Below are 72,089 nucleotides of genomic sequence, written 5' to 3'. Positions count from 1 at the left end.
GAATGAACCCTTCACTTTATTCTGAGCCAGCATATGTTCCTGATACAGCCTTCACTCCATCTGACAGCAATGCCAACAACTTCAGGCATTCTTTAGAACAACAACCTAATGGCAGTGTTGAGGTAGTCATCCTTCTGCCAGCATCCTCAAGTTCCACACCCACTGATGCCAATTTACCAAAAAGTTCTGCAGATGTCAATGCGAATTTGGGTTCCCCCACTCCACCAATTGACATACGATTTGGGCGTACTATATGTCGCAAACAAAATCTTGTGAGAGGTTCCACTGAGCTCAAATAGAACATTGTGAAATATTAGAGGGTTATTTAATGGCTATTGAAGTGGAAATTAAGGGCATGAAGGCACGTATGCAGGAATTCTTTACAAGTACAACAAAGTATCGCCAATTTTTTTTTTTTTTACTTACTCAGTCAATGGTTTAACAAGTATTAATCCAACTCCTGATTTTGCCTCTCTCTCTGCTGTTGTCTTTTCATTATGTTAAACTATCGCCACCAGTTTTATGTCTAATGTCTATTTTTTATATATGATTCTTGTATTGCACTGCAAGAAAGTGTAACTGAAGGGGTTAGAACAGTTTTTCTTGCTGTCTGTGCTTCTATTTCAACTGTTTCTCCCTATTATTGAAAGTGAAAGGACTAGAAAATCCCACATTTTGGCTTTTCATCCTACCAATAATATAAGGTACACTTACCCAATGGGTCACAGATGGTGGAAACAAACTGACAGGGGTTCTAACACTCCCTTATTGTATGCAAAAAACAAAAAAAAAAAGAAGAGTTTTGCCCTTAGTTACACTTTGAAGTCCGTTCGGATGTCCTATTTGGCAAAGCCATTGCTAAATGTTGGCATATGTGTGCTTGTTCTTGATGGAGAATAGACAATGGGGGATATTTACTAAAACCAGAGCTCGGAGAATCAAGTGGAGCTGTTCATACTAACCAATCAGCTTCTAAATTCAGCATGTTTTTTAAGTTTTGACAATTGGTTACTAGGCACAGCTGTGCCAGATTGTATGTGCTCTAGTCTTAATACATCTTTCCCAAAGTCATTCTAGACGATGTTTCAGGGGCGTACCTAGAGCATTTGTCACCCGAGGGCAGATTCTATATCTGCCCCCCCCCCCCCAGGCTGGCAGGCAGTGACTGATGCTGGCTAGCGATCAGCTTACCAACGTTGCTGTTCAGGATACTTTGTTTAATCGACTTTCCCTTATCGTTTACCACTTGTGGATTATAAATCTAATGTGCACCAACCGGCCTCAACGTGAACATTAACTGTTTGCAGGATAGCCCACTAGCGGGCGCTCGCGAGCACAGACTATTCACTTTAGTTTAGCTGAATGGTACCATTCTTTAGTCTAGATTTTCTTTCATTAATGTCATTTGCTGATTCCTGCAAGAACCCTTGCGAAATCATATTGTGCTAATGTGTGCTCATTTATGATTTAAACTTATGCTGATCTTCTTTGAGTTCATATAAAGTAAACTCATTCTTTTGGTTTAAATATACTACTGCGTGAAGTGTATTTTCTCATCTGGAGGGACCATCTGTAAAGCAGGTAATATTACTGTTACATTGTCTTTGAATATTACATGCCTGTTATTGTGACCCCAGCCCAGCAGAGGTCACAATATTCCCACCAGACTTCTGATGTGTCAAGGGAGGGTTTGAACCAGTTAAATAGGGGTGAGCCAAGCAAAAGAGATAGTAGATCCCAAAACAATCAGCGGTTCCTGAGGGGGTAGCGCTACACGTGGGGGCTCGTCCGGGATTCTACTTCTCAAACTATCAAATATCCTCTCATACTGAACCTCACCCTTGCCAAAATCAGCCATGGATGCAGCCGCTGCAACCAAGTGGTGCATAGACGAAGGTGTCCCTGTACAGAAAGGCTTAGTAATTGAAGTGCGGGGAGAAGCTTGGAGTGAAGAGGAAGTACTCGCAGCCCTGAAAACTTTGTTCTTGGATCAGAGGCTCTGGGTGATGAACTCGAGGGTGGATGATACCAACCCCCACACCTACGCCCTATGTGAATGGGCAAATGAAGTTCCAGACTGTTTAAAGAAACCTAGTGTGAAGACCACCGATGGCACGGAACTTTTTTTGATACAACCCGAACAAGAGTCAGCTGTTCCTTCCTCTTCTAGTGCAAGTCCTCTTACTTCTCCTAGTACTCCGGCACCCATGGGGGCCCCAGGGAAAGCAGTGAAGGGGTCTGCCAAAGTACCGCTTAAGGATTTCAACCCAGAGTTATGTGCTGTCCTGGAAGAAAATCGTAGCCCAGTGCATGAAGGATTCTACAGATTGTCTGAGGGAGACGCCCTGTGCCATCTTCAGAAGATGGTTTTGAAGAATGGATGGATCAGGCCGCCCAAGCTCTGGAAGAGTGGGGAATCCCAGAGAAGAATAAGAAACAGAGGATCATGGAAAGCCTCGGAGGACCAGCCCTAGAGGCTATACGTAACCTCAAGCTTAGTAAAGAAAACTGCACTGCCCAAGATTATCTAGACATCCTACAGAATGTGTTCAGGAGGATTGAAGACATCAGTAAGCTCCGCTGCCAATTGGAGCACTGCTTCCAAAAGAGGGGAGAAAAACTGTCCGAATTCGTCAGCCGCCTGGATAAGATCCTGCATCGGATGTTGTTAAAAAAAGGGATAAATCCAAAAGAAGTGGATAAAACACGCTTCCAACAAGTGGTAAGGGGAGCCCAGCCTATGGATCCTATTGTCTTTCAGTTGCGAACCCAAAAGGGAAACAGGGTGTTGAAGTATCCCGATCTGATTCGGATCATTCGACAGGAGGAGGACCTCCTAGATCAAATGAACAAGTGCCAAGCCACAGAAGCTCCTGCACGAGTGCGTGTCATGGCCACTGAAGACAGTAACCCCCCAAGTTGAGTTTCTAAAGACACAAGTGTCTCAGTTGATGGAAATGGTAGCTGCCCTATCCGGTCAAGCGGGATTTTCCCTGTACCAACCCAGGAGGGATAAAACTGAAAAGCCCGTTCATGGGCATTACAACCAGCAAAATAAACAAATAAGGTTTACTTTCTGCTTCAACTGTGGAGGGGTAGGACACGCCAGGGACGTTTGCCAGCCGGCAGAAAACTTCAGGGGGCCCCGGTGAAGGAGTCAACCGGGAGCCCACCTCTTGTAGACGGCTCCAAAGTAAAACAAGAGACAGAAAGACTGAAGGAAGAAACTCCTTCAAGAACGCCCCCCAATCCCCGCCCACGTGATTGGATAGGGGCCAAAAGAAGCTTTCGCAAGAGAGGAGTGAGAATACAAGTTGCAGGGGAGAGAGGGAAAGCTACGCCTCGAAAGTTCCCTGAGAATTTAGTGGGGCCTTCCCCACTAGTGCCTATTCAAGTAGAAGGAATCTACACCAGGGCCCTCCTGGATACTGGAGCACAAGTGACTCTCCTGTACAGAGACTTTTACGACAAGTATCTCTCTCATTTGCCTCTGCAGAAGTTAGAAGAACTGGAAATATGGGGCATTGGAACTCAGAGTTTCCCTTACGATGGGTATCTACCGATATGTCTGACCTTTGATCCTTCAATAGCTGGAGTCGCAGAGACCATTGACACCCTGGCGATCGTCTGTCCTCGGCCCCCGGGGGCCCATAAGAGCTCCCTCATTATAGGGACAAATACGCTCTGGTCCGAAGACTCTTGACCCCCTTAACCGAAGCAGCAGGGGCCTCAGCTCAAAGGGTCCATCCAATGTTAAGGAGGGTGTTCCACCAGCTGGTGATGGAGAAAAATGCCCCTGAAGAGGGGGTGGGAAGGATCTGGCAGTTAGGGAGAATCATGAGGATCCTGCAGCCTGGAGAGGTAACCTGCCTCAGGGCCTCAGTCAAACTGACATGGTCTCAGCCAGGCCCGTTTCTTGTCCTTGAACCCGACCCGGGAGGACCCTCAGAGGGATTGGAGGTGATACCTGAAGTGATCCCATTGAAGGTACTGGAGAAAAATCGTGGATGGGTATCCATCAACATCCGGAATACCACCACCAACCCTGTGAGAGTACTGCTAGTTCGGGTGCACCAAGCCACCCCCGTTAGTCCTTCCGATCTGGGGGATGGCAAGAAGATGGAAGACTCAAAGAAGAGCCTTCCGCCCGATGGCACTGAACTTCCTCCAGAATGGAAGGAAAGAATGGAAGCTCAACTTGGTAGGTGGCAGAAGATATTCTCGAAGACGGAGTTTGATGTCGGATGTTCAAAAAGTGCCACCCACAGGATCCGACTGAGAGAAGACAAGCCTTTCAGAGAACGGGTCCGAAGAGTCCCCCTGACGGATTTGGAAGATCTCAGAAAGCAGCTTGCAGAATTGAAAAGGACCGGAACTATCTGAGAATCCAAGAGCCCTTACGCTTCCCCCATAGTAGTAGTATGGAAGAAACATGTCTCTTTGAGGTTGTGCATCGACGACAGAACCCTGAACAAACGGACTATTCCTGACCAGTACACCACCCCTCGGATTGAGGATGCACTACAGAGTCTGTCAGGAGCTAAGTGGCTCAGTGTTATGGACCTGAAGAGTGGTTATTATCAAATCCCCATGCACCCAGAAGACCGAAAGAAGACGGCTTTTATCACCCCAGTGGGTTTCTTTGAGTTTAATCGTATGCCCCAGGGGCTATCGGGTGCCCCAGCAACCTTCCAGAGATTGATGGAGAAAACTGTAGGTGATATGAACCTGATCGAAGTGTTGGTGTACCTGGATGATGTAATTGTGTTTGGGAAGACTCTGGAAGAACACGAACAGAGATTGGAAAAGGTGCTGATGAAGGCCTGAAGCTGTCCAGAGAGAAATGTCAGTTCTATCAATCGTCTGTTCACTACTTGGGGCACATAGTCTCTGCAGAAGGGATATCTACAGACCCAGAAAAATTGGAGGCAGTTACCTTCTGGCCTAGACCCACCAATTTGACGGAGTTGCGGTCATTCCTGGGGTTCTGCTCTTACTACAGGAGATTACAGGAGATTCGTGGAGGGATTCTCAAAAATTGCCAAATCCCTGAACGAGTTACTCAAAACAGAAGATGTGTCAAGGGAGGTTTCGAGCCAGTTAACCACTTAACGACCGCCGCATGTACATATACGTCCACAGAATGGCACGTACAGGAAGATGGGCGTACATGTACGTCCCTGCCTTTCCGCGGGTCAGGGGTTCGATCGGGTCCCCCACCCCCCCGGTACATGCGGCGGTCGGAAATCGTCTGGGAGCGATCTGGGATGAGGGGGCGGCTATTCGTTTCTAGCCGACCCCTCGCGATCGCTCCCCGGAGCTGAAGAACGGATAGAGCCGTATGTAGACACGGCTTCCCCGTGCTTCACTGTAGCGGCTGCATCGATCGTGTCATCCCTTTTATAGGGAGACACAATCGATGACGTCAGACCTACAGCCACACCCCCCTACAGTTGTAAACACACACTAGGTGAAACATAACTCCTTCAGCGCCCCTTGTGGTTAACTCCCAAACTGCAACTGTCATTTTCACAATAAACAATGCGATTTAACCACTTGCCGTCGCCGCACCGTCATAATACGTCCACAAGGTGGCTCTCCTAGGCGAGATCACGTATTATGACGTCCTACCTTTTAGCCGCCACTAGGGGCGCACGCGCGCCGCCGGAAGCGCGCGCGCGCGCCCCCCGCTCGCCCCCGACTCCCGTGCGTGTGCCCGGCGGGCGCGATCGCCGCCGGGCACACGCGATCGCTCGGTACAGAGCGGGGAACGGGAGCTGTGTGTGTAAACACACAGCTCTCGTTCCTGTCAGCAGGGGAAATGCTGATTTTCTGTTCATACACTGTATGAACCGAGGATCAGTGTTTCCCCTAGTGAGGCCACCCCCCCCCCCACAGTAAGAACACACCCAGGCATACTTAACCCCTTCCCCGCCCCCTAGTGTTAACCCCTTCACTGCCAGTGGCATTTTTATAGTAATCTAATGCATTTTTATAGCACTGATCGCTATAAAAATGCCAATGGTCCCAAAAATGTGTCAAAAATGTCCGAAGTGTCCGCCATAATGTCGCAATAACGAAAAAAAAATCGCTGATCGCCGCCATTACTAGTAAAAAAAATATTAATAAAAATGCCATAAAAATACCCCCTATTTTGTAAACGCTATAACTTTTGCGCAAACCAATCAATAAACGCTTATTGCGATTTTTTTTTTACGAAAAATATGTAGAAGAATACGTATCGGCCTAAACTGAGGAAAAAAAATGTTCCCGAATCGCAAAAAGTACTCTGGTCTTTGGGCAGCAATATGGTCCGGGGGGTAAGTGGTTAAATGCATTTTTTGCTGGGAAAATGACAATGGTCCCAAAAATGTGTCAAAATTGTCCGAAGAGTCCGCCATAATGTCGCAGTCACGAAAAAAATCGCTGATCGCCGCCATTAGTAGTAAAAAAAATAAAAAATAAAAATGCAATAAAACTATCTCCTATTTTGTAAACGCTATAAATTTTGCGCAAACCAACTGATAAACACTTATTACAATTTTTTTTACTAAAAATATGTAGAAGAATACGTATCGGCCTGAACTGAGGAAAAAAAAGTTTTTTTTATATATATATTTTGGGGTATATTTATTATAGAAAAAAGTAAAAAATATTGCATTTTTTTCAAAACTGTCGCGCTATTTTTGTTTATAGCGCAAAAAATAAAAAACGCAGAGGTGATCAAATACCACCAAAAGAAAGCTCTATTCGTGGGGAAAAAAAGGACATCAATTTTGTTTGGGAGCCACGTCGCACGACCGCGCAATTGTCTGTTAAAGCGACGCAGTGCCGAATCGCAAAACCTGGCCTGGGCCTTTAGCTGCATTTTGGTTAAATAGGGGTGAGCCAAGCAAAAGAGATAGTAGATCCCAAAATAATCAGCGGCTCCTGAGGGGGTAGTGCTACAGATTGTAAATCAGCGCACTTTTTTAAACACTTCCATGCCCTTCCCATTGAGGTGTTGTGGCCAAAGTCATCATTTCCTTCAATACCGCATGTTTGGACCACTACTTTATTACTGCATGCATTTAATTATTTATCTCCTTTTGCGAATTGACTTTATTGCTCTTTCATGTGGAATTTACTGAGTGTTTTGGGATTTTGAAGTGAATACCACAGGACAGAATAGTGGATCAACATTTTCAGCATTGCATGCAATATTTACAAACAACGTATGCAGTCATCTAAATGCCACATGCAATGTGCTTTATTAAATAGAGTCCATTATTACTTATTTTCAGACTAATAGGAATACCTTACAAAATCTGCTACAGTATGTATACTTCAATAAAAATATTTGCTTTATTTCATAGGGCTTGTTCACACAGCCACATGTACCAATAGACATCTATGTGTCTGCCGGCATGGGGATGCATGTACCACCTGTGCACCCCATTGCCAGAAAAACACGCTCCTGCACAGCACACAGAGGTAATCGTGTAAACGAGCCCATAAAGTAAATATATTTACGTGGTACCACTGGACTTCATTTGATATGTGTATCCCAATTTCCAACCCCATCAAGGGGTCAAAGACCAGCAGGAAGGCAGATTATAAAAACGGAGAAGATCTTTTTTTTTTTATTGACGCGTAACGTACGTGTTACTGGCTGCAGAACTCTTTTTCTTTCACAAGCCTGTGCCTGACTTTAGGCTGTGGCACTCTGGGAGATGTAGTCTGGAGGTGAAACTGAGCCATGGTCATCCCTGGGAAACCAACTACAATACACAGTGATACCTGAGAGCAAGAGGTCTGATAAAAGTAACAGTCCATGAGGGAGCAGGGCAGTTGGTTATTACCAGCTGGAAAGGATGGGAGAACAAGTACTGTGCTGTGCCAAGCTGTGTTGTGCTGAGTTTCACTGGATGCTGCTGTTTCCTGAGCCAGGTGGCTGTAACAGCACTGGTGAAAGGAGTGAACCACAACTGCGGTTAGCAAGGATTACAATGCAATTCTCTATGCGACAACTCAGTTTTGGACCCCAGGCGTCACTTCCCGCAACAGGAGTTGAGGGGATCTATACATCATCTCTGTGTCACATTAAGAAAGGCGTTGAGCTACTAAGCATGGAGGCATTACGAAATATCGACCAAAGCCTAGCGTTTAAAATTATATTATGTTCCAAAAGGTTGCAATGCACAATTGTACGCTAGTGATTATTAGTATTACATAGTGTCGTGCATTAGGTGATTTAAGGGATAAGGTATACAATATGTCAACCCTTAGCATAGGAAGTTTAGGCGAACATGTTCCGCAACTGGGCCCATATACAAGTAGCACTTTATGTCAGCACGTAGTAAATGTTAGTTGCAGTAACAAGTATTAGTTGCAAATGAGAGGCAGTATAGCTCAGGTACTTTGAGAGTACATATAGTAACTAAGAGCTGTAGTAATAACTATTAGTTATATATGAGAGGTGAATAGCTCAGGGTAATTGTATGTAGATGTGCCTTTAACATATTCCTTAGCAGACAGTCCTATAACACAGCAGTACATCCTAGATGTGTTGTGCAGCTGAAGACATGATAAGCAATAGCAATAATATAGCTGGTATATAAGTAGCAGGTTTTGCTTTAGCACTACAAGTAACAGAATTGCAACTTATCCGTTTTGTAGGCTTCAGTATAGATACTAGGAATCCTGTGGTGAAAGATGTTCAGTAGGAAGGTCAATGGTTGTCCCTAGCAAGGTCTCCAAGTACCAAGTGCAACAGCACTAAAGAAGTAGTTGATACCAGGAGTGGTGTTGCAACATGGGGAGCAATGTGGTCCAGGGATTGCTGGGAGCTGTAGTACCTCTGTAGTGTTAATAGTGGATGCCTCCTAAGCCTAGAAAGGCTGGTAGCCTAGCCGGCTACGGCAGACAAAAATAGAACAATGTCTGTAGGGTAAATGAATGCCTTTATAGGCTTTGAACAGTTACATCCAGGTGCAGTGCATCGCACTGATTTAAGTAACCGCCGTGGATAGCGGCGCACTTCCGCGTTCCACACTGGAATGCATCACAGCGCCGGGCGATGATGTCATCGCATGAGCGCTGTATGCGTTCCAGCATGGAACGCATTACGACGCTGAAAGAGCCTGTTAATAGCAGAGAGAAGGCGCACGGGGCGCTTATTATAAAGGGAACAGGCAGCGCCTGTTACAGTGGCTCGGGTGTGACCCAGGCTGCTACCGCCTAGGCCCACTGGATACTCACCATCTCACATGCCATACAAGAGAATTACAGATGGAGAAGGAGAGTGGTGAGCGGATCACAGACCAACAGTTAATTTGAAACCCCTTTTGATGTTGTCAGTCCTCATTTTCAAGAAACTGCAGATATAATTCTGCACCTACTTTTGTGCTAACTGCTCAAATTGTTGTTAGGCTAGGCCCAACACAGCAAGGTTACCTGTTCTTTTCCACAGAGAGCTGAAACTGTGCACACCTTACTATTTAACTGCTGCAACTGTGTTCATCCAAATATCCAATTGCTGCTATTGGGTCTGCCATTGTCTAAAGTACTTATCTGCATTTAAAGATCCCAGCTAGGGATGAGCCGAACACCCCCTGTTCAGTTCGCACCAGGACTTGCGAACACACCAAATGTTCGTGTGAACTTTAGAACCCTGTTAAAGTCTATGGCACTTGAACATTAGAAATCTAAAGTGCTAATTTTAAAGGCTAATATGCAAGTTATTGTCCTGTTTGGGGACCTGGGTCCTGTCCCAGGGGACATGTATCAATGAAAAAAAAAGATAAAAAAACTGCAGTTTTTTCGGGAGCAGTGAATTTAATAATGCTAAAAGTGAAACAATAAAAGTGAAATATTACTTTAAATTTCGTACCTAGGGGGGGTGTAAAGTTAACATGTGAAATATCGCATGTTTGCCGTACATTTCCGAAAGGAAAAAAAGTCATTTAAAACTGACTTGCAGCTATAATGAATTGTCGGCTCCCGACAATTCAGAAAGAATTCATTCATAAAAAATAAAAAAAAGCGTGGGGGTCCCCCCAAATTCAATTACCAGGCCCTTCAGGTCTGGTATGGATATTAAGGGGAACCCCGCCGTCAATTTAAAAAAAAATGATGTGGGGTTCCCCCCAAATATCCATTCCAGACCCTTCAGGTCTGGTGTGGATTTTAAGGGGAACTCCACCCCAAAAATGTTTTAAAAAGTGCGTCAGAGGGGGCGGGGTCACGTGACGGTGGCCCCGCCTCACAAATATAAGAAATGTCAAAGCTCCAGCCGCGTCATTCGCCGGGCTGTGTTCGGCGGAGAGAGGAGGCCAGCAATGGATAGCGCACAGAAAGAAAGGAAGAGAGATAAAAAGATATATGGGTAGATATATATGAGGGAGATGCTATCATTCTATGGACAGTATGCAGACCAGACAGACAATCAGATAGACTTCTATTCATATGTTAAGCCGTAGGTGTTAAATTAACTGTAAAATCTTTCTCCCATTCCTGGCCTGTTATTATGGAATACAAATTCACTACAAAACAGTGTGGCCTTCACCCCCCCCCCCCCATGTTAATTGGCTGTTTAATGACAATGAGCCTAATATCAGGGACAGTCACAGTCCTTTAATTAAGCTGTATTAGAGTCTCTTCTACAAGGGCTATTTCTCTCTCCTTCTCTCACTTCCCACCTTTGTGAAGGAGCTGGTCCCACCTTCATTTTATTTTCCCGGTAATGACTTAAATGAAGAGCAAAAGCAGAAAAAGAGGCTTCAGGGACCCAATACATTCATCCCTATTAGGAGACGGGGTCGCTTTAACCCTTTAAGCACTATGACAGTGATTATCGGCCCTTGGGTTCCTGCTGTTGGGAATATCGCTCCCTCCTCCCTTTCCTTCCCTCTAGATGTAATGCCATTCATTCCCATCACGTATCTGTATAGCATTTTATTGCCGTTAATAAAGAGCAGGAATGAGATAGATAGGCTGGTTCGTGCTGCTCACAACAAGTTTACCAATAACAGGAAAATTAGCGCTACGTAAATTGCCTCCCGCCAGTAACAAGCAACAGGGAATCGCTTCTGTAATCTAACTGAGCAGCTGGAGGCTGAGTAGGCCTTATGAGCACCAATGGCTTTAAATGGAGGGCTAGCAGGTGAGGTTAAATGTGTCGGGGCCCTTCTTTCCGCTTTCTGCCAAGCCAGCTAGTATCCTGAGCAGCATCGCTGGCCTCCTCTCTCCGCCGGACACAGCCCGGTGAATGACGCGGCTGGAGCTTTGACATTTCTTATATTTGTGAGGCGATGTGACCCCGCCCCCTCTGATGCAATGGGGGAAGCCTGGACTTCCCCAGTGACGTAGCAGAGGGTGCGTCAGAGGGGGACGAGGTCACGTGATGGTGGCCCGCCTCACAAATATAAGAAATGTCTAAGTTCCAGCCGCGTCATTCGCCGAGCTGTGTCCGGCGGAGAAAGGAGGCCGGCGATGCTGCTCTGGATCCCGGACAATCTTCTCATCGCTGGACCGGAGAGGAGATCACCCGTCGCTGGATACAGACAATGTTGGAGCAGGGGGCCGGGACCGAGTAGATTACCACCGCTGGATTTTTTTTTCTTTTCTTTTTATTAATAAAGGACCTTTTTTTACGGTGTGTGTGTGTTTTTTACAACTATTCACACTTCCTTCGTGAAATGGTAGGGGTACAATGTACCCCATTACCAATTCACATAGGGGGGCCAGGATCTAGGGGTCCCCTTTGTTAAAGGGGTCTTCCAGATTCTGATAAGCCCCCCGCCCGCAGACCCCCACAACCACCGGGCAAGGGTTGTGGGGATGAGGCCCTTCTCCCCATGTTGAGGGCATGTGGCCTGGTACGGTTCAGTAGAGGGGGGGCGCACTCTGTCCCCCCCTCTTTTCTGCGGCCGGCCAGGTTAATGTGCTCGGATAAGGGGTCTGGTGTGGATTTTTGGGGGAACTCCACGCCATTTTTTTTTTTAATTTGGGGTGGAGTTCCCCTTAAAATCGACACCAGACCTGAAGGGTCTGGAATGGATATTTGGGGGGAACCCCACGTAATTTTTTTTTAAATTGACGGCGGGGTTCCCCTTAATATCCATACCAGACCTGAAGGGCCTGGTAATTGAATTTGGGGGGACCCCCACGCTTTTTTTTTATTTTTATGAATGAATCCTCTCTGATTTGCCGGAGCCGACAATTCATTATAGTCGCAAGTCCGGTTTTAAATGACTTTTTTTCTTTCAGAAATGACACTTTGTGCAGGGACAGTTCTAAGTATGGGAAACATGCGATATTTCACATGCTAACTTTACACCCCCCCCCTAGGTACGAAATTTAAAGTAATATTTCACTTTTATTGTTTCACTTTTAGCATTATTAAATTCACTGCTCCCGAAAAAACAGCAGTTTTTAAAACTTTTTTTTGCGTTGATACATGTCCCCTGGGACAGGACCCAGGTCCCCAAACACTTTTTAGGACAATAACTTGCATATTAGCCTTTAAAATTAGCACTTTAGATTTCTCCCATAGACTTTAACAGGGTGTTCCGCGGCTTTTCGAATTTGCCGCAAACACTCCAAATTGTTTGTTGTTCGCCGAACTCGAAGCACATCCCTAATTCCGAGATTGCAACTAGGACTTACTACTATACTTACCTTGGGTTAATGTGCTTTGGTTACCCTACCATTAATGCCCCCAATACTACCCTCTGGATTATGTTCCGCACTGACTATCTCTACCTCTGGACCCTCCCCCATGTCACCTAGTTCAAAAGCCCCTCTAACTTTTCAGCTATTTTCACTCTCAGCAGATCTGCGCCCTCCTCATTTAGGTGCAGTCTGTACCTTCTATAGAACTAGTGACCGACTGAGAAGTCGGCCCAGTTCTTCAGGAACCCAAACCTCTCCTTACTACACCAGTTCCTCAGCCACTTGTTTACTTCCCTAACCTTCCTCTGCCTTTCTGGTGGTACCGGTAGTATTTCTGAGAATACTACCTTGGAGGTCCTTTTCCTCAATTTAGCTCCCAAGTCCGTAAAATCGCTCCATCTGCCTCTAAATTTTTCATTGGTGCCAACGTGCACCATGACAGATGAGTCTTCCCCAGCCCCTCCCAGTAATCTGTCCACCAGATTTGTGTTGTGCGGAACCTGAGTGCCCGGTAGACAGCATACAGTTTGGCACTTCAGGTCTTTGTCACAGATTGCCCTCTCTGTCCTTCGAGAATTGTCTTTGTCACAGATTGCCCTCTCTGTTCTAAGAATTGAGTCCCCTATCAGCAGAATATGTCTTTCCTTTCCCTTGGCTTCCCCCCCACTCTCACTGGTGGAGTTCTTCCCCTGGCAGCTAGGGGAGTCCCTCAGCTCCAGCAGAGCTGGTCCCTCCCTGACTGGTTTCACCAATGTCACTCCACGGGGGGGAAATCATTGATATGTTCCAGCCCAGGATCGACCTCCCTGGCACTTTCCCCTCTACTTTTCCTGACTGTCACCTATCTTCTCTTTTCTAGTGCCTGCACCTCTTTATCTCCACTGCCAGCACCTGCTGGGTACATTCCCAGCTCTCCTTTAGTATGGAGGGTTTTCTCTGCTGACAGTTGTTTCCCTAGATTCAGAACTTGGGCTTCCAGGGAAACAACATGCTTACATTTTGCACAGCAGTATTCGCCCTTGACCGGATGATCAAGGAATGCATACATACCGCAAGATGTACACTGAGTTGCATCTCCACACCCGCCGGTCATCGTACCTACTAATTTAATGTGGATTGGGGATTATAACCTGTCCAAAATTAACTAACAACTAGCTTCCTGACACTAATATGCAACAATACAGCCCACGTGCACTCGCAGCACTTGTGAAGCACTCACTGGAGTGCTGAGCTGTGAAGGGGCGGGGAGCGGCCATCTCAGCGACTCGCTGAGGCTGTCATCAGTTCAGGCACCTGGCAGATCCAGACTTTGGAAGTCAGGATGACACGGTGCCTGGACTGATCTTGGTGACTTCAGCAGAGAGTTCACTTCAGATCGCTCTCTGCTGAAAATGGGTCTTAGGCGTGTAAAACGACGAATTGCAATCCTGTGACCCAGAGGAGAAGCCCAGCCAAATGAGCTCAGGCTGGACTTCTCTTTTAATAAATCTATCATAGAAACTAAATATAGAATTTTACTCAGGTGGTATCTGGTCTCAACGAGGTTGGCCTCTTGCATTCCCATAGCCCTCCATGTTTGATGGGACTGCCCAAAAGTTTGAAAATTTGGACCCATGTATACAATTTTATATACCTCATGACATGAACAAATCTTAAAAAAACTCAACAACCAGCTCTGTTGGGCCAATCCATACATGTAAAGAGGTTGATCTCCTTTGTGTTCATATTTGCACAAATTGCACAATCTAGGTCATGGAAATATCCCACTATTTCATTAGATATTATTAAGACTAAACATTCCTAGATAATGGTCAGAGAATCTTTTAGCCATCCTGAATGATAATCTACCCCTGTTCAGAAAAATGTGGCACTCCTGGATCAAATATCTTTCAGGAAACACTGACATGTCCTTGTGCCGTAGTATGGAGCAATATGGTCGCATGGTCTACTCAATTTATTTATTTTCTTTATTTCACCTTTTCTCTTCCCTAGCATGTACTGTGCCGCCCTATTATGTAATGCAATCTGGTATTTAATGCCCCTTTAGGACCCTCCTACTGTTCGTGAAATTTGACTGACCACATCCACTATTTGATGTGATTTGGTGGGTGTGTGTGGGTGGTGGGGTTTTGGGGGGTCGTGGTCGAGTTCCAGCACCTATTATTTGAAATAAAAAAAGCCCTGGTGATATGTATCCAGACTGAGGCTTGGGTACCCTGTGGATTATGATTTAAAATGGGATCTGGTTTTAGCTCAGATGGAGGCTTGGTTTCGGCCAGTACAATATACGTAGCTTTTTGGTATGCAGTCTGTATTCTCCTATTTTATACTCTATGGGGCAGATCCATGTACCTTTGCGCCGGGCGCAGCGTATCTAAGATACACTATGCCGCCGTAACTTTATTCTTTCTTTTCGTAGTGTAGTGTATCTTTTGCGGTGTAATGGCGCGGAATTCAAATGGATGTAATGGGGGCGTGTTTTATGTTAATACGTCGTGACCCGTCGTAAACAAAGTTTTTTTTTAACTGCGCATGCGCCGTCCGTGGGGGTATCCCAGTGCGCATGCTCGAAATTAACCCGGAACAAGCCAATGCTCACGACGGTGACGTCATTCTATGCAAATCCCTATTCGCGAACGACTTAAGCAAACGACGTAAAAAATTCAAAATTGTACGCGGGAACGACGGCCATACTTAACATTGAGTATGCCTCATAACAGCAACTTTAACTATACGCCGGAAAAAGCCGAACGCAAACAACGTAAACAAAATGCGCCGGGCCGGTCGTACATTCGTGGATCGCCGTAAATAGCTAATTTGCATACTGAACGCGGAATTCGACGGAAACGCCACCTAGCGGCCCCCGAAAAATTGCAGCTTAGATCTGACGGCGTACTAAGACGTACGCCTGTCGGATCTAGCCGAGATGCCGTCGTATTTTGTTTTGAGGATACAAAACAAAGATACGACGCGCAAAATTTGAAATTACGCGGCGTATCAAGAGATACGCCGGCGTAATTTCTTTGTGGATCTGCCCCTTTATTTGCACCAGGACCCACATTATTAAACCACTCTTCTTGTTTGCAGTTATTCCAATGGACATTAGTATCATGCATGCAAGAAGCAACCCTTTATTTATTCCCATTAAGATTTTTAACATAGAAGAAGAAAAACATATAAACATATATATTTGTGTCAACATTTGCATAAAATAGTGAACAGACTTCTCTTTAGAGTAAACAGACATACAGATAGATAGATACAAACAGCTTCATGGACATATTTTCTATCTTGTAAAGCACACGTGTCAAACACAAGGCCCACGGGCCGAATCCGGCCCTCCAGGTCATTTCATGTGGCCCTCGTACCTCTCCTGCAGCTGCAGGAGAGCTCCAGCCCTCCTCTGGTTCTCCTCCAGACCCTTACTTTCTGCTTTCAAGCAATGCATCCAGCTTTTTCCCAGCAGCAGCATAAGGAAAGGGGGGTGCATTGTGATGTAAGGGAGGGTGGGGGGACTCAACTTCTGATGGTGGGGTGGCTCTTGACATCTAATGTGAGGGGAGGGGATTCTCAGGACATCTAATCTTACGGATAAAACCGGCCCTTTTGAGGGCAATCATAATGCTGATGCGGCCCACGATGAAATTGAGTTTGACACCCATGTTCTAAAGCAATCAGCAAAGAAGCTGACCAAATTATTTGCATAGTATAAGGAAGGTGCTGAGACCTCTAAAATGTATTGGGTGGCAATAAATCATTCATTTATAAGCAATAATTATTGGGAAAGTATAATTTTTTTTTCTATTATATGAAATTTATAATTATTGTTTTCAGTTCCCAGTATATTTTTTAACTAACATAAAATATTAAATTAATAATATATTGTGCTGCTTAAAGAAAAGGAGCCTGGTAGATTATTAAAGTTTTTGAAGGTTCGTCATCTGGGCTGCCATTTTTTTGGGGATGTCAGGATACCTGATATACACCATGGGCCAGATTCACAAAGGTTAGCGGATCTTTAGATCCGTGTAACCTATGTGTTTTAAGATCCGCCCTCGCAAGTTTGTGAGGAAAGTGTCAAATTCACAACACACTTACCTCCAAACTTGCGACGGCGGATCCTAATTCCGCGGCTGGGGGAGTGTACTATTTAAATCAGGCGCGCTCCCGCGCCGATTTAAATACGCATGCGCTGTCCGGGGAATTTCCCGGCGTGCATTGCTCCCACTGACGTCAATAGGACGTCAGTGGTTGCGACGTGAGCGGGACTTGCGACGCGCGTGTTCGTGAATCGGCGTACGCAAACGACGTAGGAAATTTCAAATTCGACGCGGGAACGACGGCCATACTTAACAATACTTACCCCTGCTTTTAGCAGGGGTAAGTATACGACGGGAACCGTGCTACGGAAACGACGTAAGAACACAGCGTCGGGTCCGCGTACGTTAGTGAATTTCGCGTATATCGCTGATTTACATATTATTCAGTGTAAATCAGCGGGAACGCCCCCGGCGCCATTTTTAAATCCAAAAAAAGATCCGACAGTGTAACACAGTGTAACACTGTCGGATCTCAGCCCTATCTATGCGTAACTGGTTCTATGAATCAGGTGCATAGATAGGACCAGTAAAAATCAGAGATACGATGGTGTATCTGTAGATACACCGTCGTATCTCTTTGTGAATCTGGCCCCATGTTTATTCTGGGTAAGTGATTAATCAAGTAAGAATATGGAAGCCAGCCCCAGACCATGCACCTTGAAAAATATATCAGCAAGGGCATCTCACATGTTTCCATCCTCATAGTTTTCCTTTGACATAAATATGTCAAGTGATTTGTTCCCACCTAGAAAACATTTAACGCAATGAATAATGTTACAGATAAATGTACGGAATACCTGGTATTAGATAGTCTAACATGCATGAAACAAGAGTGGGGTTAGCTACCAGAAAAGACAATAGCTCAATTCTTTTATCAGATTGAAATTGGACGAGGGCTTTTTTTTTCAGCGGGAACGCAATTCTGGCACCTCCAGCACTGGATGTATGTAATGGCAAAGGGTGGTGGGTGTGCTGGAGGGTCTATTGTTGATGGCTACTGGGCATCCATTGTTGCTGAGATGGATCTACTGTTGAGGAAGGGGTATACTGTTGCTGACTGCTGGAGGGTCTATTGATGCTGGCTGCTGAGAGATCTATTGTTGCTGGAGTGGATGGTATGCGGGGTACTTTGTTGTGGGGGGGTCTGTTGTTGCTGGGGGTTTCTCTTGCTGCTGGGTGCAGGAGATCTATTTAGCTGCTGGCAACTTTGGATGGGCTTCAAGCAGCATCGGAAGAACAAATCCTTAATCTAAAGGTGTGCTGCAAGATTTTGTTGTCCCACAGGTTTTAGACTAGCAGTTGAAATAATCACAGAAATGTATTTTCACAAGGGAATTGAGTATTATGAGATCCAACACATACCCATGCATTTTTGTATCCTCCCAGCCCGAGGCTTCCGATGGTCGTATACATCGCGTCACGATTTTCCGAAAGTAGCCGAATGTCGGTGCACAGGCGCCGTATAGAGCCGCACCGACGTTCGGCTTCTTTCGGCTATTCGTGACGCGATGTATGCGACCGTCGGAAGCCTGTCGGAAGCCTGTCAATCAAATAGGAACGCCCAGTCCCGAAGACCATACCCGGAAGCGGCGGAGAAGATCGCTCTCTAAAACGGTAAGTACTGCTTCGATTTTAAAAAAACTACCCGATTCCCCTTGACAAAATGAGCATCAATCCTCTTTAGGTGCCCAGCCGTGGGTCGCGGGCGCGCGCCCGCGACCCGGTCCGAAGCTCTGTGACCGTGACAACCTCAGACTCGATCGCCGCTGGTGTCCCGCAATCAGTCGCCGGAGCTGAAGAACGGGGAGAGCTGTGTGTAAACACAGCTTCCCCGTTCTTCACTGTGGCGCCGTCATTGATTGTGTGTTCCCTTTTATAGGGGAACACAATCAATGACGTCACACCTACAGCCACACCCCCCTACAGTTAGAAACACAAATGAGGTCACACTTAACCCCTTCAGCGCCCCCTTGTGGTTAACTCCCAAACTGCAATTGTCATTTACACAGTAAACAATGCATTTTTAATGCATGTTTTGCTGTGAAAATGACAATGGTCCCAAAAATGTGTCAACATTGTCCGAAGTGTCCGCCATAATGTCGCAGTAGTAGTAAAAAAAATAGTAAGTAAGTTTCAATGCAGTGCCTAATAAGAACAACAGGAAAAAAAAAGGCGTATGAAGTAATGGTAAAATGTGAGATGAAATAACAAAAATGAAATAATAGTACTTTTGGAAATTAAATGCTAATGCTAATACTAATGCATATAAATGTTTGTGAATTTTTTGGAGAACATTATCATGTGATAAAATATCAATCTGAGTTAAAAATACTCCTCCATCTCAGTGAATTGAGCATAATATCTCTAAGGCTGCATTCACACCTAAGCGACAGCCGCGTACGCGTGTAGCGGCAGATTTGCCGCGATTACAAATGTTTCTTTTTTTTTTTTTTTTTTTCTAAAGTATTCCCATTGCTGTCTATGGGAAAACGCGCCTGTCGCGTGAAAAAAAGGGTCCGGGACTTTTTTTCAGGCGACAGGCGTTGCGCGTCTATGAGATGTGAACCATCTCCATAGACGGCAATGGGAATTCTCCCCTCAAGCGACAGAAGCGTCCCGCGTCGGGCGTTTTGTCGCTTAGGTGTGAATGGGGCCTAAGGGCCCATGAACAGTTGTGCTGTGTGGCAACACTTGATAAAGCACACACTCAGCAACACAGCTGCTCTATGTGCAATGTGCAATGTGCCACTCATTGTTAATGCCACACCCATGCATTGTACAGTACATGGCAATGCATAATGTATCGCAACGCCATGCATTGTGGTGCTCTGTGTTGCTATAAAAAAGGATCATATGCATTTTTAGATCTATTATGGCGCTGCATTTGCACCACAACAGATCACTAAAGTGTAAATCATCCGTAAAAGTAACTGCAAACATTTAGAATAGCTGTGTTAGTATCATAGAAAATGGTGTGTAGTCTGCTATAGTCCCATCTGTAACAAATACATCATGTATACCAGAATTAGAAGTAATTGCAGCTCTTGGAAAAGCCATCCGGACCCAGCACAATGACTTCCTCAGTTGTGGTAATGGTGGTGGTCGCAGAAGCAGAAGTGACCTTGGAGCAGGTGTTACCAGCAATTGCAGAGGTTTCGGTGATGGTGTTGGTCTGAGCTGGTTTACTGCAGTATGAATCACGTGTAAATGGCTCTGTATTTGGAAGTGTGGTTTCAGAAGTGGTTATGCTGGTGTCTGTGTTGTTACTAAATGACTTTGGTTCCGAATCTCCAACAATAATCAGGAACGAGGTTGGAGAAATGGATTTTGTAATTTTAGTGTGGACTTTGCTATGGCTGATGGTCTTCATCTCAATATTGACTATTGTGGTTTCATTTATTTCTAGACTTTTAACCTCTTTGTTGTTAATCACCTGTGATAAAATTCGAACACTTAATACACTTCTGCTTTTCACTGTCGTAACGGTTATATTCTCTTCTTTATAGAAATGTGTGGTTGGTATTACAGGTGATGGTAAAGTTGTGTTAAGACATGCTGTGGTGGTCTCGGATGTAACTGTTGTAATGCCTGCACCTGGTGTAAAGGTGGAAATAGATGTAGTGGTAGGAGTAGTGGTTGTACTACTAGTTGTTGATTGTTCTGTAGGGGTTGTAGTATCAGTTGTTGGGGGTGTTGTAAGGGTTGTAGTACTAGTTGGTTCTGTTGTAGGGGATGTAGTACTGATTGGTTCTGTTGCAGGGGTTGTAGTACTAGTTGTTTCTGTTGTAGGGGTTGTAGTAACCGTTGTTGGTTCTGTTGCAGGGGTTGTAGTACTAGTTGTTTCTGTTGTAGGGGTTGTAGTAACCGTTGTTGGTTCTGTTGCAGGGGTTGTAGTACTAGTTGTTTCTGTTGTAGGGGTTGTAGTAACAGTTGTTGGTTCTGTTGTAAGGTTTGTAGTAGTAGTTGTTTTTGTTGTAGGGGTTGTAATAACAGTTGTTGGTTCTGTTGTTGGGGGTGTAGTACTAGCTGGTTCTGTTGTAGGGGTTGTAGTACTGGTTGGTTCTGATGTAGGGGTTGTAGTACTGGTTGGTTCTGATGTAGGGGTTGTAGTACTAGTTGTTTCTGTTGTAGGGGCTGTAGTAACAGTTGTTGGTTCTGTTGTAGGGGTTGTAGTAACAGTTGTTGGTTCTGTTGTAGGGATTGTAGTACTAGTTGTTTCTGCTGTAGGGGTTGTAGTAACAGTTGTTGGTTGTGTTGTAGGGGTTGTAGTAATAGTTGTTGGTTGTGTTGTAGGGATTGTAATAATAGTTGTTGGTTGTGTTGTAGGGGTTGTAATAGTTGTTGGTTGTGTTGTAGGGGTTGTAGTAATAGTTGTTGGTTCTGTTGTAGGGGTTGTAGTAATAGTTGTTGGTTGTGTTGTAGGGATTGTAGTAATAGTTGTTGGTTGTGTTGTAGGGGTTGAAGTACTAGTTGTTGGTTGTGTTGTAGGGATTGTAGTAATAGTTGTTGGTTGTGTTGTAGTGGTTGTGGCAACAGTTGTTGGTTGTGTTGTAGGGATTGTAGTAATAGTTGTTGGTTGCGTTGTAGTGGTTGTGGTACTAACTGTAGTACTAGGAGGTGTGGGGATAGGCGGCAATTCTGCAAATAAAAAATAAACATAAAATTATTATAATGTACTGCCTCAATTGTCATGCAATGCAGTATATACTGTACTGTACAAATTATAATCTGATTGACCAGTGCTCTTTAACTTTTATCCCAGCTGCTGAAATGTGTAGCTTCTTCAATTTACTTTTAGACTGGGTTCACACTGCTGCATGGAGCAGCTCACAGCAGGGGTCCGATGTGTCCCTGTTCTCTATTACGGGGACAAATAAGACCCACATTTTTGGCTGGATTCGGACCTGAAACAAACCAGAAGACACACAGGACTCTTTTGCAAACTGCTCGGCACCTGTGAACCAGCTACATAGAGAGCCAGTCAGGGTCTCCTGACATTTGAATTGGATGCTGAGAAATCCGGATCCAATTTGCACTAGTGTGAATACTCAGTCTCCCCCACAGTTCTCTTTGCTATACAACAAGTTTATAAATAACCTGTTTTTAGGGAGCACCTGGGTGGTTTGAGCTTCTGCTTTCAAATTATTATGCCAATAGTGGCCACGGAGATGGCCAACCACTTGAATAGTTTTATACCATGTTCCTAATGTATGCTGTTGTATCAGTCTATCTCTACTTTTTGCTGTGCTCAGTTGTCTTAATTTTAAGCAGGGTCCTTCAGTTTCTTCAGATTCCAAACCTGAATAATGATAACTTATCAGTGTTTTTCTCTTCTTAACAAGCCACAGGCAGAGTAACAGGTTTGGGCGTATCTGTTCTTTTCATCCTATTATCACTAATTATATTGAGAAATACATTACTTAAAGTGGACTTTCCACCAAAACATTTTTTTTCATTATTGTGCTCATTAGACCTAAAAAATAAAAAAAAATAAAAAAATTGTACTCTGGAAATGCCTGTTGCTATGCGGTCCCACAAAATCTGCCTTCGGAATCACCTAGGATCACCTAGGATTCTGACATCATCTCCCTCTGCTCCTCAGCACGCTAATGCTGCTGGAAAATGTGTATCATCATTTCCCAGCATGCAGTGCGCTTCCCCATTATAACTCCCCATCCAAGACTTCCAGGAAGTAATGCCGCGTACACACGATCATTTTTCAGCATGAAAGAAAACGTTGTTTTTCAGCATGTCCAAAAAACGAAGTTTTCCCAACTTCATCATTAAAACAACGTTGCCTACACACCATCGTTTTTAAAAAATGATCTAGCAAAGCGCGGTAACGTACAACACGTACAACGGCACTATAAAGGGGAAGTTCCATTCGCCTTTGGGCTGCTTTAGCTGATTCCGTGTTAGTAAAAGACGATTTGCGCTTTTTTGTCTGTTACAGCGTGATGAATGTGCTTACTCCATTATGAATGGTAGTTTTACCTCCCGTCTCATAACTTGCTTCTGGGCATGCGCAGGTTTTTTATGTCGTTTTAGCCCACACGCGATCATTTTTTACAACCCGAAAAACTACATTGTTTTGTCGTTTTTCAGAACCTGAAAAAATGATGTGTAGCCCACACACGATCATTTTAAATGACGTTTTTGAAAAACAACGTTTTCTTCATGCCGAAAAATTATCGTGTGTACGCGGCATAAGTGCTTGTGGGGTTCACAATGCCCACAAGAAAAATGACAACGGTGTGGACATACTTTTATAAACTATCTTTTTTGAATATCTATGCGGAGCGGCGGCGGATTGTAAAATAGTAGGTGACCGGATTTATATTATAAAAACGCATGATGAAAGGACATACATTTAAAAAATGCTAATTGTGTTTGGAACCCCGCTTTAACAATGGAGCAGTGAGTTAGCAGAACAGCTATTATTACAGCTCGCTAAAATGTATTTAAAATACCAAAACTTAAAAAATAAGTACATGGGGCCTCATCCAACCAGAATTCAGGTAGACTAGACATAAGAAAAGTTCTATAATCAGAACCAAAAAATATAACATTTTGGTAAATGATGGAGACTAATACCACTTAATGGTTTCTTATGTCTCTCAGGGACTCATACTTCTCATGTCTACACATCTTCTGCAGCATTAAAAAAAAAAAAAAAATCATTTTTTATTTTTATTTTAGGTAATTTAATAGTATTGGAAATGCATCCAGAAGTGCATTTGTGAGGTCAGGCACTGATGTTGGATGAGAAGACCTGGCTCACAGTCTCCTCTTAATTCATCCCAAAGGTGTTCTATCAGGTTGAGGTCAAGACTCTGTGTAAGCCAGTCAAGTTCCTCCACACCAGGACCTTGCTTTGTGCACTGGTGTGCAGTCATGTTGGAACTGGAAGGGGCCATCCCCAAACTGTGAAATTGTCCAAAATGTCATGGTATGCTGACGCCTTAAAGGGGTTATAAAGGTTTGCGTTTTTTTACTTTAAAAATAACAAACGTGTTATACTAACCTGCCCTGTGCAAACTGAAATTACACACTGACATGTAACACACGGACTTGAGTACACACGATCGGAAAATCCGACATCACACATTTGTTGTCGGAAAATTTTAAAGCATGCTATCCCACATTTGTTGGCGGAAAATCCAACAGCAATTGAGCGTACAAACGGTCCGATTTTCCGACAACAGCCTGTCATCACACTTTTCCTTTCGAAAAATCCGATCGTGTGTTTGGGCCTTTAGCCTATATACAAACTGCTAGCCTACTATTCCGCTCCTCAGTTAACCAATAATGTTGAATATGTTAACACATCGCCAGTGCTACTGAGGAAACAGATCTTGTTTTGACTGATTGATTATTGATTGACCATATAACTGGCCAATCTCCTCTAGATCAAAGTGTAACTCTGGGAAGAATGAACAAAATTACACACTGTATTTGGCGTAGTATGTCAATAGCATTAACCACTTGCTTACTGGGCACATATACCCCCCTCCTGCCCAGGTGAAATTTCAGCTTTCGGCACTGCGTCGCTTTAACTAACAATTGCGCGGTCGTGCAACGTGGCTCCCAAACAAATTTGACGTCCTTTTTTCCCCACAAGTAGAGCTTTCTTTTGGTGGTATTTGATCGCCTGTGCGGTTTTTATTTTTTGCGCTATAAACAAAAAAGTGCGACAATTTTGAAAAAAATACAATATTTTTTACTTCTTGCTATAATAAATATCCCAATTTAAATTTTAAATTAATTTTCTCAGTTTAGGCCGATACGTATTCTTCTACATATTTTTGGTAAAATAAAAAAAAATCGCAATAAGCGACTGGTTTGCGCAAAAGTTATAGCGCTTACAAAATAGGGGACAGAATTATTATTTTTTATTATTTTTTTTTTTTACTAGAAATGGCGGCGATCTGCGATTTTTATTGGGACTGCGACGTTATGGCGGACACATCGGACACATTTTTGGCGCCATTCACATTTATACTGCGATCAGTGCTATAAATATGCACTAATTACAGTATAAATGTGACTGGCATTGAAGGGGTTAACACTAGGGGGTGAGGAAGGGGTTAAATATGTTTCCTACAAAGTGTTCTAACTGTAGGTTGAGGGGGGGTGACTGGGGGGGGTGACCGATCTGTGTCTCTATGTACAAGAGACACAGATCGGTCTCCTCTCCAGAGACAGCACCGCTGTCTCTGTGTAAAACGGCAATGAGAGATGATCTCATATGTTTACATCTCTCATTGGCCGCACAGATCGCATCGCAAACGGCCACTCTGATTGGCCGTTCGCGGCGATCTGTAATTGGCTGTGTCCAAGGGACACGGCCAACACAGAGTTTCCCTGCTGCGCGCTCTGGAGCGCGCGCGGGGACCGCCCAAAGGGGCGGACGTCAATTGACGTCCTGTTGGCTTTTGGGATCCGCGCTGTCGCCGTCAATTGACGGCAGGCGGATCCCAAGTGGTTAACAAAGCAGCCTTTGTTTTTCCTAGTCCATCTGTAACAATGTTTTAATATCTGTTGATCCTGCCTGTAGATCTGTAATTGTTTTATTTTCCTGTAACAAGCTGAAGTGGAAGTAAAGCCCTGTACACACAATTGTTTTGTCCGATTAAAACAGACCGACGGACTGTTCATCAGTCAAACCGATCGTGTGTGGGCCCCATCGGTTTGTTTTACATCGGTTAAAAAAATAAGAACATAAAAACGATTGTCTGTGTGGAAGTCCATCGGTCAAAAATCCACGCATGCTCAGAATCAAGTCGACGCATGCTCGGAAGCATTGAACTTAATTTTTCTCAGCACGTTGTAGTGTTTTACGTCACTGCGTTTGGACACAGTCGGATTTTTGACCGATGGTGTGTAGGCAAGACTGATGAAAGTCAGCTTCATCGGTTTTTCGACGAAAAAAGCCATCGGATTAGATTCCTTCAGATATCCGATTGTGTGTACAGGGCTTTAGAGTTCCAGAAATTCCCAGTCTCAGCTGCAAAGTGATCAGAGCAGCTATCTATCAATCAGCCAGCAGGGGGCCCTGACTGCAGCAAACTGGATAAAAGCACAACTGCCTGTAGTTCATATAGGAGAATGACTACTGTCATGCAGCTTGGGGTGTTTGTAGTCACCTTATTATAGAAGGCCTTATAGAGAGAAGAAACTGGCAGGATCAGGTATATTTTGAACCTTTGCACAAGCACCATTATAAAAACCTTGCACAACTATATTTATAACACAGGAAGGGAGGGCCACATACTACACAGTTGTTAGTAAATGAAAGTTAAGCCTCGTACACACGTTTCGATTGTTGGAAGGGGATTGTCTGTTGACAGACTGTGGTCTGAAATTCTTACCGTTAGTACGCTACTTTTGACATTTGTTGTCCAATTTTCCAACAACAAATGTTGGATGACAGGCTAGTAAACGTTTTTCAAATGACAGTTACACATCTGGGGGCAGATCCACAAATAAATTACGCCGGCGTATCTATTGATACGCCGGCGTAATTTCAAAATTCCCGCGTTGTATCTTTGTTTTGAATCCTCAAAACAAGATACGACGGCATCTCGGCTTGATCCGACAGGCGTACGTCTTCGTACGCCTTCGGATCTTAGATGCAATTTTTTGGCGGCCGCTAGGTGCCGTTTCCGTCGTAATCTGCGTCGAGTATGCAAATTAGATATTTACGGCGATCCACGAACGTACGTCGGCGTGGCGCATTTTTTTCCGTCGTTTGCGTTCGGCTTTTTCCGGTGTATAGTTAAAGCTGCTATATGGTGGCGTACTCAATGTTAAGTATGGGTGTCCTTCCCACGTACAATTTTGAATTTTTTGCGTCATTTGCGTAAGTCGTTCGCGAATAGGAATTTGCGTAGAATGACGTCACCATCGTAAGCATTGGCTGGTCCCGGTTTAGTTTCGAGCATGTGCACTGGGATACCCCCAGGGACGGCGCATGCCCAATTAAAAAAAAAACGACGATTACGTCGGGTCACGACGTATTAACATAAAACACGCCCCCATCACAGCCATTTGAATTCCGCGCCCTTACGCCGCGAGAGATACACTACGCCACTGTAACTTAGGCGCGAATTCGTTGAGGATTCAAACCAACTAAAAGTAAGTTACAGCGGCGTAGCGTATCTTAGATACGCTGCGCTCTGCGCAGATGTATGTGGATCTGGCCCCTGACTTTCAGATTGGTCAGTACACAAATCCGTCACACAAAAGTAGAAAGTCCAAACAACGCATGCTCGGAATCAATGCTCACCAAACACGAAATTAGCAGAAGGGGTCCAAAGGAAGGAGCTCAAGAGCTGAAATTCCTCGTAGTACGTCACTACATTTGTGTTTGTGGCACAACAATTGTGTACCGTTTGTATGCAAGACAAGATCTTGGCACACACCCTTTTGACAAAAAAAAATCAGACGCTCGGTTGGCCAACAATTGTACCGTGTGTACGAGGCTTACGTTTTAAAGAGATAATACAAACAGATTGTAATGGGTTTTGCCGCTTGATACTGTAACAACATTTTGACAATTTACTCCACTCACCTGTGCAATACACGTCGAAATTTAAAAGCCCGTTAAATTTGTAGACATAGAACCCTTCAGAGCAGGCTTTCGTGAGAATAGATTGTCCCGGCGTGCAGCTTGCTAATCCATTGTTGATAAGACTTATAGATTGGATGGTTCCATTAAGAATTGGCTGGCTACTCAGAGAAAGAGGTGTTAGGGAACCACATTTTAAGGAACCAACACACCCGACCTTCAGCCCTAGGCCATTGTTGTAACGGTACCAACCATAAAGGTTTCGGTCGGTTGGGAATCTTCTGGTTGAGTCGATAGTAAATAGTCTGTTTGAGCCATCTATCTGTTTGTAATTATTACAGGGATCAATACAACTTAAAGAAACGGCACCGTTGGCAAGTACAGTTTTATCACAATCGTAACCAGCGTCGCAGGGAGCATCAGGACATGAAGGGTTTTTAGGGTCACTGCACAGGTATATGCCATTCCTATTATTGCAGAAGGATTTACCAAGACATTCATTTGTACTTTCACTGCTGCACTCATTATTATCCAAGCATTGTTTTTTTGCACTATTCCAGGTGTATCCTTGTGGGCAGCACCGATTGCTGTCACAAAACACATACTTTGTGCAGTTCAGGCCATCTCCGAGAAAACCAGACTTACAGGAGCACAATACATAACCTGTCTTCGGGTTACAATCAGCACTTGTTGTTGAGTTGCAATCACTGCACGCTTTTGCATCTGTGAAAATGAAAATCCATGTCACATATTTGAATAGTGTCTAGCAGACATTTGGAATGCTAAAAATGTCGATATTTTTTTACTGTATATGAATAGGATATTACTATTACTGTATAACATTTCTAATGAGATTAAAAAGATGCGATTAAGAAGATTGCGGGGTTATTTACGAAAAGGCAAATCCACTTTGCACTACAAGTGCAAACTACAAGTAAAAAGTGCACTCAGAAGTGCAGTCGCTGTAGATCTGAGGGGGACATGCAAGGAAAATAAAAAACAGCATTTTAGCTAATTTCAAATCTACGCCGGAAAAAGCCGAACGCAAACGACGTAAAAAAATGCGCCGGCCGGACTTGCGTTCGGCTTTTTCCGGCGTAAAGTTAAACCTGCTATTATGAGGCGTACTCAATGTTAAGTATGGCCGTCGTTCCCGCCTCGCATTTTTAATTTTTTACGTCGTTTGCGTAAGTCGTTCACGAATAGAGATTTGCGTAGAATGACGTCACTCGTCGTAAACATTGGCTTGTTCCGGTTTCATTTCGAGCATGCGTACTGGGATACCCCCACGGACGGTGCATGCGCAGTTAAAAAAAACGTCGGGTCACGACGTATTTGCATAAAACACGCCCCCATCACAGAGATTTGAATTCCGCGCCCTTACACCGCCAAAGATACACTACGCAAATTCGTTGAGGATTCGAAATAAAAAAGAAAAGTTACAGCGGCGTAGTGTATCTTAGATAAGCTACGCCCAGCGGATTAATGCGCCGTTGTACGTGGATCTACCCCTCCATGTGCAAGAGGTTCAAATCAAACATATCAATGTTGTTTCCCACAGTGTTTTTATTTCAAATTTGCCTTCTAGCTCATGTGCAGTGTTTTCTACACAGGGTTTTTTTCCCCCTAAATAGCTTCCTTTACTTTAGTGCAGTCCTCCATCACTTACCTCATTCTTTGATTTTGCTTTTAAATGTCCTTATTTCTTCTGAGAAATCCTCACTTCCTGTTCTTCTGTCTGTAACTCCACACGGTATTGCAAGGCTTTCTCCCTGGTGAGGAGTGTCGTGCTCGCCCCCTCCCTTGGACTACTGGAGAGTCAAGACAACCACTAACACACAGCTCCTTTCTCTATCTGCAACGTAGAGAGCGTCCTGACTCTCCTGTAATCCAAGGGAGGGGGCGAGCACGACACTCCACACCAGGGAGAAAGCCTTGCAATACTGTGTGGAGTTACAGACAGAAGAACAGGAAGTGAGGATTTCTCAGAAGAAATAAGGACATTTAAAAGCAAAATGGAAGGATGAGGTAAGTGAAGGAGGACTGCACTAAGGTAAAGGAAGCTATTTAGGAAAAATAAATTGTACATTTACAACCCCTTTAAGGCATGCTTCTAGTGATAACTGTATTAGTTGCCCATGTGCTTAATCAGCTCGTAACCAATCTTTCAAAGATCAGATGGCTGGTCTTATAGCTTGTCATGTCTGCAGCATAATGAAAACTGTATATCTAAAGAAACAGCTAAGAGGGTGCCATCCTTGGAGGATAGGAGGGTTTCGTTCCATATTAATCAGCTGAATCATATGTTTATAATTCATAAGCTCTGTGTTTTTTCTTTTCTTTTTTCTTCATCATGGATAATGTTGTTCTTTATATGGGAATCGGGTGCTCTTTACAGTTCTGTGGATTCCTATGTATAGTGTGATTAAGAATAATGTTTTCAGTGTTGCAGGTCATATACTCACATGAGGTAAAATCTGAAAAAGAAAACAAAAAGAAAAAAAAGGATTAGTTAACTTGAAAATGCATAACCTAAAAACAAAAAAAAGGATTATATTTTCAACAGGAAATGAGAAGAAACCTCCAAAAAATTTAGGGGAATCCCTTCGATGACAGCTGCCACAAGAACATTTGTCCCCATTGGATGTTTGCCCCTGTCTCTAAGGGCTAGTTTACGCTTGCTTCAAAACATGGCTTCGGACACGCTTTGTTAGAGCTCTCTGAGCACCAGTCAAAATCATTAATTAAAATGGTTAGCTTACAGTCCTGTTTACATCTTGATTTTGCTTGGTGCTTCGCTGGGCCTTCGATGGCCTTCGATGGGCCTTTGGTGGGGCTTTAATGAGCCTTTGGTGGGGCTTTGGTGAGCCTTTGGTGGGGGCTTTAATGAGCCTTTGGTGGGGCTTTAATGAGCCTTTGGTGGGGCTTTGGTGAGCCTTTGGTGGGGCTTTGGTGGGGCTTTGGTGAGCCTTTGGTGGGGCTTTGGTGAGCCTTTGGTGGGGCTTTGGTGAGCCTTCGGTGAGGCTTTGTGGGGCTTCAATGAGGCTTCGGTGGGGCTTCAGTGGGGCTTTAAGCAAGCTTTGCCATAGACTTCTATGGAGGTTTTGAATTCACTTTGAATCATCACTAAAGCTACATGGGGTATAATTTTTGAAGCAAAGCCGAAGCAAAACAAAAGCAAGGTGTAAATAGGACTGTAAGCTAACCATTTTATTTAGTGACAGTAGATTAGCGTTCAGAGAACTTTAACAAAGCCATGTTTTGAAGCAAGTGTAAATGAGCCCCTACTCTGATGACAAATCAAATATCTGAATTTCCCTCACTTTATGTCTCAATGACAACGGCCACTAGGATAATCAGGGTGACATAGAGAGAGAGTAAAACCCTTTCTTATTTTATCCAAAAGTAAAACTATAATTTGTCTTTACATACACAAGTCTGCAGTCTAATTATGAACAATTGTTTAATTGTTATAACTTCACTAGTATTAATTACATAAAGAATATGAACTAATTCACAATACATAAATTAACTTACCCAGACAATAAGTAAGCAGCTAACTTTGCAAATGTGCTAAAATCTGAGGGCCAAATCCACAAAAGGGATACGACGGCGTAACTGCTGTTACGCCATCGTATCCCTGGTCCTAACTATGGAACTGATCCACAGAATCAGTTTTCCATAGTTAGGCAGAAAATCCGGCATGTGTAAGGGACTTACACTGCCGGATCTTAGGATGCAGTACCGCATCCGCCACTGGGGGCATTTTGTGTCGAAATGCCGCCTCGGGTATGCAAATTAGCACTTACGGAGATCCACGAAGCTTTTCAGCTTCGTTTTTTCTCCGTAAGTTTTAGTTTGCAAACGCAAAATTAGGGCTGCTTTTACAAGGTGTAAAGTTAGTACACCATGTAAAAGCAGACCCTTCTGTCCAGCGACGCGATTTATTTAATTTTTTTTATTATTTTTTTCCCGCCGAATCTTTTTTTTTTCCCGACGCAACTTTATTGACCCGACGCGATCCACAAAGCTCGGCGTAACGTAATTTCGCGCTATGCATGTCGGGAAAATGACGTCACGAGCATGCGCAGTACGGCCGGCGCGGGAGCGCGCCTCATTTAAATGGGAATCGCCCCCATTTGAAGAGGAACGCCTTGCGCCGGCGGAATTTAAGTTACACAGCCCAAAATTTCTAGGTAAGTGCTTTGTGGATCGGGCACTTAGGTAGAAATTTTAAGGCAGTGTAACTTAAATGGAAAAATTTACGTTACGCCGGATCTTTGTGGATTTGGCCCTGAATCCTTACATCTTTTCCACTGCAGACATTTTTAGAGAGCTCCTCATATGTGAGATCAGTGGGTCAGTTGCCTACTCAATGCAGTTTCTGTCTTGTTGCTGGTTGCATAATTACTAATTCGATTCAAACTTCCAAACAAGTTTGAAGCTGTGTTGAAGATAACTTTTTAGCACTATTCATTTTTAAATAGTAGTGACTAGAGATGAGTGAACTGGCAAAGTTCCCAAACGTAGCACCCAGACCCCATTGAAGTCTTTGAGTGTAAACCTTGTAAATTTTGTTCAAGCTTTTTTCAAGGCCAATTTGCATGCTTTTAGTAAAATGGGGGGAACTGTAGCAGGGCAAAGACATAGGGAACATGGACCAAGGCAATTTTTTACCATTTATGATCAATGACATCAGGCAGCATCACTAGCTGGTGCCAACCGGCATCTAAAACGGGAGTAGCAGTGGGGCAGGAGAGAGTCGTCATTGCATGGGTCGTCAGATTGCTAAGGCATCACTCATCCTGACTGACAATGGATCTAAATAGCTGGACGATGTGACTGACATCAGATTTACATATTTATTGATGGTATTTTTTAAAGGACTTTAAGGCTGCATTCACACGTTAGCGCAGCGTTTTGTACCGCGATTTGCCGCGACAAATTGCAGCGTTTTGTACCGCGATTTGCCACGACAAAACGTGGCGTTTTTTAACGCGGTTTTCGCTGGAGGGGTGATTTAGCATTGTCGGCTATGCCGAACGGCGAAGCCGCCTGAAAAAAAGGGTCAGGGACTTGTTTTGAGCTTCAGGCGTACGGCGTTTCGGCGTTCGGCGTGGAGATGTGAACCATCTCCATAGAGGACAATGTTAAATCACCCCTCCAGCGTATTTTAGGCTGCAATAGCGTCGGGCTTCAGGCGTTAAAACGCCTATGTGTGAATGGAGCCTTGCAATGGTGTCTGTGTGTTTTGTACTATTTAAATAGTCCAGCCCCACATCCACCAGGCCATCAACAATCATGTGGCCTTTCTACCTTTTTTTAGGAGGAAGGAAAAAAAGTTGTGGGTCCCCTTTACTCAGGAGCCACTCCTGCTATGTAATGCAAAGCAATTCCCAGCTGTCATTTTGACAGCCAGTAATTGCTGGTACTAGTGGTAGGGGTAGTGGTGGCATGAGGAGAACAGCAGGATTAACCACTTGCCGACCGCGCACCGCCGTTCTACGTCGGCAAGTTGGCTCTGCTGGGCGAGAGCACGTAGTATAACGTCCTCTCTCTCAGCCGCCACTAGGGGCGCGCCCCCCGCTCGCCCCCGACTCCCGTGCGTGTGCCCGGCGGGCGCGATCGCCGCCGGGCACACGCGATCGCTCGTTACAGAGCGGGGACCGGGAGCTGTGTGTGTAAACACCCAGCTCCCGGTCCTGTCAGCGGGGGAAACGCTGATCTTCTGTTCATACAATGTATGAACAGAGGATCAGTGTTTCCCCTAGTGAGGCCACCCCCCCCCACAGTAAGAACACACAAGGGACATACTTTACCCCTTCCCCGCCCCCTAGTGTTAACCCCCTCACTGCCAGTGGCATTTTTATAGTAATCCAATGCATTTTTATAGCACTGATCGCTATAAAAATGCCAATGGTCCCAAAAATGTGTCAAAAGTGTCCGAAGTGTCCGCCATAATGTCGCAATACCGAAAAAAAATCGCTGATCGCCGCCATTACTAGTAAGAAAAATATATTAATAAAAATGACATAAAAATACCCCCTATTTTGTAAACGCTATAACTTTTGCGCAAACCAATCAATAAACGCTTATTGCAATTTTTTTTTACGAAAAATAGGTAGAAGAATACGTATCGGCCTAAACTGAGGAAAAAAAATGTTTTTTTATATATTTTTGGGGGATATTTTTTATAGCAAAAAGTAAAAAATATACATTTTTTTCAAAATTGTCTCTCTATTTTTGTTTATAGCGCAAAAAATAAAAAACGCAGAGGTGATCAAATACCACCAAAAGAAAGCTCTATTTGTGGGAAAAAAAGGACGCCAATTTTGTTCGGGAGCCACGTCGCACGACCGCGCAATTGTCTGTTAAAGCGACGCAGTCCCGAATCGCAAAAAGTACTCTGGTCTTTGGGCAGCAATATGGTCCGGGGGTTAAGTGGTTAAGGAAATACATCCTTAGAAGTTTTTTAGGACGCAGCTCCTAAATTTTAAAACAAGAAGTGGTTAAAGTTTATGTAAGGGCAAAAAAAAAATGTATAACACATACACTTTTCCCAATGTTTAATCCCTTTAAAATGCCTTAAGTACAGAAAATATCATTATGCCAGAATTGCAGTGTGCTCGTAACTCCCTGTTTTGGACTGACAGCAGGGTATTCCTGTGGCACTGAAATGCCAACCAGCATTGCAATTCCTGCCTTCTGGACTACAGAACTCTGCCTGTCCCCAAACCTTTCTGGCTTTCTCCATATGTATACATTGATTTATTTTCCAGTCAAACAGTGCTGCTGCATTGACCCATAAGAGCATATTCACACACTGTGTATATAGGTAGGGTGTTTAGGAATTGTAGTTCTGGAGACATGCCTAAATCAATAGGAACTAAGCTCCCAGAAGTAAGTAATAAAAGCTGTTTGTCACAAGGTAGAAAAAAAATTAGACATGCTTTACAGGGGGAGAGGGAGGTTTGGGGGGGTCACTTTGCCTAGACATACACTTAGGCCGCGTACACATGGTCGGACAAAACCGATGAAAACAGACTGAAGGACCGTTTCATCGGTCCAAACCTATCGTGTGTGATCCCCATCGGTCAGTTATCAAAAAAAAGAGAACTTGCTTTGAAATTCAACCGATGGACTGATAACCGATAGGTCAAAACCGATGGTTTGTATGCAAAAGCATCGGTTAAAAACCCGCACATGCTCAGAATCAAGTCGACGCATGCTTGGAAGCATCGAACTTTGTTTTTTTTTTGCACGTCGTTGTGTTTTACGTCACCGCGTTCTGACACGAACGTTTTTTTAACCATCAGTCAGCTTCATCGGTTAACCGATGACAACGGTCCTTAGGACCATTCTCATTAGACGGACCGACCGTGTGTGCGCGGCCTTATAGGCATATGGCACGTTTTGACCTAGGTTTGGAACTTTGCTCTCAAAGCAGGAACTCCTTATTGCAAAAATGGAAATATTATGTAAACATATTAGCTTGTTAAGAGAATATGATGTACTTACTCTGTACAGCGATCTGTGAAACACTTTCCCTGACACATACAGCCAGAATCAGTACTCCCAACATGAACTTTATGCCACCCATGATGAACGTTGTTGGCCACTGCTAAAAAGACAGATATGTTGTTATACATAGTTGCATAGTTAATCTAGTTGAAAAAAAAATACTAGTCCATCCAGTTCAACCAACATATAAAAAAACTAAAAAACAAAACAAATAGAAAACCTCCATATACACTATCCTATACACACATTTGATCCAGAGGAAGGCAAAAAAACAAACAAAAAAACAGTAAAGCATGATTCAATTTGCTCCAATGGGGAAAAAATTCCTTCCTGTTGCCCCCCAAGAGGCAATCGGATATTCCCTGGATCAACTTTACATATAAATATTAGTATCCAGTTATATTATGTGCATATTATGTGCATTTAGGAAAGAATCCAGACTTTTTTTTAAAACAATCTACTGAGCTGTCTATTCCACACTTTACAGCTTATACTGTGAAGAAACCATTCCATTAATTTGGAGATTAAATTTATTTTACTCCAGCATTAAATAGTGCCCACTTGTGCTCTGTGATGACCTTAAAGTGAATAACTCAATACCAAGTTTACTATATGGACCACTTATGTATTATGAATTTATCCCCCCTTAATCTCCTAAATTCAGTTCCTCTAATCTTTCCTCATAGTTGAGCTCCCCCATGCCTCTTATTTGTTTGGTTGCCCTTCTCTGCACTTTCTCTAGATCCCCAATATCCTTTTTTGTGAACTGGTGCCCAAAACTGAACTGCGTATTCAAGATGAGATCCTGCTAATAATTTGTACAGGGGCAAAATTCTCTCTCTCTCTCTCTCTCTCTCTCTCTATCTCTCTCTCTCTCTCTCTCTCTCTCTCTCTCTCTCTCTCTCTGCAGTCCATACCTCTTTTAAATACAAACAATTATTTTGCTTGCTTTGGAAACCACTGCTTGGCATTGAATAGTATTATTAAATCTATGATCTACCAGAACACTCAGATCCTTCTCCACCATTGATTTCCCTAGTTGTACTCCCCCTAGTATGTATGATGCGTCTTATATTTTTAGCCCCCAAGTGCATAACTTTACATTTATCAACATTAAACCTCATTTGCCACACAGTTGCCCAATTAAAGAGTGCATTGAGGTTGGCTCGTAAGTTGGAGGCATTCTGTAAGGACGTTATTCTACTGCATAGCTTGGTGTCACCTGTAAACACTGAAATGGTACTTTTAATTCCAGGCCCTATATAATTTATAAATATAATAACAAGTAAGGCTCCCAACACTAAACCATGGGGTACAACACTGATAATCTTGGACCATTCAGAGTATGAATCAATAACCACTACTCTCTGATTACAGTCTTTTAGCCAGTTTTCTATTCATTTACAAACTGGTCTTTCCAAGCCTGTAGACTTTGTCAAACGCTTTTGCAAAATTTAAGTTTACCACGTCCACAGCCACCCCTCTGTCCAAGGTTTTGCTTACCTCATAAAAAGAAATCAGATTTGTCTGAAAACAGCTGTCTTTCGTGAATCTATGCTAACTTTTTTTTTTAAATGTTTTTTTTCTAGCAACTCATCTATGTGGTCTTTTATTAAACTCTCCAGTATCTTCCCAACTATAGAAGTTAAACTAACAGGTCTATAGTTACTTGGTGAAGACTTTGATCCCTTTTTAAATATAGGCACCACATTGGCCTTACGCCAATCCAGTGGTACCATTCCAGTCATTAAAGAGTCCCTTAAATCCTTGGTCTCGCAAACTGTTGCCATTTGCCAAACTTCAGGACAAATTTTGATCTGCCTCCCCAGGTGTTTTACAGGTATCTGCAAATTCGCCACTATGCCCCCAAACCTGCAATTCTCCCCCCCCCCCCATCCCCCTTTGAAAAATTTAATTCTAGAAGGCTCTGCCCAGCAGGGTTTAATTTCCAATATATATTGGATACTGAATGCCTACTCCATAAACATGCTTACATGCTCCATTGGGAGAGAGCACTCAGTGAGGAAATCCCTATAGAGACATGGCAGGTGATTTGGTCCTAAGCAGCCAAAAGCTGTTTTTGCACACTGTACAAGGAAAACGCCTATAAAATCTTCTAATTTTGGTACATGAACCCAGATGTGCTCCATGCCATCTACCCTACTAGTTTAGACCACTGCTGGCATTGCCATACAGACAAAGATACCTTCCTTCATATCTATTGGAGCTGCCCACTGATTACTCCTTTTTGGAACTCGGTTCAACAGCTGCTAAATCACCTTTTTGAGGTACCTGTCTCCACGACACCGAAACTCTTTTCACTAGGCCTGTCACCACTGAAAATTCTCAAGCCCTATAAAAAGCTATTGCATCACATCCTCACAGCTGCGCATTGCCTCATTGCTCTTAACTGTAGGCAACGCTCCTCACCTTCCTCTGATGCCCTATGTGCTAAAAGTCAAAGATGTGGAACTAATGGAGAAAATGACCGCCAGGATGCAGGACAGAATAGAGGCCCACGATAAAGTGTGGGAGTTGTGGCACCTCCGTGAGGACCCACCCTAAACATGTAGGCGAGCTAATACGATGACCTCTTACTTTCTTCTTCTCCTTTCTCTCCTTGTTTTATCAATTTTTTGTGATTTTTATTACATTACACTAGATGATACATATTGTTACTTAGCGCCATACTGCATGAGCAGCGATATGGCTGCATCAGAAGTTGTACTTCTACTATCTTTAAGCACATCACACAGTGCTATGATTGATTGTACACCAGTTATGATGCATAATGCATTACTTTTTTTTGAATGCGTGTATCTTCTGTTTTTTCTTTGTATTAAAATACAAACCAAAAAAATGTTATTTGGAAAAAAATAGTTCCTTAAAATTAGAAACAATGACTTTGAAATGTGTATGCCATCTGGTCCAGGTGCTTTAGCCACCTTTATTCTGTCTAAATAATTCTGGACCATGTCTATTTTGAGCCATTGTGGATCGTTTAGGACTGTGTCAATATCATCCCATTATGGACATGAGCTCTCCCATGATCCTATGTACACATAGAGCTGAAGAAGGTAGTTCATAAATTTGCCTTTTCTTTGTCCCCAGTCACCCACTCCAGTTCATTTTGCAAAGGACCAACATGCTCACACCTGACCTTTTTTTTATTATTAATATATTTGAAGAATATCTTTGATTTTGTCTTACAGAATTTTTGTAGTCTTGATTTCCTTTTTACATATTCTGTAATATTCCTTGTAAAATTAAAAGATGATACTGTTCCTTCATTTTTATATTTTTTAAAAGCTCTTTTCATTTATCATTTATATATTTATATATCATTTATAAATGTATCATTTAAATTTATCATTTATAGTTTTTACTTTGGATGTGAGCCACAGGTTTTGTTTATTTTGTTTTGTTTACAAATGTTTTATTGAAGTATTTAGGCATATATATATATATATATATATATATATATATATATATATATATATATATATATATATATATATATATATATATATATATATATATATATATATATATATATATATATATATATATATATATATATAGAGGCACAGAGAGATCAGTAAGTACATTCGAAAGACAAGAGATGTTTATACAAATATACATCTCTCATTATAACTTTAAGAAAAACGGAACACAAGAAAAAAATATATAACTAAAGAAACAACATCGCATCTGCAAGATAAAATATTTGACTACTTGTGAAGTATGTTTAGGTCAAGAGCATCTATATAAAATAATCATTGGTCCTACATGTATTACCATAAGAGACATCAAACATGTCAAGCTATTACAAATGGGATGAAGGAAACTCCCAAATACAGTTTATGCTTAGACTGACCAATAAGCTGACCAATAAGCTGACCAATATTCCCATTTATGGTCAAAAATGTGCATGGAGTCCATGAGAGTATGATGCACCCTCTCCATTATTCTGATAGACTCCATGCGGAAAAGCACTTGTGACCACGGCACAGAAGGGGAACGCCAATTAAGGGCTATTGCCCATTGGATGACACTAAAAAGTATATGTGCAAACTTTTGAGGAGGGCAGATAAATAAAATACACATCTGGTAAATTAGTGTTATGGGTACCCCCGTTATTTGGAGCACCATTGTGGAAGTTTGTTGCCATAAAGACCTCAGCTCCAGAATGTGTGAAGGAGAGCACCACTGTCTCGACATTCCCTAAAGCAAGTGTTGGGTACCAATGGTTAAATTTTGTGCAACCTAACAGGGGTGTAATACCAGCAGGTATGAAGCTTGACTACAGTCTCTTTGATGGTGATAGAGTGTGTGCATTTATGCATATTGGAGACCATGTCATGCCAGTCCTCTGCTGAGATAGGTTTTATTTTTAGCCTTTTAAACTTGTTGCCCACAGGAATATATTTTGTAGTAAGTTCGCAAGTTTTGAAGAATTCCCATTTCTGTTCTGTGTTCATCTATGCCAATATTCCCTCCCAGTCTAAGTTTCGGAGCAGCCCTCAGACTTGGAAAATTTGCTCTCTTAAAGTTAAGTGTTTTTATATCTTATGTTTTATCAGTATGTGCTTTTTGTTTACAGCTAACATTAAATTAAACCATCTTATGGTCACTGCTGACCAGATGTTCATTTTTATGAACATTAGCAATAAGCTCTGCATGGTGTGAGGTTACCAGGTCCAGCAGAGTATCATTCCTAGTGAGGGCCTCAATAAACTGTACCATAAAAATGTCTTGTAATAGATTTATAAATGTTGACCCTTTAACTGTCCCAGCAGTGTCATTACGCCAGTCAATCTCCGGGTAGTTAAAATCCCCCATTATCATCATTGTCCCAGCCCTTGCAGCCCTTTCTATCTGTGCAAGGAGCTGAGTCTCCACCTCCTTATTAACACTGGGAGGTCTATAACAAACTCCAATCAAAACCTTTGTAGTACGTACACTCATATGCAATTCTACCCATAATGCTTCAGCCTCATAACACTCTCCATCAACTGGGTCCTCATTCACATTCACTTTGAGATCTTTTCTCACATAGAGACAGACACTGCCACCTTTATGTTTTACTCTGCCTCCCTCCCCCCCGAAAGAGAGCATAGCCAGGAACATTAATAGCCCAGTCATGTGAAGAATAAAGCCAAGATTCAGCATTATAAATTAAATTATTGTTCTCTCCACGCACCAAAGCCTCCAACTCACCTAGTTTGCTTGGCCATTGGTAAACAAACACTTTAATGACACCTTTTTTACACCTATTTTGCATATTTTTTAACTTTAGTACAAATAGTAAAATTTCCAATGGTTCTTTGTAACATGGGAACTTTCGTATCGCTTGCGATAGCCCCCCCCCCCCCCAAACTTTCCCTATTCCACCCACCAACTGGGACTGACACCTGTCTGCCCCATTATAATCAAATTCACCCCCCCCCCCTCAGTCCTAGTTTAATTATTCCTCCAGCCTTCCCTCAAACTTCTCTCCCGGCACATCAGAACCTCTTCCATTTAGGTGCAAACCATCTTTAGCATATAGGTTGTACCCCAATGAAACTTCAGGTCAGTGTTCTAGAAACCCAAATCCAATTTATATATGACTTACTGTAGAAATAAAATTTCAGTTCAACTAGGTTCCCATTTATAAAGAGTTGAGCTATCTCTTCCTATTATCACACTTCTTATTAGTACATAATCAGTGCAACACCATTAACTGGACACTCCCCCAGTCTGAACTCTCTCCTTCAGGAGAAACAGCGTTTACAGTAAACCAGTATGCATGAGGCCAATGAAAATCTAAAGCCAAAACTTTTTTTGCTGTCTTTTGTCCATTTGGGGAAATGTACCTTCACTTTCTGTCCCAGAGAGACAACAGCACATGAGAAGAAAACTACAAAATTAGGCAATCATCACCTGAATAGGCATTCTCGTTAAAACCTCTGGAGATAACTGCAAAATGATCACCTCGACAAACAGAGAAGGTGGACCACCTCAGCATGAATGCAGACAGCAATAAAAACCTGACATAGATACTTATTTCCACTGTATACAAAACTAAAAAAGTCAGTGCAAACTCATTAGCCGCCTGCTTGTTCTTGGTCACTGACTAGAAAGTACTTAAGATATGCACAGCCAAACAGGAAGTGGGTGGAGTCAGACATGTCCTACTGAAGCTCTGTAACTCTCAGGATTCCGCAGCCTCATAAAAGGCCCACACGGCTCGGTTCCGGCAGAACCCGACTCACCTTCACAGAGGTACATGGAATTTAAAAAAAATGGTACTTGGGGGTGCCCGCCTGAAGAATGGTAATAAAAATACTAAAGACATTCAGCCCAGAGCAGTAACGAAAATGGCACCGCCCCCTTCTCCTCACACAAGTACCTCACAAACTGCTAGGCAGAAACAGCAGTCACAGGCAGCTTATGAGGAGACTGACTATGATTTTAATAACTCTGCACAGTATATGAAAGTAGAGTCCATACATCCTAGCATATTAAAACAATTTGAAAATATGCTTCAGAAAGCATAGAAAGACAGACATCTGACCATATCACAAACAGTTTGACTAAAGAAATTTGTGAATTAGGTCAACGCACATTAGACCTGGAAAATAGAGTTGATGAAGTGGAAACAAACGTACAATCTCACATACACGAATAAGAGAATCTTAAAGGAGGAAAACCTTACTCTAAATGCATGTTAAGAAGATTTTGAAAATAGAGCGCGTCGTTTTAATTTACATATTCGTGGGATTCCTGAGGCATTTATTGATCTCCAGTCCACTATAACTGCCTTATTCCAAGAGTTACAGCCGTCAATCCCTGTCGAGCGTTTAGAGCAGTGGTTCTCAACCTTTCTAGTGCCGTGACCCCTTGATAAAATTTCCCAAGTTGTGGGGACCCCTAACGGTAAAATTATTTTCCTATCGTGGGTTATCGGCGTAATTTGCGCCCCTAACCCACGGACATTTAGCGCTCCCTGAGTCCCTTCCACTCGTACAATATTAAAACCCCTTATAGTACATTTTAGGATGTATACTCATGAAATAACTCATGAAAGAATAAAGTTACGTTAAAACCAAGCACACCATTGTTTTTCTTGTGAAATTCCGAATACGTTTGATGTGTCACATGACTCTCTTCCTATTGAAAAAACAAAAGTTGGATTCAAAATGGCCGACTTCAAAATGGCCGCCATGGTCACCACCCATCTTGAAAAGTTTCCCCCCTTACATATACTAATGTGCCACAAACAGGAAGTTAATATCACCAACCATTCCCATTTTATTAAGGTGTATCCGATGAAGTGACGTGTCGTGACGTAATGCATAAGGTTAGATGTGACCGGAAGTGACGTGACACCCTGACCGTCCACCAGAAGTGCCGCTGTTTGGCGTTTTATTCGTTTTTTCAATGTAAGCACATTTTTACCTTTATTAAATTTTAAAGTGCTTGCATACTTCACCATGAGAGCTTTTTATTTCTACATTTGCTCCTGATACACCTTGTGGCTATCCTGTGGAGTCGACTTCGCTGCGCCTGGACCTATACTGGTATTGGATACAGAGAACGCCCCTCGATTCTATCTCAGCACTGGGAAGATTCCGTGCAACACGTGTTACCCACTGTTTGGATTCTGTTCCAGTTTTGTGAGGATTTCGTTGACACGCATGACCTAGTGTCTGGAGGTAAGCGCACTGCGAGCCCAGGCTAAGCAAAGAGTTATCAAGATTGTCCACATTGATGCCCGAAGTGCAGAAGTTTTGTTTATCACTGGCACACTAGATTGATTTATCCAAACTTTGATTTATATATTTGGACTTTTATTTTTGGATTTATTATCAGTTTTGGGTTATTTCACTAATTTTGAATTCACTGCATATCTTTATTGATTGTTATCAGTCCCCTATGGACTGTCTTTATATTCACTTTTAGATTTTCAGTTTGCGCTCATCATTCTTTATTCAAAATCCATACATTACCGGGACGGTGTCACATTATTATCAGTATACCCCCAGTATCACCCTGTAGGGATATACGTTAAAATGAGTTCTCTTTTCTCACAGTAGTATCCTATTATGCTCCAAACAAAACTCTAATATCTTTCCTTTCCTATTTATTACTCAAGGCGGACCTTTTTGTTCCATCTTTTACTATTATCATTTATTTTGATCACCACTAGATCAAATAACTATACCCAATACTATTTACTTTGTAGATATCCCAAGCATCAGCCCCTGATGAGTGTTATTGACAAGAAACGCATCGGGCATGAGAGATGCGGATATATGCCCTTATATCATTTAAAGTTGATGAATACTACTATCAATCCCTGATGGTTCCACTTGTTTTAATATTTTTTATTTATCTCGCTGCAACTGCTGTTAATGTATATACTGTACTCATCGATCAATACAGACCACTGTGTGGCGCCAGGTAATGCACTGTTGTACCCTTGCTGCCTATTTTGCACATGCACACTATATATGGGTGTGTTCAGCATTATGAAATGACATTTACATAAAATGATTGTTTCCTTTATGTGGTTTCTGTTTTTTGAGACATGTCATGCAATTTCATGATTAATAAATATGTACCTCCTTTTATTACCCACACCATGTCTGCAGCCTCATTTAAAGTCCCAAATTTCCTTTTTTCAAATTTTGAACCAGGGATGGAGGTGCACTTCAAATGTGCCTCATTTAAAGTCCCAAACTCGCCTTTCTCTTTTTTCTGCATAGGGATGAAGGCTTGCTAGACAGGGTTGGCAGTGTTTCCCTGCCACCCAGATGTTGGGCTGCTCAGCCACGGATGGGCCATGTACCTAGTCTGGGCTGGTTATACTCAGGGCATGGTTACCCTGTGCCCGTGAGTTTTTATCAGCATACATGCGTTGTGTCATGGTTCTGGGACTTAGTTGTGGTTCCACTGTATGTCCGGGGCCACCCATGTGCCTGTCTGATCGGAAGCTGCGATGCGCTCTGTGCGCCGCCTCTTTGTCATCCTCTCTCCCGCCCCCTTCCAGGGTCGATAGGGATGTCGGGGGTTGCGCTCACAATGCATCGGCGCCACGCATCCCGCCCAGCGTATGACGTCATTATGGCGTCAGGACGCTGGGCGTGAGGTTTCCTTCTCAGCCGATTCAACTGGTATACAGAGTGTCTACTGTGGGCGGGGATCCGCCTACGTCAGTGCTCCTCCTAGTTTGCGCCGTGCCCGCGTGACGCTGGTGATTGTCAGCATGCACTTGTGCGGGGCGTTTATATTGAGGTCCTCCCCAGACACAGACTTGCCTGCCATTCTTTGGAGACACCACGTCAGACCATTTTACCCCATTCTGCTCCCCTGGATGCCAGGGTTCTCAGTACACTAGCACAAGGTTACTCCCTCTACTATCATACTTGGGGTATTTGTCCTTCATTTGACGTGGGCTATCTGTCCTCCATTTGGCTTAAATTGAGTTTGACATCTTGACATCTTGGCATTGTATTATTTTATAGATTTCCTTTGGCTGTCACCATCGGTTCACCACTTTGTGTCATCTTATATGCCAGCATACCATCTTCTATGTCTGTGGGGAGGGTTTCCTCGGTGCGCCCTGTCGGTGTGCGGCCAGACATCACCTCAGCTCCCGTGGCGGACCATTTTTTGGCCTCAGCTCCATACTTACCACACCTACCTCCTAGATTCCATGTAAGTACTCAAGGCGGACCTTTTTGTTCCCTCTTTTACTATTATGATTGTTATTTATTTTGATCACCACTAGATCAAATAACTATACCCTATACTATTTACTTTGTAGATATCCCAAGCATCAGCCACTGATGAGTGTCATTGACACGAAACGCGTCGGGCACGAGAGATGCGGATATATGCCCTTATAAAATTTTAAAGTTGATGAATACTACTATCAATCCCTGATGGTTCCACTTGTTTTAATATTTTTATATTTTTATATTGTTTTAATATTAATATTTTCCTTGCTGCTACTGCTGTTAATGTGACATCTGTACATATGTTAATGTATATACTGTACTCATCGATCAATACAGACCACTGTGTGGCGCCAGGTTATGCACTGTTGTACCTTTACTGCCTATTTTGCACATGCACACAATATATGGGTGTGTTCAGCATTATGAAATGACATTTACATAAAATGATTGTTTCCTTTATGTGGTTTCTGTTTTTTGAGACATGTCATGCAATTTCATGATTAATAAATATGTACCTCCTTTTATTACCCACACCATGTCTGCAGCCTCATTTAAAGTCCCAAATTTCCTTTTTTCAAATTTTAAAACAGGGATGGAGGTGCACTTCATATGTGCCTCATTTAAAGTCCCAAACTCTCCTTCCTTTTTTTCCCCATTTATTACAGGTGGATAAAAATAAATAAATGGGCACTTTATTAATTTGTGAAGACTCAAATCAAGTCCTTTATCCATTTCTATACAATCCCCAATTCCCATCACCTCAATTCCCCGGAAACATGCATTGCAGCAATTACTCCAGCAACATTCTCTATTAGACACTTGGGGGCAGATCCACAAAGCACTTACGCCGGCGTATCTCGAGATGCGCGGCGTAGGTGTAAATATGCGCCGGCGTATCTATGCGCCGTATCCCCAAAACGAGATACGCCTGAAAACTAGGTTTTTCCGACCGACGTAATTTTTCTACACTGGCGCATCGTGGGCGCAAAAATACGCTGGACGCACCATTGTTTTGCTATGCAAATATGCAAATGAGGGAGATACAACGATCCACGAAAGTAATTTTGTCCGGCGCAGGCTACGCGCTGTGCGCGTAAGCTGTACGTCCGGTCTAAAGTTACCCCTCATAAAAGCAGCTTTAACTTTGCACCAGACGTGTGCAGGTGAGCTTTAGCAGCACCGTTAGGGACGAGCTGAGCACCCACACTTGCAGGACAACAATCTGTATGCCAACATGCCAGGGGCATCCATGGTCATAGCTATACTACTGGCTTTAGATGCGCGTAGAAGGAGGAGGGCATGGGAGAGGATATACCGACCGCGCATAAACGTCTTTGGCATGGGTGATTCGGAGGTGTATCGCATCTTCAGATTCACCCCTACTGCCATCCTGGAATTAACCACAACCCTGAAAGATGACATCACCAGCCAGACAAAACGCTCACATGCAGTGGAGCCACTGGTCAAGGTCCTGGCAACACTCCATTTCCTTGCCAGTGGCTCTTTTCAGCGTACAAGTGGAGTGGTGGCTGGGATGGCACAATCCTCCATTAGCAGATGTGTGCCCAGGTTGTCCCCACAATCCTCAGATGCCTGGCCAACCAAATCATCAGACCCACCCAGGAGGACCTGCGGGTGAAGGCAATGCGTGATTTCTACAGAATTGCAGAATTCCCACGCACCGTGGGGGCCATTGATTGCACACATGTGGCACTACGGCCCCCCCGTGACACAGAGCACCTATACCACAATCGGAAGCATTGGCATTCCATCAACGTACAGGTGATAGCCGATGCCCAATGCCTCATATGGCACGTCCGTGCCAAACACCCAGGGTCCAGCCACGACAGCTACATATACCGTCAGAGCCCCATCCCAATGGAATTCGAACAGAACATGTATGGGGACAGCTGGCTGGTTGGTGAGTGACATGGAAGTCAGTCATGACTGTCCGCCCCTTCACAAATTAATAAAGTGCCCATTTTATGAGTTTTGACCACCTGTAATAAATGGGGAAAAAAAGGAAGGAGAGTTTGGGACTTTAAATGAGGCACATATGAAGTGCACCTCCATCCCTGTTTTAAAATTTGAAAAAAGGAAATTTGGGACTTTAACCCCCCTGACGGTAAACCCGAGCGTGACTCGGGGTTGGTTTTACATGTTAGGATCGGCAAACCCGAGTCACGCTCGGGCTGGATGGGCTTACCTTCGCTGGATCCACAGGCTTGGTTTACTCACCTTGTCCCTGGATCCAGCGATGCCACCCGCTGTGTGAGAGAGCGGGACCTCCTCGCTCGATTCACAGTCTCCGTGTGCCGCCGATCTCCGTTCCCTGCGACGTTACGACGCACGGGGACGGAGAACGGCGCCAAATTCAAAAAAGTAAACAAACACATTACATACAGTATACTGTAATCTTATAGATTACAGTACTGTATGTAAAAAATACACACCCCCCTTGTCCCTAGTGGTCTGCCCAGTGTCCTACATGTACTTTTATATAATAAAAAATTTAATTTCTGCCTAAAAACTGTAGATTGTCCAAAAGTGTCCCTTTATGTCAAAAATGGTTTTAGATCAGCTAGAAAACAGCGATAATAAATTATAATCACTTGCAGAAATGTGCGATAGCGATTTGCGGGGAAATTCGTCATAAAAAAAATAAAATAAAATAATTCTGCAACTGCAAATTTCAGTGATTTTGAGTTGATTACATTATTGAATAATTTTTATTATAATTATATTATTATTTGTTATAATTATTTATAATTATTTATTATATTATAATTTATAATTTTGTTTTAAAAAAAAAATCATACCCGGGATGCCTACAAGACTCTTGCTTGGTCAGATTTAAGTGAGTTATTTCTAAAAATTACAGGCCTACAGTATAAAACGCCAATTTCCTTGCAAAATAAATGTACCGCTTTTGGTACGTAATTCCAGACAGAATCATACCGCCAGGGAGGTTAAATGAGGCTGCAGATATGGTGTGGGTAATAAAAGGAGGTACATATTTATTAATCATGAAATTGCATGACATGTCTCAAAAACCAGAAACCACATAAAGGAAACAATCATTTTATGTAAATGTCATTTCATAATGCTGAACACACCCATCATGACACGTACGACGGCACTATAAAGGGGAAGTTCTATTCACCTTTGGCTTTCTTTAGCTGATTCCGTGTTAGTAAAAGACGATTCGCGCTTTTTTGTCTGTTACAGTGTGATGAATGTGCTATTACTCCATTATGAAAGGTAGTTTTACCATAACGAGCGCTCCCGTCTCATAACTTGCTTCTGAGCATGTGTGGGTATTTTACTTTGTTTTAGCCCACACACAATCATTTTTTACAACCCGAAAAACAACATCGTATAAAACTACGTTTAAAAATGCAGCATGTTCGAATTTTTTTTTTTGTCGTTTTTCAGAACCTGAAAAATGATGTGTAGCCCACACACGATCATTTTAAATGAAGTTTTTGAAAAACAACGTTTTCTTCATGCCGGAAAATGATCGTGTGTACGCGGCATTAGTCTACTCACTCCTCCAAACCAATACGTCTGAAACTGTCACAAGATACATACACCAGTAATCCTGTGAAAATTCTTCTTCTTCACTTTTAAAAACATCTTGTTTCTTTATATAAAAAAAAAGAAACCCTAGATCAAGCTTCTGCAGATTCATTCTTTTCACATATCACATTCCCATCTATCCCCTTGGCTCAACAAGATAGCCTTGAAAATCCCATAACCACTAGTGAAATTAATATGGCTATTAAATCCCTTAAACTAAATAAATGCCCAAGCCCAGATGGATTTACAGCCATATATTATAAGATGTTTGCTCATATCCTAACTCTATTATTGACCGAAGCCCTTAATTCTCTTCTCGCTGGACACTCTTTTCGACCTGAAACTCTAACAGCAATTATTCCCAAACCAAATTCAGATGAAACGTCTTGCTCCAACTATAGACCTATTTCCCTACTTAAAGGGGTTGTAAAGGTAATTTTTTCCCCCTAAATAGCTTCCTTTACCTTAGTGCAGTCCTCCTTCACTTACCTAATCCTTCCATCTTGCTTTTAAATGTCCTTATTTCTTCTGAGAAATCCTCACTTCCTGTTCTTCTGTCTGTAACTACACACAGTAATGCAAGGCTTTCTCCCTGGTGTGCAGAAAGCCTCTTGAGGGGGCGAGCAGGAGTGCCACTAACACACAGCTCCTTTCTCTATCTGCAAAGTAGAGAGTGTCCTGACTTGCCTGCTCGCCCCCTTCCCGCTCAAAAAGGCTTTCTCCACACCAGAGAGAAAGCCTTGCATTACGGTGTGTAGTTACAGACAGAAGAACAGGAAGTGAGTATTTCTCAGAAGAAATAAGGACATTTTAAAGCAAAATCGAAGGATGAGGTAAGTGAAGGAGGACTGCACTAAGGTAAAGGAAGCTATTTAGGGATTTTTTTTTTTTACCTTTACAACCCCTTTAATTTAGACATTAAACTCTTAGCGAAAGTCTTAGCAACACGTTTAAACAATATAATAAAATCTTTAATACATAGAGATCAAGTAGGCTTTAACCTGAGGCATCAATCAGGAGATAATATATATAGGGCAACATTACTGATACATGCTGCCAAAAAAAGACAAATTGCTCTTTGCCTCTTATTCTTAGATGTCAAAAAAGCATTTGACATGGTCTCATGGCCATACCTTCATTATGTCCTACAATGCTGGGGATTTGGTCCCCAGTTCCCTAGTTGGACCTCATCATTATATAACAATCCCAAAGCCTATGTAAAATATGCAGTATACAAATCTAATTTATTTTATATATATATATATATATATATATATATATATATATATATATATATATATATATATATATATATAAATATATATATATATATATATATATATATAGAGAGAGAGAGAGAGAGAGAGAGAGAGAGAGAGAGAGAGAGAGAGAGAAACTTGTCATTATTGCCCACTTTTCTCCACTTTTATTTGCTCTCCTCATTGAACCTCTTGCTCAATCAATTCGCTCTGACCCTTCTATTAAAGGCCTTGAATTAGCTGGATGTCAACATAAAATTTGCTTATTTGCCAATGACATTTTTATTTTTATGTCCTCTCCTCATTTCCGCTCCCAACCTAATTCGGAAACTAAATCATTTTACCCACATATCAGGCTTATTCATTAAATCTTTGGCACCCTATCTCCTTCAGAAGTACAACAAGCACAGACATCTCTTCCCTTCTTGTGGTCCACTACTGGCCTTTCTTATCTAGGAGTCACTCTTACACCTAATATTACTGAACTTTTCTCAGCCAATTTCCCACCTATTTTACATTGCATTACTTCTTTATTACATAATGGTCTTCTCTTCCCATATTGTGGATAGGTAAAATGAACGTTATTAAAATGACTAGATTACCCAAAATCATTTCTTTTTTCTGCGTTCTACCCATCTCTGTTCCAGCGTACTTTTTATAGCAGAATTTAGCAGTGGAAAATAACAAAGTTTGTTTGGGTCTTTTCAAAACCCCGTTTACCTAATCATACTCTATACCTTCAAAAATGTAAAGGTGGTCTTGGATTTCCTAATCTATTTACCTATTATTATGCGGCCCATCTGGCACAAATAACTAAATATAATGCAACTTCTGAAATCCCACTCTGGGTAACCCTGGAGTCAATAGATTGTGATCCTTTATCTATTTCTAATCTATTATGGCTGCGAACCTCTGATCATAAAACAATTACTAATCCTGTTACCAAACATTCTCTTACTATTTGGAATAGATTTAAATCAACAAACGGCGTACAATCTCCACATATTCCATTTTTATCATTCATTAAAAATCCCCTTTTCTACCCTGCCTAGACCTTTCCTAAATCCTTTAAAGCCTGGACCACTTCAAAATTAACTCGACTACATAATCTGATATACTTGACTTCCTTTATTCCGTTTTCCTGACTTATGTGAAAGACATGGACTTCCAAACTCAGAACTTCTTAGATATCTACAAATAAAAAAAAATTTACACCCCATATCCAAGGAAAATATACACTTGATAAATTATCACGTTTTGAAAGCATATGCAAAAATGATCCCCATGCAAAAGGACTTATTTCGACCAGGGAGGGGCCAGGAGCAGCAAAGAGGGACCTGGGAAGAGGAGGATCTAGGCTGCTATATTCCAAACCAACTGCACAGAGGAGGAACATGTTTGTTTTTTAAAAACAACACTTTACAATCACTTTAAACCTTATAGGATCACTAAAGGAACATTTTTTTTTAGCTAAATAGCTTCCCTTACCTTACTGCAGTACTGGTTTCATGTCCTTATTGTTCGTTTTTGCTTTGAAGTTGCTGTAATTCTGCTGTGATCTCCACACTTCCTGCTTGTCTGGCTCCTTATAACCACAGTACTGGGAGCTTTTCACTGTGGTCTAAGCTGTCATTACTGTGTGTCTAAAACTTAACAGAACCAATCAGATTCATTTTAAAAACAAAACACTGCCCTGGATTTGTTTGTTTTTGTTCTGTGTGTGTCTCTCTAGTTCACAGGAACATGAAACCAGTTTAAAAGTGAAACTAACCTGCAGGCACATTATATGATTGATTTTTATCTATTTGTAATCATTTTTAAAAGGAATCGGTTAACTTTTATGTCTCTATACCCTGTAAACAGTCATTTCAGCAAAAAAATGTTTTTCCTTTAGTGACCCTTTAAATGGGTTGTAAACGTTTGTTTTTTACTCTCTAAATAGGTTACTTTAAGCTAGTGCATTGTTGGTTCACGTACCTTTTCCTTTGATTTCCCTTCTAAATGTTTTTTATCTTTGTTTTCTTTGTCTGAATTTCTCTCTTCCTGTTCCTCCTGAGTAATTTGTTCAGTAAGCTGTTCTTAATTACTTTCCACCACTCGAATGATGGTGGAAAGCTTACTGAGGAGAAACAGGAAGTGAGAAATTTAAACAAAGAAAAAAAAAACATTTAGAAGGGAAATTGAAGGAAAAGGTAAGTGAACCAACAATGCACTAGCTTAAAGGAATCAATTTAGAAAATAAAAGACGAACCTTTACAACCCTTTAACCATGGCCTTTAAATAATCCGAAATTTGGGCTGACCTGGTCATACAATTTTTTCTACATAAGCATGAAGATAATGAAGAAGAGTCACTGTTTTGTGGAGTTCTCCACTTTATCTTATGACACTAAAACTCTGTGTTAGGCCAACCGTTGAAGTGTGTCTCCTGGGACTAGTTGATGCCCTGGCCCCTAAGAAAGTAACACTTACCCTTTTGACATTACTGTTTTATTATGCTAGAAAGCTGATAGTTCTCTCTTGGAAAAAGCCTACACCTCCTGCTGCTCTGGCCTGGAAGGCACTTATTAATAAGGCCTTCCTTTGTATAAAGCCACATATACTAGTTGAGGAACACCCAATAAGTTAAATAAAGTGTGGGGTGGGTGGAAGAATAGTGTATCTACAGTGTCTTATTAAACTGGTATAATATAAGGCTCATGGTAGTTGCAATATCTTATGTATGTGGAGTTTGTTACCGATATATTGGGATTGTGTTTAGAGTTTTCCCTGATGTGGGCTGGGCATTTGTGTACTATACTCGGGGTCTGTTGAATATTACTTCTGACCCATAGAATGTTATTAGAAATGGGAGCCAGTAGAAGTCACATTCGAAGAATTAAAATTTGATTTAGATGTACGGTGGAATTACTGTTATCACAGCTGTATATTGGTCTTGGAGCTATACTGTTGGCCTAATTTTAAGGACTTGTTTGTCAAGTGCGTCATGTGTCGCCTCGTTGTCTGGCTGTCTTTAAATGTTTTATGTGTTTTTCTTTCTCTATTTTTATGAAAACTCAAATTAAAAGAATTTTCTAAAACTATGCAATCAAAATGCACTGGTTTAGACACTCAAATCAGACACTGCTTGCTGTTTCTCTGTATGTTGAAATAAAGCATGATAAACTATTCTTTATATAAATAGATGGTGTCTAGTCTTTATAGTTTACAGTCAATTTTTTCTGTTTCAAAACGCTTATTTTTTAGCTTCAAATAGAGTGAAGCAGGGTTGGAATCTCCCATTTTTTTTATTGTTATCTCTGTTGCCATCTCTGAGATTCTCCCATATGTTTGTTCTGGTCACTACTTTCACTGGGACAGAAAGAGATCTGAAATCCAAAGTATTGTGGTTGTCACCAGAAGAAAAGATGATGGAAAATCTTCCAATCGGAATACCTGTTGTGATAACAACAACAGATTTCCCTTCACTTGGAAAGGCTTTCCTTTTAATTCCTGTTATGCTCCTCAGAGAGAAGATGACATGTCCTCAATAAAACGGACAGCAAAAAAAAAAAAATATTCTTGGATATTTTAACCATTCACTGGACTATCCAAAAAACATGTAGACATACTGGGCCAGATTCTCGTAGTTTTGCGTAACTTTGTGCGGGCGTAACGTAACCTATTTACGTTACGCCTCCGCAACTTAGACGGGCAAGTGCTGTATTCTCAAAGCACTTGCTCCGTAAGTTGCGGCGGCGTAGCGTAAATAGGCCGGCGTAAGCCCACCTAATTCAAATTTGGAACAGGGGGGCGTGTTTTATGTAAATGTTCTGTAACCCGACGTGATTGACGTTTTTCACGAACGGCGCATGCGCCGTCCGTGGAAATCTCCCAGTGTGCATTTCTCCTAATACGCTGCAAGGACGTATTGGTTTTGACGTGAATGTAAATTACTTCCAGCCCCATTCACAGACGAGTTATGCAAACAACGTAAAATTTTCAAATTTCGTTGCGGGAACGACGGCCATACTTAACATTGGTACGCCGCACTTACGCCACCATATAGCATGGGTAACTTTACGCCGAGAAAAGCCTAACGTAAACGGCGTATCTGTACTGCGTCGGCCGGGTGTACGTTCGTGAATTCGCGTATCTAGCTGATTTACATATTTCAACGCGTAAATCAGCGTACATGCCCCTAGTGGCCAGCGTAAATATGCAGTTACGATCCGACGGCGTAAGAGACTTACGCCGGTCGGATCTAATAGAAATCTTTGCTTAACTGATTCAAAGAATCAGGCGCATAGATATGACCGGCCAGACTCAGAGATACCACGGCGTATCTGGAGATACGCCGTTGTATCTCTTTTGAGAATCTGGCCCACTGTACTTTAAGAGAAAAGTAAAAAATTCTGATTTTCTCTCAGTTCCTGTTTTGTCTACAGGACAGGAGTTAAAGATAAATGTCTCATTAGAGCGTATATGTAAAAAAATTATAAAAGGGTTTAAACCATTGCCTATTTAAAAAAAAAAAAAAATCTGTTTTGTCTATAGATACACCTTAGCTTTAACGTATTGCCTACCATGTGTTTTAAAAGTTGTTTGTAATAATAAAATATAAGACAATACATCTCTAAAAATAAAAAATAAACAAGAAAGGCTTAACCATAGGTGCCATATATGTAGTGATAATAAGACCCATAAAATGTACCCACTTTAGCAAGTACTGTAAAGATATTTTAGGTAGTTTAGCATTCATAAGCTTACTCATGCTACTGTTGAAAATATATATGGTGTGCACTTAAAAACAAAGACAAATGAGTGTACCTCAATATATTAGGATGAAGAGTGGATGTCTGTCTTACTGGCATCTCCAGTGATATAAATATTAAAATGTATCATTGGAGGCCAAAGGAGTTTTTATTCATTACTTTTAGGATTAACTAGTAATTTGCTTTACATTCTTCTGGATAAAAGAATAATAATAAAATAATATAATAATAATAATAATAATAATAATAATAAATAAATTATAAGAATAAAAAAAAAAATAGGCAGTTTTCAGCTATGTTACTAAGTCACCAAACATAACGTTGTGTTCAATTGCATAGTTTGCAATAAAACTGTGTGTGAGTTTTGTTTTATTATAAATATAAATTTTCACAAATATCCATGCAGTCTTTAAGTTAACATTTACTATATTATACTGGTACTTAAATACAGCACAATTCCAGCACTAGATCTCAATAACGTGTTTTTGGATCTATAAAATATTTTATTACCCATTTGAACGAAGTACACAAACTGAGATGCAACAGTATGCCACAAATTCTCACACAACTGGTCTAGCATATAATATGTCTTAAAATAAATAAATAAAAAACAAATAAGGCATGCAATATAGTTTTTTAGACAAATGATTTTTCATAAGCTATTTGTTCTGATCTAGTTCTGGTATTTGTATATACATTGGATTACAGCCTATATTACTTACCTTCTCTTAGTTGTCAGTGTCACCTGTTACGTTTAACATCTGGCAAAAGACTGAAGTCTAAGCACAAGCAAACTGTATACTAATATTTTACCCATCAATTATTTTGACCACACCTGGCATAACAAGAATAGTATAAATTGTGGTCTATTTCCTTCAGCCTAAAGGGCAGGGATGAAAAATGCAAACGTAAAAAATACGATGACCATTCTTGCGTTAGTAAGAGAGTCATGTTTCTCACAATTCCCTTAAGGCATGTGCATACTTTTTTCTTTGCATATCTGCTAAATAGCGGTCTATCTTACGTTTCTGTTTTTTTTTTATTATTATTATTCTTAGGCTCAAGAATTTATTAATATGGTAACTCCTTTCCAAAGTTATTATTAGATTTTGGGTGGTGTCTTTTTAGGATGCCTATGTGTGAAATAACACCTTCAAAGTCCCATCATGAAAATGTAGTCCTATGACGTTCCTCCTGCAGTCTTCTCCCACTGCTGCTCCCATATAAAAGTGGTCTCTGAATTCTAATAACCACCAAAACATATAATAAAACCATAATAATTAAAACATTAACACGGTAATCTTAAAGTGGAGGTTCACCCAAAAAAATCTATTTTTAACATTAGATTGGGCCTAATTACGGGAAGCAGAATCGGGTGTTTTGTTTAAAATCAATGCAGTACTTACCGTTTTACAGATAGATGTTCTCTGCTATTTCCGGGTATGGGCTACGGGATTGGGCGTTCCTATTTGATTGACAGCCTTCCGACCGTCGCATACAGCGCGTCACCAGTTTCCGAAAAGTAGCCGAACGTCGGTGCGCAGGCGCCGTATAGAGCCGCACCGACGTTCGGCAACTCGTGACGCGCTGTATGCGACCGTCGGAAGGATGTCAATCAAATGGGAACGCCCAGTCCCGAAGACCATACCCGGAAGCGGCGGAGAACATCTATCTGTAAAACGGTAAGTACTGCATTGATTTTAAACAAAACACCCGATTCTGCTTCCCGTAATTAGGCCCAATCTAGTGTTAAAAAATGTTTTTCGGGTGAACTCCCGCTTTAATTTAGTAGTGGCAGCCTTTGATTTCTACAGTACTTTTGATAATAAGTGATTATGAGCCAATGCGATTTCCAGTTTGTTAACCACCTGCAGACCAGCCAGTAGTCATTTTTACTGCTGGGTGGTGGCCCCCCTAGACACCACAACCTACCAATACGTTGTGCCAAACTTCCTGGTTTACAGGTGTGCGTGCGCCTCTCAGTTTTGTTTTTTTGTTCAGCCGAATGGGTTGAAGGAAAAAAAATGTTTTGTGTGTACCCAGCATTAATTAGCAAACTTTGCTTTAATTCTGATTGCTAGTGGGGGTTTTATGTCCCATGCTGTTGAATTTCAGCCTGACAGATAATGTTAATGCTGGAACTATGCAGAATCTCTCAAGCAGGAGAGCACTCTGAACGACAATGCATGCACAGATCCTGTACCAAGTGCTAGAATGAGTTTTACAGAACTTAGCTCTAGGACACAGCCTACATATAGTGGATTGCTGCAAATTAACTTTATACCTTTATTCATATATATCACATCCACATTTTTATTCTAAAACAGAAAGTAAAAATGAGAACTTGTCCAGCCCCCCCCCCCCACCCACACACATACACACTTACATGGTTATGCATAGTGAAAGAACAGCTTTAAGTCTGGTACCCACCACTAGTGAAATAGATAGGTGCAATGGTGGTTACTGAATTGTGCAGGTGCAGAGGAATTAGTCAAGAAATGCCATGACAGCCAGCCACTGTACCCACATACTTTTCCACTCTCCACCACTGTACCAACACACTTCATCACTGACCACCATTGCAGTGGTGAACTTAACTTAAATGCATTAGCAAACTTCTACACTGACCCTCACTGTACCAACACACTTCACTGATCATTACTGCACCCACATACTTCTCCACTGCCCACACTTCTCCAATTACCACAATCAACTGCAACACTGCACAGTTTGATACATCATGTATACCATGCAGCAATGACCCTGCTCCAAACATATACTGTATATGCTGCATTAACTCCACTTCAAGAGCATATCTCCCAAGATACCTCCAGCTTCAAGTGGTATGATCCAAAATATAGAATCCACAGACCAAGGTGTGATCTCTATTACATTTTGCCAAACACCACTGCACAAGTTCCAGCCTTTGATGTATTTCACACCTAAGGTAGGGTGACCAGACATCCCTCGTCCCCAGATTGAGGACACGTGTCCCCGGACCTTGATTTGAACAGGGGCTGGGGGAAATTTCAAAGACAGTCAGTGCAGAATTTTAAAAAAATTCTGAATTACACACCCCCGCTCCGCCGCTCCTACAAGCTTAGGGGGGGGGGGATTTTTTTCCATTATCTGTGCCCCTTTCTGATGATCATGTGCTGGTCGGAGCAGAGGGAATATTTCTTCAGTTTCAGGTGCATGCCCATTCAGCTCCGCTCGCATATTCTTCTGCCTTGAATCAAGTCTCGGCCAGCCACCTGCCTGTTTGCTTATCTCCTTGCCTTCCCTGGTGGAGTGATCTTCCTTTGCTCCCCACCCAGTAGTAGTCGGGGCACAGAGAGTGAGACTTGACAGGCTGTGAGGTGGGGTGACGGGCAGAGAGTTGCTGATTGCCACCATTACTATTAAAAAAAAAATATGTCCCCGGATTTCATTTTAAAAATCTGGTCACCTTAACCTAAGGAATTATTAAAGAAACGACACAATAAATTGAAGCCTCTGCTCTGTTCACTAAATTGCACCCATGTACTTCTCCACTCACAACCTCCTTCATACTTCTGCACAAATTGCCACTGCACCTGCACATTTTTCCACTGATCACCTCTGCAGTCATGCACTTCTCCACTGACCACTACTTCACCAACTTTACCAACTTTACCAACACACCTATTGACTTTCCAACACTTTCCACTGACTGCTACTGTACCTACACAGTTTTTGCTGACCACAACTGCAGCCGTGCACTTTCCCAGTTACCACCCTGTGCCAGCCCTTTTCTCCACTGGCTGGCACTGCTCCAAAGCATTTCTACACTGACTGGTACTGGCCGCACCTGTACCCACATATGTATTCACTGACTGCCTCTGTTGCTTTTCAATTCTCCCCTGACTACCCATGTACCTCTCCACTGACAGCCATGGCACCTGCACACTTCTAAACTGACAGCACTTCTCGACTTACCACCGCTGCACCAACACATTTTTACCCTGTCCACGCTTCCTACAAGCATGTCTATAGATATTCACTTCTCCACTAAACACTATTGTAACAACACACTTCTTCACCAACTACCACCGAAGTGATGAATATCCTCCCTGACCACCACTGCAGAACTAACATCTTTACTGACTGCCACTAGGGATGAGCCGAACACCCCCCCGTTCGGTTCGCACCAGAACCTGCGAACAGACCAAAAGTTTGTGTGAACTTTAGAACCCCATTAAAGTCTATGGGACTCGAATGTTTGAAACCTAAAGTGCTAATTTTAAAGGTTAAAATGCAAGTTATTGTCCTAAAAAGTGTTTAGGGACCCGGGTCCTGGCCCAGGGGACATGTATCAATGCAAATTTTTTTTTAAAAAATTGCAGTTTTTTCGGGAGGAGTGATTTTAAATGACTTTTTATCCTTTGTGCAAAGACAGTTCTAAGCACAGGAAACAAGCGCTGCTTTACAGGCATACATTACACACCCCCTAGGTACGAAATTTAAAGGAATATTTCACTTTTATTGTTTCACTTTAAGCATTATTAAAATCACTGCTCCCGAAAAAACGGACGTTTTTTTAAAACTTTTTTTGCATTGATACATGTCCACTGGGGCAGGACCCAGGTCCCCAAACACTTTTTATGACAATAACTTGCATATAAGCCTTTAAAATTAGCACTTTAGATTTCTCCCATAGACCTTTCCAGGGTGTTCTGCGGCTTTTCGAATTTGCCGCAAATTGTTCGCTGTTTGGCGAACAGGCAATGTTCGAGTCGAACTCAAAGCTCATCCCTAACTGCCACTACACCCACACACTTCTCCACTGACCACCACTGTACCTGCACACATCTGCACTGATTGCCACCGCACCACTACTTTAAATGCGACCAGCAGCAGAGATCTAGAAGCTCCTCATGCTTATGTTTCCCTGCAGACAGACTGGGAAAGATCTGAGTCATGTGACAACTGTATATCCATTAGAAAAAGGTACTTAGATGTTTTTTTTTAATTAAAATAATTACAATACCATCATCCACATACAGAAATAGAAGGGATAATGTAAATTAAACAGTGTGGGCTAGACTCAGGTAGAATTGCCTATCTTTAGGCGGGCATAGCGTATCTCAGATACACTACGCCGCCGTAACTTAGTGAGGCAGGTACCGTATTCACAACAAACTTGCGTCCTAAGTTACCGCGGCGTAGTGTAAATGGGCCGGCGTAAGCCCGCCTAATTGAAATTGTCCAGGCAGTGGGCGTGTTGTATTATAATGAGCCTTGACCCCACGTAATTGACGCTCCTAACGAGCGGCGCATGCGCTATCAGTGAACGTATCCCAGTGCGCATGCTCAAAATCACGTCGCAAATAGTCAATGCTTTCGACGTGAACGTAACTTCCGCACAGCCCTATTCGCGTACAACTTACGCAGATGACGTAAACGATGGAAAATTTGACGCTATCCCGACGTCCATACATAACATTGGCTACGCCTCATATAGCAGAGGTAACTTTACGCCGAAAAAAGCCTTACGTATACGACGTAAATCAATGCGCCGGGCGGACGTACGTTTCTGAATCGGCGTATCTAGCTCATTTGCATATTCTACGCGTAAATCTATGGAAGCGCCCCTAGCGGCCAGCGTAAATATGCACCCTAAAATATGACGGCGTAGGACACTTCCGCCGCTCGTATCTAGGCCAAATTTATGCATAACTGATTCTTTGAATCAGGCGCATAGATATGACTGCACTCATTCGGACATACAACGGTGTATCTGAAGATACGCCGTCGCATGTCCTTTATGAATCTAGCCCTGTGTGTTTAGTATCACTTTAACTGTTACCCCCTTATTTTTTTATCTATTTTTTAGCTTTTTACCATTAATATTTAAACTTAATTTCTCATCTAAATTTGTGGTTGGTATTTCTTTTCGGTGTTGCATAAAAATTAACAAAACATGAAACAAATGTAATGTTTTTAATTTGCAAATAACTTTGCCATTGTTTGTACCAGAAATATAACTTTAGTTGTAGGAACAAGGGTATAAGATGTTATACTGTTGAAACAGATTCCCTAAAGTACTACAAAAAATATTTCCACATTTGCTCAGATCTGCAGGGCACCTTACTGCATATTTTCTGGGAACATAATTTTGGACCAAAGTAGAAAAATCATTGCTCAACTTTTTTAACAGAGATGTTTTATTGAGAAAACAAAGCAGGGTTACAGCGTCACATGTATACAAAAGCACAGCACAATACAAATATCAGGGGCAACTTTAGGAGCTAAGACAGAGCAGTTTCCCTAGCCGCTACACAATGTTAGGGTGAAAGACAGGACATCCAAACCCCCACATGAACCGTAAGAAGCATACCGGAATTAATTTCGGAACCCCACCCCCTCCGAGGATCATACAGGAAAGGGGGAGTGATAGACCAAAGTGCCCAGAGAGGGGGGGAGGGGAAAGGGGGGGGGGAGGCAATAAGGAACAGCTGTTATTATACAGGTACAGTTCATCAACCAAACCAGGAACCACATTTAACCCCTGGTATCAATCCAGCCAGACCACACCTTATCAAATTTTGCCGGGCACTGTCTGCTCTCATACTTGATCCTGTATAGCGGGAGTACTTTATTGATAGACAGGGTCCAGGAATCCACCGTAGGCGGATCTGCCGCCTTCCATTTAAGGAGGATTTCCCTCCTGGCATAGAAGAGGGAGAAAGTAAGAAACAGCTTGGAGTATCTGTCCCCCTGAATCTCCTCCAAATGGCTCAGGAGAAAAACCAGGGGCTGCAACGGGATCTGCAGCTGAGACACCGCGCCCAAGACCTCAGCCACCCGGCCCCAGTAGGGTTGAATTTTGGGACATGACCAGACCATATGCCAGAACGAGCCCTCCTGAACCCTACAACGCGGGCAGAGGGGGTCTCGTTGGGGGAAGATACAGGCTAACTTTTGAGGAGTATAGTATGCCCTATGTAGGAATTTGATTTGGATAAACCTATCCCTAGCTGCTATAAGTGATGGGATGAACACGGAAACGCATTCCTCCCACTTTTCGTCATCCAGGTCAGGTATATCAGCCTTCCACTTTTCAAATGTGCGGGTCGACCCAGAGTCATGCGCTACCGTCAGATAAAGATAGAGGGTAGAGAGTGGTCGCCCCATAGTGCGTGAAGTCAAGAGTCGCTCGACCGAGTCTGATTGGAGTGTCTGTCCGGGAATTGGGCCCCGTACGCGTGCCTGAGCTGCCAGTACCGGAACGTCCACTGCGGCGGAACCGAGTACCGGTCCCTTAGTTCCTGAAAAGTCATGAGAGCGCCGTCTCACACCGAGGGGTCAGGAAGAGAGTGGAAATGGGGTAGTAGGGGATTACCCCACAGAGGCGTATGAGGGGAGACGTGGGAGGGTTTCGCATCATTGCTCAACTTACCTCAATCAACTTGGGAGACACCAACCTATGGCCCTTTTGCTTCACATTGATTAGGTCCCACTCTCTCGATGCAAGTCCTTCTTGACAGTTGATTTCCTCAATGCGGTCAGGGCCTGCATTCTCTACCCTAGGAAACAAACAGGTTACCCATGGCATTGTGGTTCTGAAAAATTTGATTCACAGGGAAGATAAGTTAAGAGACACATGGATCCCTTGGCCTCCTTTCACTCACGTCACAGAATACCAGAACTTGTTGGCACCCTTGGACACTGGTTAAGGAGAGATAGTCCCTTATATCTGTGCTGGAAAGGGATACAGTGCCTTGAAAAAGTATCCTTATTTCACTGTCTAATCGGCAAGCTGGAGGTGGGATGATGACATATTTCTCAAATGTAACAAAGAAGATGGTGTTCTCTACCTGAATGTGCAGTGTGATAGGTCTGTGTAACTCTTAGAACTGGATTGATAGAAATACAAATTCTTTGGCAGGTAAATGTATGTATACAGTGCCTTGAAAAAGTATTCATACCCCTTAAAATGTTCCACATTCTGCCATCTTACAACCAAAAAAAAAAGGAAGGGCAGCCTAACCTAGAGAGTGGGGGGATCCAGACGACACGGTCTGCAAAAGAGAAAGCAACGCAGGCTGCGACAGCTGCAGCAGCCAAACTGGAGCAGTTTTCACATACTTTGGTAAACTCGCCAGGCAAGGGGACATCGCAGCAACAGGTGCGTTGAGTTTTATATATATAGATAGATATGGCCTTGGGAAATTGGATAAGCCTGCAGTTAATTAGTAAAATCGTTTATTATCCAAGAGGGGTGTTGGACCACTCCCTACTGGTGCTGACACTGAAAACAGGGAAAAAGTGTCCCTTAAGTAATTGGAAATTGGACGAGATAGGCATAAAATTGAGAGAATTTTTGGATTTCAATTCAGGGACAACACCGGAGGGAGTGGTTTGGGACGCCCTGAAGGCTTTCCTTAGGGGAATATTGATTCAACAGGTGGCCAAGATTAAGAGGAACCCCAGAGAATGGGAGGAGAAAGTTGGGAAAGAGGTGTTGGAGGCAGAAAAACAATATGTGGAGGACCCAACATTGATTAAACAAAGGAAATGGCTCGATAAGCAGGAGTACAAAATGGTGGTTAATAGGAAAGTAGAAAACAAGCACCTTTTCCAAAGGCAGAGTGCTTTTGCAGAAGGGGAGAGTGTAGGTCATACATTGGCCCTTCTAGCTAAAACCAACGCGGCCCCTTCTAACATCCCTGCAGTCAGGACACGGGGGGGTGGAATATCCTCCCAAACATCTATAATATTGGATACATTTGTATCATATTATCAAGATTTATATAAATCAAAAAGGGGGATGAAATGGTACAGATGGATGAGTTTCTAAGAGGAATAGAAACACCAGTATTAACAGAAGAGGATAGAAGTGTTATAGAAGCCCCAATTACGCAAGTGGAATTGCAACAGGCAGTAAAGGGGATGTCTAATCAGAAGTCCCCTGGACCAGACGGTTTACCAGCAGAGATTTATAAACAATATGTGGAGGTGCTGCTCCCGTAACTGTAAGGCCCCGTACTCACGACCAAACATGTCTGCTGAAACTGGTCCGCGGACCAGTTTCAGCAGACATGTTTGGCCGTGTGTAGGCCCGAGCGGACCATTTTCGGACATGTACGGTCGTCTGTACAGACCTACCGTACATGTCCGGCCGCCCGCCATCCCTCGCATGCGTCGAATGACTTCGACGCATGCGTGGAAGCATTTTAAAGGCAGGCCGCCCACGACACCGTGTCATTGTTTACGCGCGGACCTCTGTTCGATGGTGTGTACAGCCATTGAACAGAAGTCCCCGGGCAGACATGTCCGATGAAAACGGTCCGCGGACCGGTTTCATCGGACATGTCTGCTCGTGAGTACAAGGCCTTAAAGGTGCTGAATTGGGCGATAGAAGGGGGGAGGCTGCCTCCCTCGATGTCAGAAGCCACCATAATAGTGCTTCAAAAAGAAGGAAAGGACCAACTAGATACATCATCCTATAGGCCGATATCACTGTTATGCTCAGATGTTAAAATATTGGCTAGGGTGTTGGCAGCTAGGATAAATAAATACATTCAGAAACTTATACATCCGGATCAATCTGGATTCATCCCGAATAGATCTACTAGCACCAACATTAGAAGGATGTATCTGAATTTACAAACGCCAACTGAGAATATAGGTGATAGATCCATCTTATCCCTGGATGCCACTAAGGCTTTTGATAGCCTAGAGTGGGATTATCTCTGGCAGGTCCTGGAGAAATTTGGGTTCGGCTCTGTTTTCATAAGGTGGGTGAGGACACTTTATAATTCCCCAAGTGCAAAAATAAAAATTAATAATGAATACTCACAGTCATTTAGGCTAGAAAGGGGGACTAGGCTTTGTCTCCCCTTCTTTTTGCTCTGGCAATAGAGCCATTGGCAATTGCAATTAGAACATCACAGGGCATACAAGGGTTTCAGAGAAGGGCAGGAGAGGAAAAAACGGCACTTTATGCGGACGATATCCTGCTCTTCTTGGGGGACTCTACAACATCTTTAAAAACATCAGTGCGAACGGTGGAGGCATTTGGACGATTCTCTGGCCTAGTGATAAACTGGGAAAAGTCTGTACTTTTGCCAGTGGACCCAGCAGGCAACACTGGTGGTGCAGGAATCCCCAATTAAAAATAGTGGAGAAAATGGATTGTCTGGAAATAGTGGTAACACGAGACCCAGAACAATACATTAGTAATAACTTAGAGCCACTACTAGCCAAGTTTAAATGTAAAGCTGATATCTGGGGACGACTTCCTCTATCGGTGGCCGGACGAAGCAACCTTATTAAGATAATATGGATGCCACAATTGCTCTACGTGCTCCAAATTCTCCAGTATGGATAAATAAAGCGTGGTTTAAAAAAATAGAAGGGAAAGGTGAGACTCATTCTCCAAATATTACAATTACCAACATATAAAGGAGGTTTGGCTGTCCCACACCCTTACAGTTATTTTTTTGCGGCACAATTACAGCACTTGGGAGGGTGTATTACAGATGGAGGAGGGAGTGCCAGTGGGAAAATTATGTTAATGGGGTCCCCACATAAATCTATAATAGAAACTCTGGAGGCTGATTCTTTCCCTGCTAAGAGCTCAACATTAAGGATGGTTAAAAGAATATGGCAAGCAGGAAAGTTAGCTTTGGGGTATAAGGAGCCAACAGAATATTCCCCACTCTGGGAAAACAAATACCTGCAGGAAATCTTAGCTATGGGGAAATTAAAAGAATGGAAAAAGTTAGGTATAACCAGATTGGCGCAATTATATGTAGGTAACACATTAAAATCTTTTTCAGAATTAAGCAGAGAATATGTTATTCCAAACTATTTGTTTTACACGTACCTGCAGATTAGACATGCCCTTCAAGCCCAATTCACGGTGCATCCGGTGAGATGGCAAAAAATCCCCCACCTTCAAAGGTTAATTAAGTTAGGGACTTCTAAAGGCCTTGGGCCAGATTCAGAAAGATCAGCGGATATTTCTGCTGGCGTAACGTAACTCATTTACGTTACGCCGCCACAAGTTTTTCAGGCAAGTGCTGTATTCACAAAGCACTTGCCTGTAAATTTGCGGCGGCGTAGCGTAAACTACCCAGCGGAATTCAAATTCGGCAGGTAGGGGGCATGTATCATTTAAATGATGCGCGTCCCAGCGCCGAACGAACTGCGCATGCGCCGGCCGCGACTGAATCCCAGTGCGCATGCTCCAAATGACGTTGGCAACTCGTAATGCTTTCGTCATTAACGTAAATTACGTCCAGCCGTATTCGCGAACGACTTACGCAAACGACGTAAACATTTCAAAACTCGGCGCAGAAACGATGGCCATACTTAACATTAGCTACCCCTCATATAGCAGGGGTAACTATACGCCAGAAAAGGCCGAACGCAAACGACGTAAAAAAAAAGCGCCGGGCGGTCGTTCGTTTCTGAATCGGCGTAACTCCTCATTTGCATATTCCTCGCCTATTATTACGGAAGCGCCACCTAGCGGCCGGCCTGGAATTGCAGCCTAAGATCCGACGGTGTAAGACACTTACACCTGTCGGATCTTCTTTCTGAATCCGGGGCTTTATCTCAGAATTATATGAGCAGATTAATGATAGGTCCAAAGGGGGAGGGAGATTGGAAAAAAATAAACAAAAGTGGGAGGAGGATGTAGGCCCCATAACAAATGATCAATGGGTAATGGATACTGGAGCTAGGGACATCGGTGTCACTCGCCCCGTCACAAAGAGTATCCCATCTATTTTTAGTTCACAGAGTTTATTACACTCCAAAGAAGTTATATACATTTGAAAGGAAACTGGATGACAAATACCCAAGGTGTCAAAGCACAGGAGACCTTATACATATGATGTGGAAATGTCCAAAATGATATAGATGTTGGGCTAAGGTATTAGATATTATAAATACAACCTTTGGAATTGCCCTGGAACCGGAGGCCAGGGTATGCCTATTGGGTTGTATAGAGGAGAGTCATGAGCAAAGGGGCATAACAGTAGCGGTTATAAGGTGTCTGTTTCAGGCTAGAAAACTGATAGCACAAAATTGGCAATCACAGAAAGTGCCCACATCAGCGGAATGGGTTAATGTGATAAACTCGACAATATGGGAGGAAAAGTAGCCTTAACTAGGCACGGAAATTTTAACAAATTTTAAATACTGTGGGAGCCCTGGCTAAGTAAAATGGGATGTCCACCCTAGAGAGGGGAGAAGAATATAGATCGGAAGAGGGAGAGTAGCCAGATAAGAAAGAGAGGGAGGAGATAAAGATAGAGAGTTGCACTTTAAAGATAAAGGGAATAAATTTACCCGGAAGAAAAAGTTTACACTGTAGTAGAGATAGAGCTTGCGTGTGAGGTACAATAAGGATGATAGGGGGGAGGGGTTATGTATATGATGTGCACTTTAAACATTTTTTATGTAATGTGTATCTTTGTATAGAGATGTATGCATTCTAATCATATTTTTTATATGGAAGAAAATAATAAAGAATATATAATATAAAAAAAAGAGAAGCAGCCAAGAGGGCCATGGTAACTCTGGAGGAGCTGCAGAGATCCACGGCTCAGGTGGGAGAATCTGTCCACAGGAAACTATTAGTCGTGCACTCCACAAATATGGCCTTTATGGAAGAGTGGCAAGAAGAAAGCCATTGTTGAAAGAAAGGCATAAGATGTTCCTTTTTCAGTTTGCGAGAAGCCACGTGGGCGACACAGAAAACATGTGGAAGAAGGTGCTCTGGTCAGATGAGACCAAAATTTTACTTATTGGCCTAATAGCAAAATGTTATGTGTGGTGGAAAACTAACACTGCACGCCACCCTCAACATATCATCCCCACCATAAAACATGGTGCTGGTGGCAGCATCATGTTGTGGGGATGCTTCTCTTCAGCAGGGACAGGGAAGCTGGTCAGAGTTGATGGGAAGATGGACGGAGTCAAATACAGGGCAATCTTAGAAAAAAACCTGCAAAAGACTTGTGACTGGGGTGGAGGTTCACCTTCCAGCAGGACAACGACCTTAAACATGTAGCCAGAGCAACAATGGATTGCTTTAGATCACAGCATATTCATGTGTTAGAATGACCCAGTCAAAGTCCAGACCAAATCCAATTGAGAATCTGTGGCAAGATTTGAAAATTTCTGTTCTCAGACACTCTCCGTCCAATCTGACAGAGCTATTTTGCAAAGAAGAATGGGCAAAAATGTCACTCTCTAGATGTGGAAAGCTGGTAGAGACATACCCAAAAAGACTTGCAGCTGTATTTACAGGGAAAGGTGGTTCTACAAAGTATAGACTTAGGGGGGGCTGAATTTAAATGCACACCACACTTCACACATTTATTTGTAAAAAATTGAAAACCGTTTATCATTTTCCTTCCACTTCACAATTATGTGCCACTTTGTGTTGGTCTATCACATAAAATCCCAATAAAATAAATTTTTGTTTTTGGTATTAACATGACAAAATGTGGAAAATGTCAAGGTGTATGAATGCTTTTTCAAGGAACTGTGCATAATGATTAGATATAATAGAGCAATGTAATAGTTGAAAAACTTTAGTTTAGGGTTTCGAGGATAACCCAGTCTCATCCTGTCAAAATTGCTACTGCCTCCCCCATTTGTCTCTAACCTTTTATCACCTTCTGCCTTTTACCCCCTGTACTGTATGTAGGACATGCCATTAATACATTTATTTAAAAAAAATGTCTAATATTTAAATATGTAATTACTTAATGTTTGAAGCACAATGTAATGTAAAAAATACATTTATAGGCCAACTGTATGTTTATTACACTATGGCTACTTTCACACCGAGGTGCTTTGCAGGCGCTATAGCGCTAAAAATAATGCCTGAAAAGGGCTCTGAAAGAGCCTCTTCTTTCACTCCAGTGTAAAAGCCTGAGGGCTTTTTACATTGGAGCGGTGCGCTGGCTGGTGTAAACACCGCTCCTAAAGCACCCCTGCCCATTGAAATCAATGGACAGCACCGCCGAAGGGGGGTGGCGGTTTTAAACATTTTTCGGCTGCTAGCGGGGGTTAAAAGCGCCCCGTTAGCGGCCGAATAACGCCACAAAAATGCCACCCACGCCCCAGTGTGAAAGTAGCCTAACGAAAACTGTGTATTTACCTGACATGTCAAAAGTGATCACTGACTTCTGTATTCAAAGGCTAGCAAACAGGATGGGTGAAAAAATTACAGCTGACCAACCATCTAAAATACAAAAGTCCATGATGGGAGGAAAGCTAGAGCCTGCAACAGTGACAAAAAAACTGGCAGCAGCTGCAACTCATAGGTGATGTTCCCACTAATTTTCTAAAATGTTCACGCCCAATATCCCAAGCAATTATTTTGAAATCGTTGACTGCATGAGCCTGTCATCTTCTAAGAATTTGTCACACTAGTTTCACATAGGTTGGACTTTTTTTCAACCTCGCCTACTATGTAGGGGAGATATACTGAAAATGGAGCACTCAGAATCTGGTGCAGCTATGCATGGTAGCCAATCAGCTTCTATCTTCAGCTTATTCAATTAGGCTTTGACAATAAAATCTGGAAGTTGATTGGTTTCTAAGCAGAGATGCACCAGATTTTGCACTCTCCAGTTTTAATAAATCACCCACCCACCGGTGATGTTGTAGCTAGAACCACATTGGGCAACAGGTAGATGAAGACATTTGACAAATAGGGATGAGCTTTATGTTCCAGACGAACATCCGAACAATTTGGGGTGGTCGCGGCAAATTCGAAAAGCCGGGAGAAATCAAAAGTGCTAATTTTAAAGGTTAATATGCAAGTTATTGTCATAAAAAGTGTTTGGGGACCTCCTGGGTCCTGCCCCAGGGGATGCAGGACCCAACGGCCTGGTAATGGACTGTGGGGGGGACCCCTGCAATTTTTTTCAATGACTTTGATCTGTATTGCCTGGACCGACAATTCATTAACCCCCCTGGCGGTATTCCCGAGTCTGACTCGGGGTGAGATTTTCATACCAAAAGCGGTAACCCCGAATCAGACTCGGGCTCGCCTCGCTGCAGCAGCAGACAAAGTTACTTACCTTGTCCCTGGATCCAGCGATGCCACCGCGCTGTGTGAGCGAGCGGGACCTCGCTTGATTCACACAGTGTCCTCCTGTGCCGCCGATCTTTGTTCCCTGCGATGTTACGACGCACGGGAGCGGAGAACGGCGCCAAATTCAAAAACGTAAACAAACACATTACATACAGTATACTGTAATCTTATAGATTACAGTACTGTATGTAAAAAATACACACCACCCTTGAACCCAAGTGGTCTGCCCAGTGCCCTACATGTACTTTTATATAATAAAAACCTTTCTTTCTCCCTGCAAACTGTAGATTGTCCATAGCAACCAAAAGTGTCCCTTTATGTCAAAAATGGTTTTAGATCAGCTAGAAAACAGCGATAATAAATTATAATCACTTGCAGAATTGTGCGATAGCGATTTGTGGGGAAATTCGTCATAAAAAAAAAATAATGACAGCAACAATTCTGCAACTGAGCAAATTTCAGTGATTTTGAGTTGATTACATTATTGAATAATTTTTATTAGAATTATATTATTATTTGTTATAATTATTTATAATTATTTATTATATTATAATTTATAATTTTGTTTTTAAAAAAATGTCATACCAGGGATGCCTACTAGTCTCTTGTTTGGTCAGATTTAAGTGAGTTATTCCTAAAAATTACAGACCTACAGTATAAAACACCAAATTTCCTTGAAAATAATGGTACCGCTTTCAGCATCTTTTTTCTGAAAGAATCATACCGCCAGGGAGGTTAATAGCCTTGAGTAGTTTTAAATGACTTTTTTTCCTTTAGAAATTACACTTTGTGCAGGGACAGTTCTAAACACGGGAAACATGCACTACTCATAGAGACAGGAGCTCACAACGACAGCACGGTCCAGGAAGAAGGAAGTGTGTGCTATAGCTCCAGGCAGGATCCAGCTTCTAGGGTTATCCTCGAATTACACGCATTTCAAACCAGTCTATGCCCCCCCTAGACTCGGTTCTCTCCCAGCCTTCCCCTACTCACCAGCTCACCGACCGCAGCCGCAGCCTGCCGCCATCCGAGCGGCCGCACTTGGTCACTAGTCCCGCAGGACAGACCGCGGCTGCAGCCTAACATTGGGCCTCCACCTTTTCCTCCCATTTTTCTTCCTCCGCAGGCCCGCTAGCTGCCTCCTTCCCCGGAGCGCCACCCAGCCAGCAGTGGACCCCAAAAAGACACAGCGGTAGGTGCCTGACCCCCACGCAGCAGTCTGTGGCTCTCACAGGACAGTCCGCGGCTGCGGCATAGTTGCGGGCCAATACGGCCATCCAATAGTCCAGCCCCTTAATACTGCCTTTCTCCATACCTCCCCCCTTTCCTCCTTGAGCGGGCCTGCCGGCTGCCTCCTTCCCCGGAGCTCCCCCGAGCCGATGGCTGCCCGTTCCTAGCAGGAAAGACCATGGCTCGTGCCTAGTTTCCGACCGATGGCCATCTTGGTACACCCAGTCAAGGTATCAAACACCATGTGCCACCCCCCCCCCCCCAGTCACCACTCCCGGATTCAGCCACAGGACCATTCGGGAACCAGCCATCACCAGGGACTCCCCTCCAGGCCACTCACAACTGGAGAGCCTGAAGGACGGATTACAGCCTTGTAAGTAGCAGCCATAGTGCTACACCCAAGCACTTTCACCACAAGCCCGTACTTCCTCTTTTTTCCTCCCTCGCTACCACCCCTTGCCGAACTGTCTGTACCTCCACCTGAGGATCGTCATCAGCCTCACGTTGGACTGGCGATCTTGGCTTTCAACTGATAAGTAGGTAAGTACCCCAGGCTCCTGTCCACCATAGCAAGTTTCTCCCTGGCTGCAGCTAATTGGCTATGCTCGGCGGGGGGGTTTTCGCCTTCCTCTGGATCAACCAGGAGGGCTAGATTGGGGGTCCACCTTTCCGCCGATCGTCATCATCATCATTCTCACCAGATAATCACCGCCATCGTCATCACCATCGTTATCAACGTTAACGATACTATGGAAGAACTACGGAAAGAACAACTTCTAAGAATCAATCGATGATCAACCATTAAAAAAAGGATGGCACCATTTCAACTACGACACCTATCATGTGCCCTGATCAACATAAGATCCGCAGTCAAGCACAGACTGGAAATTCATGACTTCATCACCCAACACAACATAGATTGCCTTTTCATCACAGAAAGCTGGCTAACATTGGACTGTAACACCATCCTAGCAGAACTAGTGCCAGAGAACTATTGCATTCTAACCGAGAACAGAACTGGGCAAAGAGGAGGAGGCCTAGCAGAGATCTACAAATCTCACCTCTCTCTCACCAAACACTCACCCTGCAACTCCAAACAACACCCCAGGACACCGTCCACATACTACTATCCTACAGACCACCGGGACCAAAGACAGATCTCCTCACCTCTCTGACAGAATTTATCTCGACATACACCTTGAAAACCAAACACCTCCTGCTACTTCGGGACTTCAACCTCTGGGCCAACTCCTCCCAGGACCCCATGTCCACCGCCTGCATTGACCAATTGGAAGGACTAGGTCTGCAGCAACTGATATGTGCTCCCACGCATGTTTCAGGTCACACCCTCGACCTTATCTTCAAACAGAATATGGACATCAACATACTGGAGAACAGGCCCTTACCCTGGACAGATCACCATGCAATCAAATTCAAAATAACCACCGACACTGTCTTAAAAAAAACGACAAACCCATTAACAACACACTGGACAAGATCACAGAAGAAACTCCACTCAGAACTCTACAAAACCACACTATTGAACAAAATAACAATGATAAAACAAAATCAATCAACAGAGGAAACACAGACAGCAGACATAATCG

General features: G+C 42.7%; 1 protein-coding gene across 2 annotated transcripts; it reads right to left on the bottom strand.

The window, feature by feature from the left end:
• Positions 1-19,414: 19,414 nt before the first annotated feature.
• On the bottom strand, positions 19,415-54,988 carry LOC120927324 (mucin-2-like). Of its 2 annotated transcripts, none has more exons than XM_040337912.1 (5): positions 54,887-54,988; positions 34,843-34,945; positions 29,790-29,801; positions 27,328-28,047; positions 19,415-21,392 (listed from the first exon to the last, which is right to left on the bottom strand). In XM_040337912.1, the coding sequence occupies exons 2-5, from the start codon at positions 34,922-34,924 to the stop codon at positions 19,780-19,782; spliced, it is 2,427 nt and encodes an 808-aa protein (XP_040193846.1). In that variant the 5' UTR covers positions 34,925-34,945; positions 54,887-54,988; the 3' UTR covers positions 19,415-19,779. The 2 variants fall into 2 exon arrangements, with proteins under 2 accessions (XP_040193846.1, XP_040193847.1); XM_040337913.1 differs by having other exon boundaries at positions 34,843-34,942; positions 54,887-54,981.
• Positions 54,989-72,089: the final 17,101 nt, after the last annotated feature.

Source organism: Rana temporaria, chromosome 2 (assembly GCF_905171775.1).
Source record: "Rana temporaria chromosome 2, aRanTem1.1, whole genome shotgun sequence".
Lineage (NCBI taxonomy): Eukaryota > Metazoa > Chordata > Amphibia > Anura > Ranidae > Rana > Rana temporaria.
This window is presented reverse-complemented; position numbering and strand designations above follow the sequence as displayed.

Coding starts and splice junctions, on each gene's coding strand:
- LOC120927324 (XM_040337912.1), bottom strand. CDS start 34,924: ATGGGTGGCATAAAGTTCATGTTGGGAGTACTGATTCTGGCTGTATGT. Junction 21,393..27,327: donor TTTCGACGTGTATTGCACAG/GTGAGTGGAGTA, acceptor TTTTATTTGCAG/AATTGCCGCCTATCCCCACA.